This window comes from Homo sapiens, chromosome 4 (assembly GCF_000001405.40).
Source record: "Homo sapiens chromosome 4, GRCh38.p14 Primary Assembly".
Lineage (NCBI taxonomy): Eukaryota > Metazoa > Chordata > Mammalia > Primates > Hominidae > Homo > Homo sapiens.
The window spans coordinates 63,605,262-63,677,350 of record NC_000004.12 but is presented as its reverse complement, the minus strand read 5'-3'; positions in this window follow the sequence as shown (position 1 = coordinate 63,677,350).

Below are 72,089 nucleotides of genomic sequence, written 5' to 3'. Positions count from 1 at the left end.
TACTAAATGCTGCAGTATATATTGCCTACAAGCAAGGTTCATATTTTGGTATTATAACCATATAAATTAGAAAATTAACACTAATACAATAATACCATGTAATTCTCAGTACCCGCACTGATTTTGACAATTAGCTCAGTAATGTCTTTTATAGAAAGATAATTTAATCCAGTATTGCTCATTTTATTTGTCATTCATCTATTTAGTCCTTTTCCATCTGGAATGTTTTCTTAGTTTTTTCTTGAAATCTCTGTTCTTAACACTTTAAATGTTTACAGGCCAGTTATTTTGTAATTTGCCCTTCCATTTGGGTACATCTAATATTTTCATATATTAAATTTAGGTGATATAATTTTAGCTAAGATATCACAGAAGAATCTTCTTCTTTTCTTACTGCATCCCATAAGGTATTACCCAGTGTAGAATTGTCCTACCATTTGTGATGTTAATTTTGATCATTTGAAAAAGGTGCTATTTCTCCACTGCAGAGGTATTCTTACTTTTCTCTTATTGTTAATAATATTTCATGGGACCATACTTTGACATTCCATAACTATTCTTCCTTACCTAAATATTATGTACTATTGTTAGCAATTATTGATGTTTCTTGCCTCAATTAACTGTAACTATGAGGGTTGCAAAATAGTAATTTATCTAATTTCTTTTTTACTTCAAAATTACTAGTTGGCATTATTACATAAACTATACCTCCCTAGTGGTCCAATATATTCATTCAGCTTATTTGTATCAGTAAAACATATACAATAGAATTATAATCTTTTACTATTATATTCTACATTGATTCTCACATGGGAGTCCTTTCCTTGTCCTTTTGACATATTCCCATTATTCGTTGAGCAATTTATAACTTCTGTCACAAAAATGTATTTTCCCCAACCTTGAAACCAGCCATGTCTCCAAGAAGCCCTTGGGGTCCTATAAATAGCATAGTTAATGTCACAGGTGGTGGGGCAAATCTACATTAGCTATTACCTCATGAAATGTAATTGAAGGAGCAGATAATCATTCTGTGATATTTTTGCCAATAATATTTAAAGTGAATCTAATAAAGACATTTGGAAACTGTCTAGTAATGATGGCCTGCTTCTTCTGATGACAGATATCTTCTCACTGTAACCTCACATGGTTGAAGAAGTAGGGCAACTCTCTGGGACTTCTTTTATAAGAGCACTAATCCTATTCATGAGGGATCTCACGCCTAATCACCTCCCAAAGGCTCCACCTCCTAATATTATCACGTAGGGGCCTAGGATTCACCATGTGAATTTTAAGAGAACGTGAACCTTCATACCACAGCACTCTGTTTACAGTTGTACTCTTCATATTCCTTGTGCTTTGAAATCCTTGACCAGGCATCTCCACATGGGCAACTGGCACTGCTTCTCACTTTCCACATGAACATCATCTTTCTCACCAAGCCTGGGCTCTGACAGTCCATACCAGGAGCCATGGATGTTCTTGTCAGTCCACGCAGGCTCTGATACCCACTCAGGTCATTGCTGCTACCACCCAACTAGTACAGAGCCCTACCTTACTCAGCCTCACCTGATAACTTTTGGACTGAATGTTTTATGAAAGAAGAAAGAAAAGAAAGAATGCAACAAGGGCTTTTTTTTTTTGTATATTGCATTTATACATGCAACACACACACACACACACACACACACAAACACACACACACAGATTGGTTCTCAGTATTGCAGTGGCTATATTATGTCACCTCAAACTCTGAATTAGTGAGTACTGAATAATTGTTTCTATGGTGTATATATATATATATGTGGCATATGTTATAATTTAACAAAAATTAAAACAACCCATATATTCTGTTTTCTTTATCTCACAAAAGAAAAAATAATGCTTAAGAGTATTAAGTGACTTGCCTGAATCTGCCCCACTAACAGGTGAATCTAATAGGTGCCCAAATTGGGATTCAAACCCATCCAAAAGGCCTTAGATCCAGAGCTCTTTGCATTACATTTCACTACACCTATCATAAACATCCTCTGGAAAAAGTACAGTATTGATTTGGGGTTTATAAATAATTTTTAGCAAATAGATGAATTTGTTAATGTGAAATCTGCAAATAATGAGAATCAACTACATATTTGTATGATGTGTGTATGTATCTAAATATCTATATTTATATATAGTCTATGTTTACACTTATGTTTATGTCTATATTATATTTATATCTACATCTGTTTCTATATTGTATATATAAATGTGTTGGGAGAAAATTTATCCTAGATATTTTATGTTTCCTGCATGATCCATGCATTCCAGGAAACAAGCATACTTAAACAGCAAAGATGCCTTAGAAGTTAGAGAAAGCACTCTCTTAAAGATACAGACCCCAGAAACATCCTATGATTCATGAAGATAAAGTTTCCTCCATCTTATCTTATGGACAGTTGCTTAACTTCCAAGGTAATTAATAATCTCTATCTCTGAAAGGGAGCGTGAAAAGATAAACCAGCAGCTCATAAAAATTTAGAATCCGTTAAGTTTGGGGTTCTTTTTCAGTGATGCGAATCCACTATATATACACGTAAACAGGTGACCCTCATCTGTCATGGAGTTTGGCGAATGGGGAACTGGCAATGACTGGATCCAGTTTCTGCTTTTACAATAAGTAATAAACCATCTTTGTCTCTGACATGAGTTCTTGTGTCTTTGTAAGTGTATTCATATGATACCGAGGCAAGCTAACTTGCTGGCTTTTAAGTAAGGTAAAAATCTCAAACAGACCTTTCATAGTTTTGGACTTAACATCAGTATGCTTCAAGCTGTATAATCAACTAGAAAAAGAAACTTGACATTATATTTTAAAAAAGTATTTCTAAAAAATAAAGATGAAAGTCAATGCCGTTATTAATTGTAGTACTAATGTTTTATTCCTAGGCCAGTCAACAAAAATTAAAAATGAATCAGGATAGAAAAGTAAGCTCAGGGCTTTAAAAAAATTAATCAGGACCTTTTTTCCCTCAGTTTCACCTGCAAATAATATCTAATACAGTAACTCCCTCCCCCATGACAAGAACACATGTTCACATTGAATCAGCCCCTAAGTTCTGCTGATTTTAAATCCTGTATTATTTAGGATAAAATAATTTATGTAATATAAGAAAACATAAACTTTCCCAATAAAAACACCTTGCTTGTCCAAAGACTTCCCTATGTGTGCTAATTCAGAACTTGAGGCTCCTTGCAACTTTTTTTTTCCTTGCAAATGTGTCAGCTCCTTAATTGTTCTGTATCCATCCAGCAGTCAGCAACAGGGCCAAAATAACATTAATTTACATTGTACTATGCCAAAGTCCTACTGGGATCTAAGGGAGTTCAAGAAATATAGTCCCTGGCTAACCATTCTGACTAAAGAGCAAGTCTACACTGTAAAAAGGAGAAGCAAATATCTTTGTTGGAAATATAACCACCCCAGTCACATGTCTCTGCATCTACCTTTTGAACAATCACAAGTAGATCCTTATCATAGTTTCTAGGTATTAATACCCAAACAATTTCTATGCCTAAATCCATTCTTCCCTCTTCCAGAAGAGAAAACTTTCTAATATTCAAACTAATCATATAATTCAATTTAGTATGTACTGAATATTTCTATCACTTACAGAAAAAACTGAATTTCTAAACTGTATGAGGAGCTCTAGTAACTGGCTTCTGCCTATGTTTTCCTTCTCCACTTTGGATCCTTGAAGGCTCATATTTTACCATCCAGTAATGTGAACTTGTGATTCCTCACATATCACCTGCTTTTCCCATTGAATTATCACAAAAGACCCAGTCAGAAATTATTCTATAACCACCCACTGTTCATATTGGATGGTTTATACAAAGTGATAAAATGTATTATACAAAAATATTTTATGTTTATTGGATAATTAAATGTTTAGCACCCAAATAATGTGTTAAAACTCTAATATGATATAATATGAAACACTGCTTCGTTTATTATATCATGTCTCTAATATCAATATATCCAATATTAAAAGATTGAAAATAAGTATATCTTGTTATGTAAGACAAGGGAAGTGATTTTCAAGCTATTTGAAACAATTTCTGTGTTCCAATAGCAACCTACAGATAATATCCCTTAATATGTCAAATCACCTTTTACTCTCTTTACACCCCATTGATTTGCAACAGCCTGAATATAGAACACTATCTTTAACTCTTTATTTTGCATGTTAGAAAAAGACCTATCTCAAGGGTAATATACATTTGTTAAGCTCTTCAAAATTTGATGTTTCAAGTAAAATACTATGTTTAGAACTTGACTGGGAAAGGTAATACATTTTTGATCTTTAATGGAGTAAGACATTTTTGAGACATGAATAAAATAATTACATAAAGCATTCTGTTCTACAGGAAGGTGGGAGAGGTGAAATAATAATAAAAATAATTGTAATTACCACTTGATATTCCTATGAGTTCTTAAAGTTTATTGCACTCTACCTCTGTGATCTCAATTTATGAAAATTATAATTTTGCCATCATGTTAAAAAACATTCTACTTATTTTTTTTTTTTTCTGGTTAAGAGATGCGGGAAAGAGACCCAGAGGCAAAATGGGAACTGCATTTTTGCACTGCCTTTTAAAATCTCATTATTTTACCTGATACTTTTAAACTGATCCATTGTTTCTTTTAAAAAAGACCTCTAACTTTCTACATTTTAATCAAACTTTATTTCTAAGACACTTGTCATTGTTAATGGACTTTTGAAATCTTCAGGGTTTTTTATTGTTTTTACTTATGTAAAATTGTGGGGAAAAAAGTTACTTTACATTGACTGATCTACAAAGCTTGTCATTTGAGACAGTTCTTTATTTTCTGAAGGTTTTTAAAGTGAATTAACACTTTGATGCCATTACTAAATATAATAATAGTTTCTTTAAAAAGGTGAATATCTAATATTGTATAACAAATATATTAAGTAATACACATGTGTAACTTTGATATTTCCTTCAGATATTTTGATTCAAAACTTCAAAACTGAATTATATCTTAATTGGTAAGCTGCTAAATAAGAAATCCATATTTAGCTGCAATTATATAGGCTAGTAGAATTATGTATGCTGTGCACATATTCAATAAATAATGCTCTATTTATTGATTTAAAAAATAGAGTAACTCAGTGGTAGTAAATAATAAAGTCTGAGCATGCATACAATTATTTAGTCATTCATTAGTCAACTAAGTTCCGATTGCTGACCTTATATATGACCCTTTGTTAGAAGTGGGGCCTGTGCTTGGCAGTTAAACATGTTTTTCCTTCTTTTGTGTCATGAGAGGTGAAATAAGAAATACATAGCAGGAGTGTTCACTTGAAGAAAATCAGATAATGTCAGCAAATATCAAAGGAACAATCAGCAAAGCTTGACTAATTGGAAAAACACAAATTCTGAAATTCCGTTATATGTGCCTGTATATCTACCTGTATCTATGTCTATCTATATCATCTACATCTACATCTATCTTTATATTCATCCTAGTTATTGATTAATTTTGAAAAACTAAAGTTCTAGAGAAGCAAGGGATTACTGTAACTCCCAAACAAAATAAATGCATATATTTCCAAAGAGCATCAAATGTTTATATGAATGTGTTGTCTCAAGTCAAAGAAGCAAGACAATGACATTTCAGGCAATGAGTTGATCTTTAGATACATATCTAATTATTGTCACAATATACAATTTACTCTTAATAAAATAAATAAGTTTACTTCCCTTACAGATAAAATTAAAAAAAATAAATTGTGCTGTGGTTTAAAGGTGTCACCTTCGAAGCAACCCTCACCAGACAATCAAACCTGCAGCACCTTGTCTTGCTTTTCCCACCTTGAAAACTATATTTCTATTGTCTATCAGTTACCCAGACTTGGATATTCTGTTATAGCAGAACAAACAAGCTAAGACACCTGGCATCAAGATAAACAAAGTCTAAATCTCCCAAAATATTTTTAGTTATAATAAGTCACAAGGTTTTTCTTAAGTTCTTTCATTAAGATACTCTTATTATAATGCAAAATATCATTTATCTGCAACAGTTGTTTCAATAATAATGTAGACTTTTCCCTGCAGTCATATTCTTCTGCTAAAGATACCCTAAGGTAATACCTAGCACTTAATCCATGGGGAACATTTCATGGAAGTACTATTGTCCCCCCTTATTTATGGTTTCACCTTCCATGATTTGTTATTCATGGTCTACTGCAGTTCAAAAATATTAAGTGGAAAATTCCAAAAACAAACAATTTGTAAGTTTTTAATTGCACACGGTTCTGAGTAGTGTGATGAAATCTTACACCATCCCTTCCATCCAATCCAGAACATCAGAATATGAATCAACCTTTTCTCCAGTGTGTCTATGCTATATATGTCATCAGCACATTAATCACTTAGAAGATTTTTCAGTTATCAGATCAACTGTAGTGGTATCCTGAGACTTGTGTTCAAAGTCAACATTAGCCTAATGTTCTATCACAATGCCTACATTATTCACTTCACTTTGTTTAATCATGTAGGCATTTTATTATCATACATCATCACAAGAAGGGTATTGTAAAATAAAAAATTTTGAGAGAGAGGTCACATTCACATAACTATTGTTGTTAAAGTTTTCTATTACTAGTTATTGTTGTTAATCTCTTACTGTGCCTAATTTGTAAATTAAATGTTATCATATAAATGTATCTATACAAAACAAAACAGTAGAGAGTATATAAGGTTCACTACTGTATGTTGTTTCAGGTATCCACTGGGGTTGTTGAAACTTATTCCCTGCAGATAAAAGGGGACTACTGTAAATATGTCAACATTCATCTACTTCTCATTAACAGTCTGAGACTGATGACATAAAAACAAATAGAGGGAGCTTCTTATATTCATACTGGATAAACATTTTTATTGAGTAGAAGATTTAATAATTCATACTGACTTAAAAATATCTATATAAAATGTACAGTGAGAAATGTAATACCCCATTTACTGAGGTCGATGAGAAAAATACACTTCTCCAGCCAACCCCTGCTGGGACTATTGAGCCAGTAGCAGTTCAGCAACTCCCTGGAACAAAACTCACAGTGGGATGGCAACTTGCCATCTTTGCTGTCTCACAGCCCTCACCCTTATTGTCTCAAGGCTTTGGAGAGTCCACAGGAGCAGGGGCTGGTCGAGACCCCTAGCACAAAGCATTCACCTAATGGAAATGTGGCCAAACTGTTCTCCACACAGGCACACAGGTGCTGGTCCTCACTTTTCCTCACTGGAGAGGAATGCCTGGTCTGGGACTCCAGGACAACCACCCTGGCCCTCACCTGACCACTTCAATCAGAGGTAGCACAGCAGTTAAAGCAATACCCACACAGACAGCTGAGGAAGAATCAGTGTAAGGACTCCAGCAACTCAAAAGGCCAGTGTCTTATGTCCTTCAAATGACTACACTAGTTCCACAACATGGGTTCTTAACCAGGCTTTGTTAGCTAAAATGGCAAAAACAGAATCCAGAATATGGATAGGAATAACGATCATCGAGATTCAGGAGAATGGGAAAACCCAATCCAAGGAAACTAAAAATCACAATAAAATGATACAGAAGCTGATGTACTAAATAGCAAGGATAAAAACTTAGCTGATCTGATAGAGCTGAAAAACATACTACAAGAATTTCACGATACATTCACAAGTATTAGCAGTAGAATAGACCAAGGTCAGGAAAGAATCTCAGGACTTGAAGACTGGTTCTCTGAAACAAGACAGTCAGACAAAAATAAAGAAAAATGAATAAAAAGGAATGAACAAAACCTCTGAGATACATGGGATTATGTAAGGAAGCCAAATCTATAAATAATTGGCATCCCTGAAAGGGATGAGAAGAAAGCAAGAAACTGAGAAAAAATTACTAATCTTGTTAGAGAGGACAACACTCAAATTCAGGAAATACAGAGAACTTCTGCAAGATTCTCTACAAGAAGATCATCCCAAAGACACAAAATCATCAGATTTTCCAAGGTTAAAATGAAAAAAAAATGCTGAAGGCAACTAAAGAGTAAGGGCTGGTCACATGCAAAGGGAACCAACCCCATTAGGCTAACAGTGGAATTCTCAGCAGAAACCTTACAACTCAGAAGATATTGGGGGCCTATATTCAGCATCCTAAAAAAAAAAATCTTCAATCAATAATTTTATATCTAGCCAAACTAAGCTTACTCAGCAAAGAAGAAATAAGATTATTTTCAGATAAGCAAATACCAAAAGAGTTCTTTACCACCAGACCCACGTTAAAATAGATCTTGAACAGAGCACTAAATATGAAAAGGAAAGACTATTACAAGCCATTACAAAATACACTTATGTACACAGTCCAGTGACACTATAAACCAACCACACAAACAAGCCAGCATAATAACCAACTAACAACACAATGACAGGATCAAATCCACACATATCAATACTAATCTTGAATGTAAATGGGCTAAATGCCTTATTTAAAAGGCAGAGAGTGGCAAGCTAGATTAAAAAGCAAGACCAAATTGTATGCTGTCTCCAAAAGACCCATCTGACATGCAATGACATCCATAGCCTCAAAATAAAGGGATGGAGGAAAATTTACCAAGCAAACAGAAATAAGAAAAAAGCAGAAGTTGCAATTCTAATTTCAGAAAAAACAGACTTCAAACAAAGATCAAAAAATATAAAGAAGGGCATTACATAGTATTAAAAGGGTTCAATTCAACAAGAAGATCTAACTGTTCCATATACATATATGTGTGTGTGTGTATATATATATATATATATATATATATATATATATATATATATCTCCATCTCCAACACAGGGTCACTCGGATTCATAAAGCAAATTCTTACAGACCTACAAAAATACTTAGATGCCAGCAAAATAATAGTGGGAGACTTCAACAAACCACTTACAGTATTAGACAGATCACTGAGGCAGAAAATTAACTAAGCTATTCAGGACCTGAACTCAACATTGGACAAAATGGATCTGATAGACCTCTACAGAACTCTCCACCCTCAAACAAGATAATATGCATTATTTTAATCTCCGTATGGCACATACTCTAAAATCAACCATACAATTGGACATAAAACAATCTTTGGCAAATGCATAAAAAACAAAATCATACCAAACACACTCTTGGACCACAATGGAATAAAAAATAGAAATTAAGATTTAAAAAAATCACTCAAAACCATGCAGTTGGCTGGGCATGGTGGTTCATGCCTGCAATCTCAGCACTTTAGGAGGCTGAGGCAGATACATCACCTGAGGTCAGGAGTTCCAGAGCAGCTTGGCCAATATGGGGAAACCCGTCTCTATTAAAAATACAAAAATTAGCCAGGTGTGGTGGCAGGCACCTGTAATCTCAGCTACTTGAGAGGCTGAGGCTGGAGAATTGCTTGAACCTGGGAGGCAGAAGTTGCAGTGAGCCAAGGTCATGCCATTGCACTCCAGCCTGGGGGACAAGAGTGAACCTCTGTCTCAAAAACAAAACATACAATCACATGCAAATTAAACAACCTGCTATTGAATGACTTTTGGGTAAATCATGAAATTAAGGAAGAAATCAAGAAGTTATTAGGGGCTAATGAGAACAAAGATACAACTTACCAGAATCTCTGGAACACTGCTAAGACAGTGATAAGAGGGAAATTCATAGCACTAACTGACTATATAAAAATTTTAGAAAGATCTCAAATTAGCAATCTAACATCACAACTAAAATAACTAGAGAAGAGCAAACCAACCCCAAATTGAGCAGATGACAAGAAATAACTAAAATCAGAGCTAATCTGAAGGAGATAGAGTTCCAAGAAACCATTCAAAATATCAACAAATTCAAGTTGTTTTTTGAAAAAAAAAAAAAAAAACCAATAAGCCAGTAGCTAGATTAATAAAGAAGAAAAGAGAGAAAATCCAAGTAAATACAGTAAGAAGAAAGCAAAGGGATGTTACCCCTGACTCCACAGAAATAAAAATAACCACCAGAGTCTACTGCAAACACCTCTATGCACACAAACCAGAAAACCTGGAATAGATGTATAAATTTCTGGACACATGCATCTTCCTAAGACTGAACCAGGAAGAAATTCATTTGCTTATCCATTAAAGAGCTCCAAAATTGAATTAGTAATAAATAGCCTACCAACCAAAATAAAGCAGAGGACCAGATGGATTCATAGCCAAACTCTACCATAAGTAAGTACAAAGAAGAGTTAGTATCATTCCTTCTAAAACTATACCAAAAAAATTGAGGAATGGGAACCTCTCCTCAACTCATTCTATGAATCCAGCATCATCCTCATACAAAAACCTGGCAGTGACACAACAATAACAACAAAAAAACTTCAAGCCAATATCCTTAATGAACATTGATGCAAAAATCCTCAACAAAATACTGGCGAACCGAATGCAGCAGTATATCAGAAAGCTAATCCATCATGAACCAGTAGGCTTTTACCCTGGTATGCAAGATTGGTTCAACATATGGAAATCAACAAATGTGATTCATCACATAAACAAGATTAAATATAAAAAACACAGGATTATCTCAACTGATTCAGAAAAGGCTTTAGATAAAATTCAAAATGGATTTATGTTAAAAACGCTCAATATACTAGGCAATGAAGGAACATGCTTCAAAATAGTAAGAGCTATCTATGACAAACCTGCAGCCAACATCATACTGAATGGGCAAAAGCTGGAAGCATTTCCCTTGAAAACCAGCACAAGGCAAGGTTGCCTTCTCTCACCACTCCTATTCAACAAAGTATTGGAAATCCTGACGAGAAATATCAGTCAACAGAAGGAAATAAAGGGCCTCCAAATAGGAAGAGAGGAAGTCAAACTATCCCTGTTGGAAGATGACACAATCCTGTATCTAGAAAATCCTATAGTCTCAGCTCATAAGCTCATTCAGCTGATAAACAACTTCAGCAAAGTGTTAGGATATAAAATTAGTGTACAAAAGTTACTAGCATTTTTACATACCAACAACAGTGAAGCTGAGATCGAAATCAGGAATCCAACCCCAATCCCAATTGCCAAAAAGAATAAAATAATTAGGAATACAGGTAACCAGGGAGGTGAATGATCTCTAAAATAGGAGGTACAAAACAATGCTTAAATAAATCAGAGAAGATACAAACAAGTGGAAAAAACATTCCATGCTTATGGATCACAAAAAGCAATATTATTAAAATGGACATATTTCCCAAAATGATTTATAGATTCAATGCTGTGCCCATCGAACTACCAATTACATTCTTCACAGAACTATAAAAAACCTCTTATAATTAAAATAGAATCAAAAATAGAGGCTGAATAACCAAGGCAATTCTAAGCAAAAACGACAAAGTGGGAGGCATCATTCTCCCTGACTTCAAACTATTACACAAGGCTACAGTAACCAAAACAGCGTGGTACTGGTACAAAAACATACATAGATACATAGACCAATGGAACAGAATAGACAGCCCAGAAATAAGGCTGCACATATACAACCATATGATCATTGACAAAGTTGACAAAAACAACCAGTGGGGAAAGGACTCGCTACTAAATACATAGTGCTGAGACAATAGGCAAGCCATATGCAAAAGACTAAATCTAGATCCCTTTCTTACACCGTATAGAAAAATCAACTCAAGATCGATTAAAGACTTAAATGTAAAACTCAAAACTATAATCAAACTTAATAGTTTCTGCACAGCAAAAGAAACTATCAACAGAATAAAAACAACCTACATATTGGGAGAACATATTTGCAAAACTATGCATATGACAAAGGTCCAATATCCAGCATATGTAACGAATTTAAACACATTTATAAGAAAGAAACAAACAACCTCATTAAAAAATGGGCAAAGGACTTGAGCAGACTCTTCTCAAAAGAAGACATATGTGCAACCAAAAAAAATATGAAAAGTTTAATATCACTGCATTAGAGAATTAAAAATCAGAACCACAATGAGATAACATCTCACACCAGGCAGAATGACTATGATGAAAATATGCTGGTAAGGTTATGGAGAAAAGGGAACACTCATACATTGTTGGTGGGAGTGCAAACTAGCTCAACCATTGGGGAAAGCAGTGTGGAAATTCCTCAAAGATCTAAAAACAGAACTACCATTTGACCCAGCAGTCCCACTACTGGGTAAATATCCAAATAAAATGAATAATCTTATGATAAAGACACATTCACATGTGTATTCATTGCAGCATTGTTCACAATATCTCAGATATGAAATCAACCTAAATGCCCACCAATGATAGACTGGATAAATAAAATATAGTACATATACACCATGGAATACTATGCAGCCATAAAAGAGAACAAGGTTATGTCCTTTGCAGGAACATGTATAAAACTGGAGACTGGCCGAGCATGGTGGCTCACACTTGTAAACTTTGGGAGGCTGAGGCTGATGGATCACCTGAGGTTAGGAGTTCGAGACCAGCCTGGCCAACATGGTGAAACCCCGTCTCTACTAAAAATACAAAAATTAGCTGGGCATGGTGGCAAGCACCTGTAATCCCAGCTACTTGGGAGGCTGAGACGAGAGAATCACTTGAACCCAGGAGGCAGAAATCGCAGTGAGCTGAGATCCCAACAGTGCACTCCAGCCCGAGTGACAAGAGTAAAACTCTGTCTCAAAAACAATGACAACAACAACAAAAACTGGAGACCATCATCCTTAACAAACTAACACAGGAACAGAAAACAAAATACCACCTGTTCTCATTTAAAAGTGAGAGATAAATGATGAGTACACATGAAAAATGGGGAACAACAGACACTGTTGCCTTCTTGAAAGTGGAGGTTGGGAGGAGAGAGAGGAAAAGAAAAAATAATTATTTGGTACCAGGCTTAGTACCTGGGTGACAAAATAATCCGTATAGCAAACTCCCATGACACAATTTTACCTATATAACAAACTGCAATGTATTCCTGAACCTAAAATAAAATTTGGAAAAAAAAAAAAAGAATAGAAAGAAAAGTCAGAGATGGCATTGAATCTGAAGGTCTTATGAGAGTCATATTTGCATAACTGCCTTTGCCCCAGAATCTGCTACTAACTTTGTTGTTTGGGGCAAGTCACAGCCACTTGAGCTTTAATTCTACCTTCTGAAAATGGGAGTAAGTATAATACTCTATCTCCTTTGCCAGGTCTTTGAGTTTCTTCACTGTAATCGTGAAAGACATCAGAGAGCACTGTGGTTTCGAGCTTAAACTTGCATCCTTTCTCTTTCATTTTCTGTCTACCAGTGGCACTTCTCTTGACTTTGAAGTGTCAAAGTTTCTCTGCACTGCAGATTCTTCATCTTTAAAATAAAAATGATATCCCATAAAAAACTAATTTTCTGAAACAATATGAAATGAAGCCTATTTATAGAATTTCAACCAATTAATATTTTATGCCAAATTAGAAACATTTACGTTTGTATCATCTTTATAATACATCTTGTATAATATCATCTTGTATAATACATTTTATACAAACATTACTTTTTCCTTGTGGTTGTCTCATACATAAGAGGATTTTGTTTTTTTCTCTAGAGACGTATATATTTTTGTGATTTTTATTTTATTACTATTTTGTGTGGGTAGTCGGATGTATGAAGAGATACTGAAAACTATAATGTAAACTCCCATTAAATATTTTCCTTAAATATATGATTAAAACAATACCTCTTTATGGACAGGGACTTATAAATAATTTTTCTGACTCTATTTTAAAAAAATCTATACCATGGAAGATATCTTTGCTCCTAAACATAATCAAAGTTGAATTTTATGTTCTCGACAGAAGGCAAAATGGATATATTGGTATAATGCAGGGCTTCCACAAACTGCTTAATGTTTGTTTGGATAATTACATACTTAGATATATAAAAAAGATGTATGTATAAATAAATGAATGAATGCAGTGATATGCCAGAGCTAACTTGTATGAGCTCACAGGAGCCTACTATTAAATACTTAGGAATTTTTTACATTGGTTGCTAAATAGAGAGTTTTTACATGTGAAATTATATGTTACAATTAAATAAATTATATTAAAAGAAAGATAACAAATACTCAAAAGTTACCACTTCTTCCTAATTATTTCACTAAATTTAATTATTGTACATGACTTTGAGGTTATATATGCCTATTGCATTTGTATAGTAGAAATGCTATAGAATCACATGTGTATTTCTTTCTAACCGTGTTTAATGATATCCAATTTTTACCTTAAAATGGACCATGATGAGAGTATGCAATGGAAAGTGACACATTTCAGTTTTTGATTTATTGTTTTTTTGATTGTCTAGATGAAGGATTGGCAAACTTTTTTCTGTTGCAAATACTCAAAACTGCTAGCTTAATGTCCTAATACTTTAGTTGGTAATTTTGCAGTTATATTGGAAAATGAGAGTGGTCTTCAGTATTGATTTGCAATGCATTTTAAATACCAATTGTAATACCTAGTTAAACTGAACTAAGAAGTTTTCTAATTTCCTATGTTGTTTAACAGTTTAAAAAACATGACACTATTCCGCCTTTGAAGATATGAAGGAAAATTGCTGAAAACCATATTACTCAGCAAACAAAAGTGGTATGGCATATCAATCTTATTTCACCTGTAATATGTCATCAAATATTCTAAAAAATATGGTTGTTACGTGATTTCCTTTCCTGTATTTCAGTTTTGATACAAGTGCTCAAATTTTTCATTTCTTTAATAAATAGAAGGAAAAGCATTTGTTCAGATGCAGTTGCAATTGTTTGACACTGCTAATTTCTTATTAGAACAATAAACAGATTTTATACATAAATCCCTTAATTGTATAACCTTCTAAAGTAGATCATTCTCATTTTTTAAGATGTTTTTAAACAACAAAAAAGTTGCCCTTTAGGTAATGCAACTTTCTCAAACAATTGTCAAATATATTTATGAAAAAAATTATTTTATTGTCTTTAATCATCTAAGGGCAATGTTTTTGTAGAATATAACAAGTCACAATGAATCAATACACCAAGAATTCAAAAATTTGTTTCTCAATTGGCAAGAGATTTTGAAACAAAAAGTAGCTTTCTGCTCGTTGGAAAACACTGGGTAAATTATAACGTACTCAAATCCTATGAGTTGGCAAAATGTTACCTAATTAGAAAAAAATCAATGTTATCTTCAGTATTGAGAAGTAATTCAAAATGAATAAATTCTGGATCAGTCACAAGGTTAAAAAATGAAAGAAATTCTCCTCACATTATAAGGTAAGTTTTGGTTGAGTTAAGGATAGATATAGTATATATGAATTTTATGTGTCCAGTTTGAACATACGACATTATAGGTTAAATTTTATCACTACTCACTTCAAAAACATTGAATGGCTTCCGATTTTATTTAGAGCCAGATTAAATCAATGGTATTTAGGATATGCTTTAAAGCATTACAGACTGTTTGTGTGGTTAATTCTTCTAATACAAAAATAAATAAATTTAAGCTTTTTTAAAAAAGGTCAAAGTATTGAATATTGAGCTCAATAGTTAAAACAATTTCAACTCCATTACAAAAAAGAGTTCAGATATGAAAATGGTATGTTCCTTTGCTTTATACTTGCTTTTTGAAGAAGTCTGGTAGAGACTTTTATTAGCCAATATTCCAACCATAATTATGAAGAGAATGAGAAAGATTAACCGTTAGAGGGAAAGAGAGTAACTCTAATTAAAACATTATTCTTACTAAAGGCAAGAGATGTTTTAATAAAGCAACTCACACAATAAATACACTTTTAATGACTGAAAAGTAAGGTCATGTTTACCTAATATGAGGGTGATAGCTGCTATGGTTAAGAAAATGTATTTTTCTCCAAAACCCAAACCTATGATCACCTGTTTACACATAACCTAGCAAGCCTAGAAGAATAAATGTTGGAGATGCAGAATTTCTCAGCAAATTGAGATTCATGGCTAATTTTATATCCTCCTATGTAAATATGTTAAAATGGGAAAAGTCACAAGTATATGCATAGCTTTAACAATTATAATTTCCAACATGAGTAATGTATATTTTTCTGGGCATATTTGATTCAGTCATTTTGTTGGTAAATTTCTTTATTCTCTTATTATAAGAATAAATACAGTATTTGTATGATCAGTGGAATAATAATCAGTGAAATATTTATAATGGCTTTGACATTGTAGAAAGTAATCTGCAGTTGGCTGAGTAATCTTGCTAATCTTGATCACTCCTGCTCTGCCTTTTTTGTTTGTTGATTTGTTGTTTGTTTCTTTGTTTTTGTTTTGTTTTTTTATAGGAAACTTTAAAAAAACTGTGATATTTTATATGGAAAGAAGGCCGACAGACACACACAAACACAGAGAAACACTTAAAGAAAAAATATTATAAATCACAAGCCAATGTAATCACACAGGTGCCAAATAATAGCATATTTACATAACACCCAAAGTTCCATGTTTACCTTCACTTATCAGAACCCTTTCTCTATCTGTGAAGCAACCATTATCTTTAGCTTTGTAATTATCATTTTTTATGTCCTTTGCTCTTATATGGATATCTACAAAAAAGTAGAGCATTGTTTTTTTACTTATATAAATCAATGTATTATCTCAGTGTTTCTTTTTGTGTTGCATCTTTGCTTACTATTGAGTTTTCATGTTTCACCCTTCTTGCTGCCATATCTATATTTCATTTAAATTATTGTGTGGTTTACATATTAATATACCACAATTATTTGTCCGTCCTCTTTGGCTGATAGATACTTGGATTGCATATAGACTTTTAAAAAACAATGAAAACTGCTACTATGAGCATTTTTGTACATGTCAGATGTGAACAGGTGTAAACATTGCTGTAGGGTACTTAAGCAGGAGTAAAATTGGTGGGTCAGAATTATGCACCTTTTCTTATTTCCTAATTAATGCCTATAAGTTTTCCATTTTATTTTTTCAGTTCCAACTTTCAATATATGAGAGTTCCTTACCTCAGGATACTTCCCAACTTACGTCAGACATAAATTGTAATAGCATGTCATGATTTAACTTGTGTTTCCTTGATATATATTTCAAAACTGAGAAACTAAATTTATCTAAAAATTAATCCCTTAAAATATAATATAGACAAGTCATTTAATGAGTGAGAATATGGTCAGAAGAGCAAAATATGTCTGTTCTAGGTATACCCTAGAACAAGGTTTATCATAGGAAATTACAGATAATAAAACTGTTGGTAAGTCAAGGGGAGCTTAAATCACAGAAAGATGTCAGAAATTGGTGATTCACAGGAGATCACCTAGAAGCCACAGTGAATTTCAGCAATCTTATCAGAAGCTGCCACCACAGAGATTTTTCAGCAGCTTTCTTGGAAGCTTGAGTAAATCTCAGCAATTGAATTGCGCATTGTTACCAATTTTAGCAGTCTGCTGTGCCAGTGCTGTTGATTGAAAACACCAAAAATCCAAAAATCTTGACTCTGCTCAAATTTGCCTGTAACTTCCTTCACAGAAGAAGGTTTCTTCTTCACTTCGTTTTCTTTCAGTGTCATTGAGAGATCTTGGAATAGTTCTTAATGCAAACCACATGGAGAAATGTATTCTGAGCAAGTTTCCAGTTTCCCACCTATAATGCGTGCAACTGTATAGCAGTGATGCTATGCAATTTTCTGGTCAGTGCAGAGTTATTACACGTTCTTTCACCTATGTTTAAACCTCTGAGCAACGATAATAATAAAACAACCAGTGCTTTCAGTGAATACAGTAAATGTATATCTTGTACAATAGGAAACATACCCATGCCTTCTTCTAAAAGATAGAATATATGTCTCATAAATTACTGCATTCATTTCTAGTTGATTATGAATACTTTTCATTTGGAGGAACATAATGATTGCTATATTGATATTAAGGAAAATAAATTTGAACAGCTGATACAGATGGTAACTGCCAGATCTTTCCAATATATAAGCACATTTTTCCTTTTGTGATTAGGTAATTTATCTTTGCAGAGATGCTTTTTGACACCATTAATATTCTAATTCCAAAAAAGTGTCATTCAATAATTTTAGCACACATTGATATTCCTCACATGAACCATTTATTTCAGGGAAGGTTTCAAACGGTGATTTTGCAGGTGCATTATTATTGTCTCACTAATTATCTGGAGTTATCCTGTAAAGAAGGGTTGTTATCACTTTTCACTTTTCTCATTTCTCTAAAGGATTTTTTTAAAATTCATTGTTTTATAGTCAATTATGATCACCATTTTGTTGATTACAGGTCAAATTTGACCACTGAAAGCCCATTTATTCAGAATATTTTTATCATTTTGAAATTATGCTAGTAGTCCCAAGAAACTTCTAAAAACAGTATTTCCCACCTGGTGCTTCCCCTTATCAGAACTTGAAAAGAAATTATTTTCTTCAAAGAAGACTTGCATCCCACTAGTGAGCATGAACAAGGGTAATTTAAACGTATATTCTGATTACTGATTACTCAGTGCACAGTTTGTAATTAGAATGAGATTAGCTATATATGCTCTTCCTATGAAGTAACATAATTACATGCACACATACATAACACTTTATACTACTATTTGTGCTTCAAATTTAATACTACAACTTTTCTTGGCCTGTTTTATTCAATCATTATATCTGTTACAGTGAGAGTCATACTTCTTAAAATATCAATATATTTGCTCATATGTTTTTTCATATAATATTTTACAAAACAGCTTTAAATTGCATTATCAATATTACTGGTAGCAAAAATTATGGGTAACATTTAATATTTTTTATTATTTTGATGTGTTGTATAGATTAATTATTTTGTGTTTTTTTCTGTTCAATTTAACAGATTTTTTTTCTACTTGCTTTAATTATATTGTTTTTATATGTAAACCTTTACTTATTCAAAATATAAAATATTGAAAAACTTATTCCCAGAGAATTTTACTCCCCTCCATATTTGCTCCAAGCTGCTTTCATTGCTGCCTCTATTCCCATTGCAATTTGCTTTTGCAAATATAAGTGTGTGTCTACATGTAAGTCTGTTTCTACACATATACCCATATATAAAAAAGAAAACGTTCTTAATTTAATTATTTTATTAAGATAATGATAAGAAAACCATCTTATTAAGATGTCACAACCAAGATTGTGATATTATTAATATTCCTTGAAGTGGAATAAATTAGTTGATAACAAATGTGATATACATATATATGTGTGTATATAAAAATTATATAAATGCATACACATTTATTAGATCTTGCCAAAGCCCCCTTCCATAGGGATATCATTTGATTCTCCTATTATAGATATAAGGATGGAATTGTTTTCTCAAGGTTTGCTAATAGTCGTTGGTCTATTTCTCAAATATTTTTCAATTTTTTTATTTAAATGCTCAACATTAGTCTTTCAGAAGATATATTCGTATTTACTTACAATATTGATTCACTGGATAATAGGAGGACATTTCAGAGTTGTTTTAGATGGAATCTACACATTAGAAAGAATCTGAGCTTTGAAATTTTAGAAATTCTAATTATAAAATGAAGGAAGTTTGGTAATTTAAAGGTTTGTCTACCTTCATTCTAGGCCAACATTTTGAAATGCACTGTAAATAAAAGAACCACAATTTTTAATTAGAAATTTCCTAGGAATCTGGAAGGCTAAAGGTCTTCCATACCTGAATGATTCTAACCAGTTCTGGATAATCAATCTAATATTGCATCCAAGGACATTCAATTGCATTATGATTCATGAGGAAGCTACAAAGAGAAATCACTTTCACTGAATTTAACTTATATAAATAGTAAAGCATGGCAGGTCAGGATGTAAAATGTCATGTCAATGTAATATCTATGATTTAATCTTCCGTACAAAAGAAAATGCCACTGAGTTTCCACCTAACATTTATTTTGAAAAAAAATATTTGGTACATTCAGAGCGTTGGTCTGTTCAATTTATTTTAAAAGCTGTTGCATAAATGCTTTTTATTAAGGTGACATACCTAATAAACATGTTTTATTTAGAAAAATAATATAATATTAAGAAGTACTTATCTTTAAGTTAGGTTAACCTCTATACCCGCACAATTTCAAGTAGAGTGTGTGTGTGTGTGTGTGTGTGTGTGTGTGTGTGTGTATTAAAAGTTTTCAGATGCAGTGATCTTGCTTATATCATCAACAGACATCTCATGATTCTTTATAAATGTGATAGAAGTCCAATATCAAATTCAGGAAAAAAAATGCATATGTACAAGCTCAGACTTTTTAAGAAATAATATCCAATATTTGTAAAGTTAAGTATATTAAGATTCTTATACTCCTTTTTGTTATATTTGCTTTTTCAATGGATAGTCTCATAATGCTAAACTTTTAAAATATGCCAGAAAGTACTATTTGGTTTGGGCTAGGAAAATTACGTGGAGTAACAAGGACTACAGGAAAGTTTTTTCAACAAAAATATACTACATGGTTACAGAATAAACTGACTAAAACAAACTATATATAATGTTTTGTTAAGAATTTAGGCAAATGTTGTTTCATGTAACAGTAAAAAATGTTTTATATTACCTGTAAAATGTAAATATGATTTCTCAATTGTGTAAGTACAATTTGTTTTTGTCTGTTAGTTTTCTAGGTGATGTTTAGGACAAGCACTATAGGCCTTGTTTTCCTCTTCAATAAATTCACTTTTATTTAGCTGGAACTTAAAGCTGGATCTTTGAAAGCCAACCATTTGTAGCCAATAACAAATATCCTATAAAGATTACATGCAAGGAACTGGAAAATCTACAGTAAAGAAGCTTAAAAGTTTATTTCAAATGCAGAAGTCTATCACACAAAATTTAAATAGACCCTGAAATCAGAATTGAGTAAAGAGAGACAGAAAATCTGCTTTGAATCAAAGAATAAAACTCACTGAGTTTTGCTTTAGCATGTGAATTACCTTTAAAAAGTCTTGCCCCACACACACACACACACACACACACACACACACACATGCACACATATATAGACATACACATATTAGTTGTATAATGTGTGCATATACATTATATACACATAATATTATATATTCATATCACTCACTTTTATAAGAGATATAGTAATCAGGTCTAATCAAGCATCAAATTTAAGAAACTACCTGTACACTCCATATGCTTCTATCATCACAAAATAAAACCGTCACTTATTGGCTAACTGCAAAGTTAAGTTGGTAAAATTGTCACTTTACCATCTAAGATTTAACATAGACATTGATTACTGGATAAAACAACTAGTGCTTCTTTTATGTTGTCCTTTAACCATTAGTCAAGCCAGCTTTATTAGATGTGGGGTAAATCTTCATGCTGTCAGTATTCAAATATGAGAAGCAGAATGGCAATCCAGGCAGCAAAAAAATAGGTAGTCTGAAATATTACTGAGAAAATTAGATATGACATTAGTAAAAGTCAGTCAAAGGAACAGAAATCAGTATTGTGTTGCTTTATTAAATGGAGTGAAAGCCACAGTGAGACAGTCACCAAACCAAGGGAAAATTGGTGTAGTTATTTCCACAAAGTTTGTAGGGAAATTGACTTTCCACAATGGCACAGATAGATATCAGTAGAGTAAATCTAGTGTTGGGATATGTAAAGGACCCTATTTTAATTTTCTTTTGTTCTATTTCTCATTCAATATTTTGGACATTTCGGTTCTTAATATAAACATTTCTTTATATTAAATACGATAAAAATTATCTATATGCATATTTATACCTATATAATACAGAGAGGTATGCACATACATCCTTGCACAGTTATAAAATTACTATTGTGTCTACAACCACATGGCATTTTCTTTCTTTCAGATTTACCATACTAGAATTTTGTGAATTGTTTAGCAGAAATATTATAATGGGCAGAAATTTTATGATGCAATTTTCATCTTAAAATCTCTATATGAGAATATACTGTAAGTGAGTGGTTGGAATGTATAGCTAGATCTTTGAAAGCCAAACATTTATTTGGAACTTGGAATTAGATATTTGAACACCAGTTATTAGTGTCCAATAGCAAATATCCTATTGAGATCATGTATATGTGTGTGTACATGTTTTAAACACACATAATACTAATAGAAGTGTGGCAGTGTAGAGAATTGCATAGGATATTTACCCAGCCTATTTAAATTATGGAGAAAAATCCACTAATACTATGCTTTTAAAAGTTAAATATAAAGATGCATATACGATACATTTGTCAATGTTGGTGGCATCTAATATCAAAATTCTTACTCTGTATTTCAAGATTTATTCTCCTTCATTCCTATAAATAACTCTCAACTCCTATGACCCACAGCATTCTGCCACCTTCCACTACTAGGCAGAACTTCAGAATGTAAGCAAGAAGAAAAAGAAAGAATGAATTATTTACTCAAAAAGAGACTGAAACCTGTTTGTAGAATATTTCTTTTTTTATATATATTTATTTTTTTTTAATTACACTTTAAGTTTTAGGGTACATGTGCACATTGTGCAGGTTAGTTACATATGTATACATGTGCCATGTTGGTGCACTGCACCCACTAACTCGTCATCTAGCATTAGGTATATCTCCCGATGCTATCCCTCCCCCCTCCCCCCACCCCACAACAGTCCCCAGAGTGTGATATTCCCCTTCCTGTGTCCATGTGATCTCATTGTTCAATTCCCACCTATGAGTGAGAATATGCAGTGTTTGGTTTTTTGTTCTTGCGATAGTTTACTGAGAATGATGATTTCCAATTTCATCCATGTCCCTACAAAGGACATGAACTCATCATTTTTTATGGCTGCATAGTATTCCATGGTGTATATGTGCCACATTTTCTTAATCCAGTCTATCATTGTTGGACATTTGGGTTGGTTCCAAGTCTTTGCTATTGTGAATAATGCCGCAATAAACATACGTGTGCATGTGTCTTTATAGCAGCATGATTTATAGTCCTTTTGGTATATACCCAGTAATGGGATGGCTGGGTCAAATGGTATTTCTAGTTCTAGATCCCTGAGGAATCGCCACACTTAACGCCGCATATCTACAACTATCTGATCTTTGACAAACCTGAGAAAAACAAGAAATGGGGAAAGGATTCCCTGTTTAATAAATGGTGCTGGGAAAACTGGCTAGCCATATGTAGAAAGCTGAAACTGGATCCCTTCCTTACACCTTATACAAAAATCAATTCAAGACGGATTAAAGACTTAAACGTTAGACCTAAAACCATAAAAACCCTAGAAGAAAACCTAGGCATTACCATTCAGGACATAGGCATGGGCAAGGACTTCATGTCTAAAACACCAAAAACAATGGCAACAAAAGACAAAATTGACAAATGGGATCTAATTAAACTAAAGAGCTTCTGCACAGCAAAAGAAACTACCATCAGAGTGAACAGGCAACCTACAAAATGGGAGAAAATTTTCGCAACCTACTCATCTGACAAAGGGCTAATATCCAGAATCTACAATGAACTCAAACAAATTTACAAGAAAAGAATATTTCATTTGTGATATTTTTTATACTTTTATGCCTCATAAAAGACCATGAGATTTAGTGGATGGATCACTGCATTTAAAATCAAGGAAACTGAGGTGAATGACTTCAATGAAAACTAGGTATATAATACCAAGCATCAGTTTACAATAATTATGAATTTTGACTCACTGTGAGAGGTATTAGAAATATCATTTAAAACCAGGCTAATGGTGCCAAGAGTAACTTTAGCTTTGCATTAACCATCTTTAAAATAGTCTGGTTTCTTTCTGTCCCAATATACTATAAGTATTGTCTAAAATTTTTGCTCTAAAACACAATTGCAATTAATTAGTATCTGTCATTCAATATTTGAATAAATCGAAAAATAAAATACATTAAATGCCAAGGAAAATTTTAAGGTATAATTAATTCATATTTTGGCAATATGAACTCATCCTGATCTGCCTTCTCAATTGTTTATAGGGTATCATTGGCTAATGTGTGCTTAGATACTAACCCTTATTGATCCACCCACAGCTGGTAACACTCCACTCTCTTGTTTATGGCTAATTGCCTCATCTACTCTCTTTACAATGGCATGGTAAGTTAGAGTAATGGCCTCCAACACTATTATATCATTTGTTTAAACGACCCTAGACAGACAATTAATACAGTTCTCCATAGGTCAAAATCTACAGTTCATAATGAAGCATAGAAATCTATAATGCCACCCAAGGGCACGTCTCAGGAGTTCAAATCTGTTCACTCAGGCAACTAAAAAGGTCTCATAATCTTTTATTGCACTACTTTTAATATCTGCACTGAAGCACAAAAGGCTTCCTGCTTCCGTGCATTTGATTCTCATACTGTCAAATCATATGTTGCTTCACTATAATTTATACTTTGGAACATACATCCATGTCACTTATATATACTAAAGTGAATGTATTAACAAATACTATTTTAATGCTTTTCTTTATAAACATTTAAAGTTTTAGAAAGTATTAATATATTCTATGATTATAACTCAAATGATATAAAAATAAAGGATAATTTACTTAAAGAGGCTTATAAACAAAATACTATCAAATTTAAACTTAGGAATTTCATGTTACAAAAATATCTTCAGCTTAGTACTAAATACTCAGGATAAAATGTTAATAAAATACATTTACTTTTTATCACAATTCCTGATAATATGGTGAACAAGAGTTTTAAAGAATAATTTGACAGAAATGGTTATTTCTAAATTATTCACCGTCATGCATTAGAGAAATATTTCCACAACTTTCGTCTCATAATTTTCACTATGAGAGAAGAATTTTACTCTGACCCATTTATGTTGGATGTGTTTAATAGTTTATACAGTATAACAAATAACCATAATTTCTGTGTTTGGATGTGCATAAGAATAGCTAAATTGCTTCTTGCAAGCGAATCATTCAGTGGCCACAGAGAAGACTTAAGGCAGGAAATGAGAGATATGTACAATACATTGTAACTGAGTTAAGGTCCTGTCAGTTTAAAAGTGTATCCAGCCAGTTGCCATAGCTCTGGCTACAGAAAAAAACAAAAACAAAACAAAACACACACAAAAAAACCCAGAGGATGTCAAGAGGTGTCTGAAACACCCCCTACAAACAAAAATAAGCTTGCAATTTGCACTAAACACAATAAATCACACAGTTCTTTTGTAAGAAACGCTGTTGTTTTGTAAGAGAAATGCTACCCTTATAGGAAAGGTAAAAGTTCTGGCTAAATTCCCCACTAGAGGAATTTGTCACAAGGCTATCACTTCTCCCATATTTCTTTTAGATTCTCTTTTCCTGTGGCTAGGTGACTAAATTTTTCTCTCAAAACATTAGGTTCTTGAGTCATTTTTCTCTTGTAAGGTCAGAGTTCATAAAATTGGCCATTCACAATTACTGGACATGAAAGCACCAACAGACTTCTTATGAAATCCCTTGTCTTTCACTTATGTGTTCCTTTTTTATTTCATAAGAGCAAACCAGTCTCTTATTCTTTATGAAGCTCAGTGCCCCCTACTACTATGGTAAATCCTTTCTTAGTCTGATTCACTAGTGTAAGAAGATACGGAAGATCAGGGTTAGTCAAAACCTCAGATCAAATAAAATATTTACTATGCCACTTGATAGGCATACTACTGCCTCCTCCTGTCTTGAGATTCAAGGCTTCAAGCCTTGAACATGAGGTTGATGGAATGGGAGACACAATCTTCACAGATGAGTTGCTGCCAAGTGATGGTGAAAAGGTGTAATGTTATATTTTGGCCTTGGTTTCCAGACTCACTTATTCTAATTATTCCTCATCACAAATCAGCAATTGGTTCGCTGCATTTCCCACTCCTTGATTGACAGAGCCTCAGTCTCACATTACCTTGTCCCTCAGTTAGCAATTTACTTGAGATTGTATTAGGCAAACCTCTGATATGTTTCCAATTTGCATATCACTTGTATGTATCTTCCACTGTAAGGCAGATTCGTTGTTTTGTGTTGATGAAGGATCCCCTTTCAATAAGTAAGAATCAGTTTATGTATTCTGGAATAGACTCTTTTTGACAATATTATTCATTATGGTTACTTCTAATTACTTCATACATGCTGGAAATTAAGACTGAAATCACACCCAGGAGCTGTTGTAGAGTTTTTCTATACTCTGAGCTCCCCTCAGAACTGGCCACATTCTGGGTCATCTGATTCAGAGGAATGCCAAGTTTACAAGAGTGGTATATTCTATCTTCAGAATGCAAAAAAGTCCATTGAATACTGTGTCTATTTTTAATTTGGAGGGTTGGAAACTGCAACAATTCTTCCTTAATTTTAGAGAATATGTCTACCATGCTTTCAGTCAATGGGCTGCTAAACAGTTTATCTGTATAGCATAACCAAAATGTCTGTGGGGTTCATTTCACACTTTCAGCATGCACATGTCTTACTAGGGTAACCAGGTCACCTGCTACTTCCTCCTCATGTGGTTCATTTAGCATAATGTGATTAATAAAATTGAACCATCATGATGTCTATGAAATATCAAGAATATCAAGATCCTTTAGGCCTATAATTTAACAAAAAAAAGTGCAATTAAAAGCTTTGGGAAAATATAGTAAATATGTATTGCTGTCTTTCATACATAAAATATTTTTATTGTCTTTAATGACAGATATGGAGAAAAATGCATTTCCATGATGTATAGCCACATAACGAATCCCAGAAGCTCTTTTAATAATGTCCATGAAGATACTACTCCTTACATAACGGCTGGCATTGGAAATGGTTAATTTCATAGTACTTATCCATTATTCCCCAAGACCCATCTGCTTATTTTGAAAACCACAATGGTGAATACTATGGAGAGCACCATCACATAATGTTTTTGATGCTAGTGCTAATCTCTGCAGGTACATTTTGGTACAATATTGATATTATTTTCTATCTTAGATAGTGTGTGTGTGTGTGTGTTGGGGTGGGAACGTTATACTTGGTTCTTCCTACCATATATACCATTTAGTGATAGCAGCTAACTCTATCGTTTCTAATTATGCATTGTAAGACAATGAAGGAAACAGAGAGTGGGTCCACAGACCATTGTAACCACTTGAGATGGATAAGGGTCATAATTCCATATATCGCTTGAACTCCATAAATTCATATCTAGATGGAGCACCATTATGGTATTTTGTGGGTCCCATGGTGCCATTTCGACCTCAAAACCTACCTGATACTAACAGCCTTGAAAGGTAAAGTTGTTCATTTGCTTCTACTCTTTTGGTTAATAGCAATAGACCCTTTTAGGAAAGTATTGGAAAAATCCCTGTCTCAGATATTTACTATAGCATTTCAGGGGTTTTGGAATATATTTTCTTTATTTGACTTAGATTTGAAAACTACTTAGGGAATGTGATTGTAGCAGCTGGTGCCAGTCTTCTACTCTCAGCTCTCAGTTTTTCAATTCCCCATAAATTAGTAGAGAACTAGTAGAAGTATCTTGCACCTAGGGAGACCATGGTCTTTTAGCATTACTACTGATCCCTGTAGGTCAAGGCACCCAGGGTGCCACTCCAGCCTTGTTGCCCATTAAGGTTATTACACTCTTCTTATTTTGTCAGTTAATTGGAACCCGAAGGTTTCCCAAATTTCAGAATCCTTATTAATTCCAATGAAATTAGGGAGAATATTTCCAAGGTGACATCTCCTACTGTTAACTTTGGTTTACAAAAGCAACCAGAACTGAGCCTTTCAAACTTGCTGGTGCTCCTCACCTTTGCATTCTTTTCATAAAAAGAATGTTTATTCTTATTTGTTACTTACCTTTCATTGAAGGGTATCTTCTGGATCCTCCTGGGGAACATAATTAGGTGGTAAATTTTGTGGTCTCCCTTAGAAGTGTGTTTCAGAGCTACCTGAACCCTGCCCCATTGACTATAATAATTCTTATTTCCAAACTTCATGTAGCTAGAGCATTTTAAAAGAGTGCAGAGCATCTTTCTCAAGACGTTATGTATAAAATACAGGTAAACACTCTCATTTCAGTAAACTATCCCCTACCAACTTCTATAGTTTTCACTCCCCGGATCAACCCTTTCAAAATCCACTCCAACATAATGTGAGGCATATAATGGCTTTGGCTGAAAAGTTTGCAGGGCTTTTACTTGAAGGGTAGCTGATTTCTTCTTCCTCTATTGAGGGTAAAGAAGTTGTTTCTGCTTTTTTAAAAGGCTAAAAGAAATTTGTATCTTCAAGATTCTCAGGCTCTTCCACTTAATTATCACTGGAGATTCTAAAGTCCTCAGTTTGCAGCCGTTCCCTCTCCAGGAGTTTGTTGAGGAGAGCTCCTGAGATTACATATTCTGTCCCATTTGTATATTTTGGATACCTTTAGGATTACATCTTGGCTTGATTTCCGGGAGAGTCTTCCTTCTGCTTACAGTAGGTTGCGTCTTTTTAAATACTCCCACTGAGGTATTTTTACTTTGACAATATGCTTTGACTTTGTACTGGCTAATTTGAGATTTTTTTTTTTAATCACGGACTGCAGAGTGACTCTGTCCCTGTGTGCAATTGGAGTTTAATTTTCCTGAAGCCACTATTGTTTTGTGTTGATGAAGGATCCCCTTGTAGAGTGAGTTTTAGAATTATCTGAGACATGAAAGAAGGGTACAATAAGTGACAAACTTCTATTTCCCATTGGAGTGTCAGCTCCCTTACATTTCCAGGTTAGCCCCTTTCTCAGATTAATCTGTGCACAACTGGTTGTCTCAGCATTTTCACTAAAAATATGGGCCCGGGGTATATAAGACAAAGTAATGTGTATATATAGCATTCTCTATACCAAGTGTTAAACTTTAGTTATTATTTAAAATATTCATAGTATTATAATAATGATAAATACAAAATAAATGAACAACATGATAGTTCCTAGCCATGGGGAAAAGCATAGAAAATCAACAAAGAAGATGAATATTGAGGTTTACCTTTTTATTCTGAAATAAATGCACTTCTAAATTTGGCAATCAAATCACTCATTGTGATGATATAGTATGGAAAAACATTCAACTAATTTTTCCCAACAGTTTATTCTTAAGTATCTTCTTTACCTAGTGCAATATACCTCAAAGGCTATTTATATTTTGCAACTATCCTATTGAAATGTATGTGATAATTCTTATTTGCTGGTCACTTCTCTCCTAAACTTTTTCCTGTAATACTGCTGAAATAATAGTTTTTTAAAGTTTCCATTTTTTTTCCTCCTCAGTATTCAAAGATGTAATATTTGACTAGGAAAGGAAAGAGGTTTAATTGACCTCTTCCCATTATAAATAAACTTCAGCATGGCTGGGTAGGCCTCAGGAAACTTACAATCATGGTGGAAGGGGCAGCAAATACATACTTCTTCACATAGAGACAGCAAGGAGAAGTGCTGAGCAAAGGGGGAAAAGCCCCTTATAAAACCGTGAGATCTCATGAGAACTCAATGACTGTGACAAGAACAGCAGCATGGGGGTAACTGCTCCCATGATTAAATTACTTCCTGCTGGATCCCTCCCATGTCACATGGGGATTTTGGGAACTACAACTCAAGGTGGGATTTGTGTGGGGCCACAGCCAAACCATACATTTGGCAAGTTTTATTTGCAGTTAAGTCCTGCTGTACGTGACTCTACCAAATATTTCCTACACTTTATTTTTCCTCATGGAAATGGATTACATATTCACAGTCTATTTCAGGAAAATACACTACCTTAACTTAAATATACCTTTGAATTAGATGCCTGTATTTTGCTTTGACTGAAGTTGCTTACTTTTCAAACACTTAGTTCTCCATAAATATTAAAATTGATAGGCCATATTGAAGCATGCTGCCACCTGCACATCACAATTCAGACCAAGTCCATAGATAGGTCTACTTTATTTTAATTGTTAATTAAGCATGAACCAATTTGAACAAATTATACACAAACTTCTCCACATAATTCTATACTGGTAATACAAAACATGAGAAGAGAGAAAAATATATTATTTAATGTGGGCTTAATATATGTAGGCATTTCTATTTACTTTATGTAAAACCCTGTATCTTATTCACACAGTAATCACTTGATATTACAAGTGCTCTTCTTATGTTCATGAAGAAAATATGGTGTTAACAATCTCAATAGCTTTCCCAGGAGCATACATTTAATGATTGGTAAATCTGCAATTTAAAATTTAAAATTAAATTTTCTTAAGTTCAAAAGCTGCTTTTTTTCCAACACTCTAATGTACATAGACACTAAACTGACCATCTAGTGATACATGCCAAGCTATAACACCTTCTACTGGAGCAAATATGTACATTTCACAATATTCAACTAAATTTACAATTAGTAAAACTAGTACTCATCGGATTTAACATCTATATGCTATGAAAGGTTTTTTTGTTGTTGTTAGTATTCCTCTAGAAGTATTTGAAACTAACATAAAAATACAGAGTTTCTTTAAAAAGTGAAATCCCTGTAATTAATTTTCAGGGAAGGGGAGGATAAAATATGCTTAGAGAGATATAGGCACACAAACACTTAAACCTGTAAGCACACATGTCTACAGAATATTTTTGATATGTGTGGTAGAATAACACTTTGTGATGAACATTAAAGTTTTCATTTCTTCTCTCCACTTTTTCATGTGCTATTGTCATTTCATTTAAATCTCTTGTGTCACAGCAAAAACATGAGAAAATATTTTGCATTTGGAAGCCAAATCTTTAAGCTTATGACTCAATGATTTTGAGGTGGAAAATGCTAAGCCCTGAAGTACTCAAGACCATAAATTTGAAAGCCTGGATGAAAAAAGAATGTTATTTTTCTGCCTTAGAGAATAATAAGTATTCACTAGTTTGGAAGGAAGAGGAAATGTGATTCTTGAGAAAAGTTTAGACATTTTTCTTATGGTAAAGATGATGACATACCTCCTGATGCATTTAGGGACTAGAGGGTATGAAATGCCTTGCAGCTGAGGACAGTGCACAGCAACCCTGAGCAAGGATTGGTTGTTCCTTCCAGTTACAGTGACATAATCATGATGGAAATCCCAATACAGAAGTGGAAAAATAAAATGGCTATGCTTTGACTGGTTAAAATTAGATTAGCTGCTAGTGATGTCTAACTCCAAATAATGGTAGCTTCATCAAGATGAAAGATTACTCCTCTCTCATCTAAACAGCAGCCAAAATGAATTTGCCCAGGGCTTTGTGAGTCTCTGATGCATGGTGTCAGAATTTGAGGCTCCCTTTGTCTTGTTGCTCTACTATACAAAGCCATGGGTCTGGGGTCATCAGATGGTCTAAAGTAGCAAATCAAGGTCCAGTAATTATGTCTGCTTTAGAATTATAGAGAAGTATAAAAGCCAGGAGAAGTGGGTGTTTTCTATAAAAATGAAAGCCTTCTCAATTTCTAGTCACATCACTTTTTCTTACATCTATTTGGCAGAACTAAATCACCTGACTATAAAAGAGACACAGACACAAAAATCTCATCTGTTCTGTATAGCCATGTTTCAAGGTTACATTATTATACAAGTATGACAGGGATATTGTGACGCAACTTGTGGTTTCCACCACCAGAAAGAATTCTCAGGGATGCATTTGTTCATCATCCAGAGAATTAGTGATTTAAATTTTTTAAAAATTGTGTTGTTACAAAAAAAGTCATATTTCATGCATAACAAAATTTTATGACCAGATATTTGTACTGACAACACATTTCTGGATTAACATTAGAAAATTACATTATTAAAATAATTTGGTGTCACATCTCCATCAAGAACAGATGAGGAACTATATTTTTTAAGTTTCGTTTATTGCTATTTCTCATGGCCATCTGGATATTCCTTTGAGACAATTCATTTTAAACATCCTATAATTACATTTTAATTGGCAATTTCTTAGAATAATTAAGAAAAAAATTCCCTTAATAAAACCCATATGTTTTTAGCATGAGTACAGTTTAGAGGTTTAGAGGGTAACAAACAATTTTTTAAGAATCACAGGCTTTTTGTGGCAGTAAAATCGTGTCTTTTCGATAGTGGCAAATGGTTTAAGTATATAAGATTTGGATATTAAAGTGGATTTTCTAAATGTTAAGCACAATTTAAATTTGCATCCAATCACCATCTACTTTTGAGGTGAAATTTATAAATGTGTGTACATTATAGCTAACAGTTAATAGATTAAAATAAACAGATTAAATTAATTTATAATTGCTTAAGAAATCATGATGTAACCGATTTAAATGTATACAAATGTAGATCACAAAATAAATATACTAGCACCTCCTTCTAAAGAAAATGTTCTCTCATCTATTATTTATTTTTTAGCTCCAGTTAATCACATCAGCCCCCACTTGTCTATAATAGTAGATAAATTTTGTTTAGAACTTGCCATGATAATTTTTCAAGAGCCTTAAATGCTAACTTAGTCTAGGCAGTTAATTATCCCTGATTTAAATGTTAAGACAGAAACAGGGATGAATATTTTGATCAGTCTGGTAATAATTCAATTACAATATGTCCCAAATTGCAAAAATCCCAGAAAACTATTTTCTTAGAACAATTATTAATATTACTCAACTTAACTCTTTTAAAGATAAATACCAGAGCATGGAGTTGAAACTAGCCAGCCAGCATTCGTCTGTGACACCTCTATTTTACAATTTACTTTGCTTACTCAAGAAAATTATAACATTAGAGTATCTGAGTGTTATTATAGACGACCTTTTAAAACAATTCAAAATAGTATAATGCAATATGTAATTCAAATGTACTCTGTCTTTTGAAACTTGTAAGAATTTGTTTTATACTACTTCCCTATGGCCTGGAAGTTGCACCCGAATATCAATTGTTCTGGAAATCATATGAGAATTACACACCATGACTTGTGATTTTCCTAATCCTCTTTGTCTAGTGAGATCTGCTCCTCTTTAATGGTTTAGTTTCTTGGGTATCTTTAAGTCCTGCACATAACACCACATATCATAATTATGTTGATTCAGGTAAACAGTCAATATATTATATATATTTTCAATGGTATACACACACATACACACACACACACACACACACCCCAAACACGCACAAATGAAAATATATCAAAATTATTTCCTTTAGTCACACATCACTGAAGATTTTGGAAGATGGTAGTGTTTCTAAATGAGAAAAATGTTATAAAAGAATTAACTATGTCATCTTAGTTAATAAAATGTCCTTTTGTAATTAGCATTCTGCCAATTCCCTGGTTTCTTTCTGCTGTTTACTTTGAAGGCCTATGTTCATTAAAAAGAATAAAGAAAACAAATACCTTGAAAGACAAACAAGTATCCAAAACACACACACACAAGAATTCAACTTCATTATGTGGGTCAATTTAGTTCACTGAAACCCTTGCCATGAACTCAGATATAGACTTCCCTTGCCTTTCCAAAAAGTCAATATATTTAGCAAATTGATTGCAAAATAATTTTGAACCTACTTTTATTAAAAATTATTGTGCCATCAGGAAGCACTGGTGGTTCACTGGTAGAATTCTTACCTCCCAAAAATATTGTACCATTTGCAAGAATATCAGTAAGGGATAGAATACAGAATAAATGTATATTCTACCACTAATATCATCTTTCCAATTGAAACATAAGAAGAAGCTGTATTCTTAAATTTTACATAAAAATGTTCATTAAAGTTATATTTCACTAGTCATTTTGTTCTTAAAATTTCAGTTTAAAAGGTTATGTGGTATTGAAATAAAATATGTATATTAGAATGTTAAAATGTCATACTTCAGCTCTAAATCATAACTTTTATTGATTTCAGGTTTTCACATTTATCTAAGAATTGTTTTTAACTTTTCTTGTTTCTTCATATCCTATTTAAATATACCATTTACACCCAAATAAATTATATATATATATATATATATATATATACACACACATATACACACACACACATACAAACACATACATATATAACTGTTCTTTATATAAATGCACTTCTAGGGACTGAAATCATTTACACAACATTAGATATATTTTTATAAAGCATTAGATTCTTTGTGAATGCAGTTTGAATGGAAGGGGTTTGAGATGAAAAACTGCAGCAATCTTTCTAATCTATACTTATGAAAAAAGAGGAAATAAATATTATCACATTTCTAACTTACTGACTATGATGCCATTACCAAAATGTTTTAACTACAGCTGGTCAAAAAAATATTACTTTGTATTTTTTTGTAAGAATTGAAAAGAAAAAGGGCATAAAATTCAGATTGTATTAATACTAAAAATACTAAAAATAAACCATAAATCTGTGGTGCAACACTTTGGCTTCAACTCAGTTCAATGCAATTATTTAGTTATCTATTTGGATATCATTGTATCTTTTAGTATTTCATTGATGAGGAATAAATGAATCATGCTTACAAAAGATTTGCAGTTAAACACTCATATATGAACATTAATATCCCCAATGTTTTCCATGATACTCATTTCTCAAACACGTATTTTAATTCTAAAATTGTTATTGATTACTAATACATTTGATTTTCCAGATAGCATCATAGATACTATGGATGTGGCAAAATCACACTAATTTCCTACCCTCAAAAGATGACTTTCAGTAGGTATGACATTATCATTGTTAAAGGAAATTTCAGTTAATATAAAAAAAATGAAAGACAGCTTCAAGGAAGCAAAAGTTTTGTTACATTTGTAAGCTCCTTATATAGGTAGAACAATGATTATTCGAAGTGGCCAAGGCCCAACTCCAACTACATTAAACAACACAGGAATTTATTTTCTCCAGGACCTAAGAAGTAGCCTTTGGATACTGCTTTATTCAGTCTCAAATGATGTGATAAAGATTCAGTCTAGAGCTCTACCACTCAAATTGGCTCTCAACCTCTCTATATGGGTGTCCCATGGTGTCAAGTTGCTAATGTGATTATATTTATTCTCACATGCTTCAGGCTCAAATTTGACTGGCAAGAGTTCTTTTTCCCCCGAAGTTTGAACCAAAGCCCTGAACCAACATTATTTGCCCAAATGCAATAATATGTTAATTTCTGAAACAATCACAATTGCTAGGCATATACAATGTCTTAGTTTTACAATACCTATTCATCGTTTACAACAAAGTATGAGTAGAATCTCCACAGAAACTATGCAGGTGTTCCATTTCTGGCTAAGAGATTAGTCAAAGGAAATAAATTAATTAAAAAATAAGAGTATAGTATAGGAAGAGCTGAAAGTCTGGTTTCAAAACCAAAAACTAATACTTGCTAGTTATACCCTCTTATATTTGGCAATTGACATAACCTCCCTGTGCCTCAGATTTCTTTGTAGACTACATCTGTAAAGTGAAAGTAATAATAATAATAAACCTCAAAATTGTGATTACTTAAGTTAATGTAAATATTTAAAACAACTCTAGGTACATTTATTATTGGGTATAGGCCCAATAACAGTTATTTTAATAATTGTTAAGTGGAAGCTGTGTGTTTCTGTATGAGTGTGTGTATGTGTACTCCCTAAGAAATTTATAAGCCAACCAGCAACCCTCAATACTGCTCTGCCTGTGGAGTAGCCATTCCTTTACTTTCCTAATGAACTTCCTTTCACTTTACTCTTAAAAAGAAAATAAGAAAACAGAAGAATTTAAATTTAACAATGATCAGTTAGTGTGCTGTCTTTAAGGAGCAACAATAATTTTAGGTATTTAAACTTCAATGCAAGTAGCACTTTCATTTATTTTGTCTTTTCATATTCAAGAAACTCACCCAAGGGAAATTAAAAAAAAATGTCATTTTCTGAGATGGTACCAAGTGGAATTTGACAAAAAAGGCTAACCTTATCAAAACTTGTGTTCCTTGGATGGTATTATCTGGCCCAGAAAATATAGTAATTGTGACTTTTTAAGCTAAGGAGGAAATCATTTTTGCTGCTTTTGGAGTTGTTTCTAAAAAAGTTTTTTTGGAACAATTTCCCAAACAGATATGATTTAGTTATCTGGATACTGCTCCATATATATAGTATATGTGTATATAATATATAATACTTTAGACACTCTATATATTTTGTAACTGTTATTTGCTTGGAAAAGAACTTAACTTTCAAAACTATATATTTATATGTTATAGCAATAGTAATATATTCAGTATTTGTATATTATATTAAATATATATGTATTATGATTTAATTATGGATTTACTGTTGAGGAACTCAATAGCTACTTTTATAAGTATCTATTAATTGCTTAGAAAAGTAAAATTGCCTTTCAAAATTATATATTTTCTATTTTTAAATGTGTCAAATATGTACTTAATAGGTGAAAAATATCTAAATGGGATAATTTATTTCCAAGTATGCTTTTTTTTTTGAGGTGGAGTCTCTCTTTGTCGCCCAGGCTGGAGTACAGTGGCTCTATCTCGGCTCACTGCAAGCTCCGCCTCCTGGGTTCACGTCATTCTCCTGCCTCAGCCTCCGGAGTAGCTGGGATTACAGGCGCCCGCCACCAAACACAGCTAATTTTGTGTATTTTTAGTAGAGACGGGGTTTCACCGTGTTAGCCAGGATGGTCTCGATCTCCTGACCTCATGATCCACCCGCCTTGGCCTCCCAAAGTGCTAGGATTACAGGCGTGAGCCACCGCGTCTGGCCCTAAGTATGCTTTTTTAACTTGATATGCTTGTTCTTATTTTGCTTATGATCTATCTTAATACATATTTTAAAATTTGTCAAATGTTATATGCAGAATAACTACTTTCAAATTTTTAGATAAAGAATTTTATATCAAACTACAGCTAAATGTTGATACTAAAAAGAATTAAAATGAAATAAGAGCAATGAAAATATATTTTACATCTGAATGTTCAAGACATACTAAAGTTTAAAAAGCCAGTTTTATTTTACGAGCTAGGATTCCTCATACTACTTGCTGAAAAATGCTTTTTTGTCTTATATTTTTAGTTACTTATCATGACACTTATTTCATCACTTTATTACATTATTGTGGCACTCACTTTTCTCTACAAGAAAAAAAATTCAATTTTGCTTTTTTTTACTAGCAAATTAAAATATATTTAATTTAAATTCCAAATACAGCTTTCTCTATATAGATATTTATATATCTATATATCTCTACATATAAATATATATTGAGAAAAATTAAGAAATATTCATAATTTAATACATAATCAAAAGACAAGTTGAATATAATAAGAATTTTTGTACTAGTTGCTATGGACAGAATGTTAGCATCATCCCACATTCATAAGATGGTATTGAACACCTAGTGTGGTAGTATTAAGAGCCTTTGGGAAGTTATTACAACATAGGGATTCCACCCTCATGAATGAGATTAGTGCCCTTATAAAAGAGACTTGAGTGAGCTTCCTTTCTCCTTTTACTATGTTAGGATGTAGCAATAAGGCACCATCTATGAAACAGAGAGCCTTCACCAGAAATCAAATCTGTTGCACCTTGATCTTGGAATTCCTGAGCTCCAGAACTATTGGCAATACATTTCTGTTGTTTTTAAATTACCCAATCTAACATATTTTGTTATTGCAGCACAAACTGATAGTAGTCATTAGAATAATACAGTACTATGTTGTTTCCTTCATTTCCAATTTATTTGGATAACTGTCAATTGCAGTGTTTTTGTTGTAAGATGTGAGATTGTCCTCAAGTAGTAGGAGTTCATTTCAGCTATTTTTAAAACAAGTTTTTAACAATACCATCTTTATCATTTCTTTCATTTAATTCTTGAAAATCAAGAATATTTAACTTAGTAATCAGTACTCAATTGACTTATTATGCACTGTAAAAGTGAATTAGGTTAATAGTGGAAGTTTGGAATAAAACTGAGAAATTGCTACAGTAATTTCTGATGTAACATTCTACCACATGCATCTTGCTCATCCATATTTCTATTATAAATTAAAAATAAACAAGGGCATTTAAAAATAAAGACAATTTCTAAAAATAAATATGAAAGTTTTTTTGCCTTTTTGATTTGGACATTACAATTTTGCACGTTTTTATTAATTTGAATATTTGCTAAGGACTCAAAAATAATGAAATTTATTATGTGATTATATCTATAAAAGCCAAAGCTCATATATTATAATGTCCAAGTGGATATAATTTAGCTGTCTTCCAAAGTCATTAAGTCCTCCGCGTCTGAGTCTTTCATTAGCTGCTTTCTAAAGAGTTCATTGTTTTGCTTAGCTTAAACTCCAGTTAATATATAATTTTTATACCTATGGAAATCTATTTTAAAATTGTATTTTACTAAATTAGCCTAGAGTGAATTAAAAAAAAATTGGGCAGGAAATTATGATCATTCAATGGTGTTATCTACCTGAAAATGGAGTTGTTTTCTTCCAAAAAAAAGACATAAAAATTATCTTGGATATTTTGGAGAGGGCAGCCCATTATAGAATGATAGAGAAAACAGAAATTTAACAAATAAGTTAATACGTATGTACTCATATAATTATAAATTTATATAAGATATGGAAAAATGAAAAGGACATATTAGAATCAAAGAAATAGATTAATATCAATGGAACATAAATAACAGTTATGAAGGATTTCTATGAGGAAATGAGCTTTAGAGTTAGACTTGAATGGCAAAAATGAGTTACCTACTATAGAATTAGAAGACTGGAGCAGAAAATTAACTACTGTTTTTAAAAACTTATTTGGAAAAATATTCAATTTGTACAAACAGTGTAAAGAAACATATCATACCTAAAGTGAAGAAATAAAAAAATTAAAAAGCATGCAAAAATCAGAAACTTTAGAGATCCATAATCAATATACAAAAGTTATATAGTGATATGGTTTGGCTGTGTCCCCACCCAAATCTCATCTTGAATTGTAGCTCCCGTGGTTACCACATCTTGTGGCAGGGACCCAGTGGGAGATAATTAAATCATGGGGGCAGTTTTCCCCATACTGTTCTCATGGTAGTGAATAACTCTTACAAGATCTGAGTGGTTTTATAAGGAGTATACCTGTTTGCTTGGTTCTCATTTTTCTCTCTTGCCTGCTGCGGTGTAAGACATCCCTTGCTCTTCCACCATGATTGTGAGGCCTCCCTAGCCATGTGGAACTGTAAGTCAACCTCTTTCCCCTTTCCTTTATAAATTACCCAGTCTCAGGTATGTCTTTATCAGCAGTGTGAGAACAGACTAGTACATATAGTATCCTATGTGAAAAGAGAGGCCGTTAAAGAGTTTCAAAAGGGAAACGTTATATTTCATTTATATATGTTTTAAAGAATATTCAGATAGCTATGTGGAAAACTGGCTTGAATTATCACTAAAATGTATGGATACCAAAGGAAAGGAAATTGTAATAGTCTAAGTGAAAGATGATGGTACAAAAATTCAAAAAAATTACAGAGGCCAAATTGACAAGACAAAATAGAATACATGATTTAGGAGTAAGGAAGAAGGAGGAATCACAAAATGATTTATTTTCTGGCTCAAGCAAGTAGAGCATGTTACCTTTGCTGAGATAAATTATACTCTTTAACTATGAGAAGATTTCTGTGGAAGGTCAAAAGTTCACTTCTAGATGTCTTAGTGTTGAGGACTAGGTGAGACATTTAAGTGATGATGCTGTGTAGCCAAGTAAATATATAATTCTGAACTTCTTAAAATGTCAGCTCTAAGTAAATATAATTTTTATAGTAACCAGCAACATGTAATGCCTTTAGAATGCACAAAACAGGAAGTTAATAGTTCATAACAGGGGCAAATGTTATGCAAACACTGTGCACTGTCTGTATCACTTAGTACACCAGTACCCATGAGTCTCCTCTCATCTTCCTGTGGATGAGCTGTGCTTAATCCTGTGAATTTGGAAAAATGAGCCTGATCTAAATGACAGAAACTAGTCCTTCAAGGACTATATATTTATAAGATAATTTTAAATGTGGCATTGAGTGGTGGAAAGAATCTCAGTTTAGACCCCGAAACCGAAACCACCTATGTAGGGTATTCCACCTATTCCAACTATCTACAACTGGTAGATTTGCCGAACCATACGTGCAGCAGCCTTTCCCATTCAGGGAAGTTTGAGACACTTAGCCCAGAGGCTCATTGACAGGCAGAACAGAGAGAGGGTATCATGAATCTTCTTGGCTGGCAGAGAGGAGATGATGAAAAAAATGTCCACCAGTAAGAAAACTTCCGGCATATACTATCTGTGATAAAATTAATATATGGCAGCAGATTTTTAGAGCATATAAGAGATAATATTGAATTATAGTCTAAAGCATCTAGGAGTTTATTCTGTAGGCAAAAATGGCAATTGTAAGTATGAGGTTGTGGGTATATATGCAACAGAGAGAGAAAGAGAAAAAATACATTCATATTAATCAATATATTAGCGTTTCAAAGTATGATTAGTAAATAAACATAATATTTCGTGTTTGTTTTATTTATTGGAGTACTTTAAAATAAACAATCATCACTTACCTGCATATTTATGAGAAGGACTAGAATATTTTTTGTACAACACATGAAATACTCCAACATTTAATTTTATTTCATTTTATTAAATACATGTCATAATATAATAATTGTAATGCAAGTGCAGAATTTAGAAATCACAGAGAGTAATATATCCTTATTTACATTCCCAAAGGCTACCATTAAAAATATTTTTCTCTTTTGGTTCTACTAACGTTTTAATTCCATCACTTCAAATAATATATTTTTGTCTCTATTTATTGATTTATCAGTAAAAATAAGTAAAAAATCAATAAGTAAGATTTGTATTATTAAAGCCACGTAGTTATTTTTTTACTGCAGTACTGAACAGTGTTTTGAATAATTTTTCTTCCCTAGGATCCCAAAGATAAAGATCTTTTGATGGACTGTTCCCAGCCCAGACTATTTCCAGTCCATTCTTGTAGGATCAATGAAATATGGGCTACACAATTCCTCAGATCTTCCTTTAAAGACACTTGTTTCAGCAATTAGTTGAATCAATCTGCTTTCTTAATTCTCTTCTATATTTTATTCCCTTTACACTTATGTAAGAATTTTGTTGTTTTGTTTTCATTCCTTCCTTACTTGAGCCTCTTTGCAATCTTGACTCTAAGATTATTTTTGAAATTATCCCATTGAATTTTTGTTATGTTTTGTTTCTTTTGCTTTCTCCTCTGAAAATTGACCTGTACACTGTAAATTTTCTGCTATAGCCTTGGCAATCCACTCTCTTTTTCTGCTCTAAGTTTTCTATTCACTCTGATACACACTGAAAAAAAATCCACCTACCTATGTTCACAAAACTTGCATTTTGACACTTTGCTTGTTTTTATATAAGTTTTATTGGTCCTTGAAAGGGTTTTATGCTGCTTATATATGACTCTGAAATTCCTCAACACAGAAAGTCATTTCTTCACTCTAAATAGACATATTTCTTTTTAACTTTTATTTTAGGTTCAGGGTTAAATGTGAAGGTTTGTTATATAACAAATGTGTGTGCACAGAGGTTTTTTCTAGAGATTATTTCATCACCCAGGTGTTAAGCCCAGTACCCAATAGTTATCTTTTCTGCTCCTCTCCCTCCTCCCACTCTTCACCCTTAAGTAGACCTCGGTGCTTGATTGTTCCCCTCTTTGTGTTCATGAGTTCTCATCATTTAGCTCCCACTTATAAATGAGAACATGGGTTTTTGATTTTCTGTTTCTGCATTAGCTTGCTAAGGGTAACAGCCTCCAGCTCCATCCATGTTCCTTCAAAAGACATGATCTCATTCTTTTTTATGGCATACCACATTTTCTTTATTCAGTCTGTCATTGGTGGGCATTTAGGTTGATTCCATGACTTTACTATTGTGAATAGTGCTGCAGTGAACATTCACATGCATGTGTGTTCATGGTAGAATGATTTATATTCCTCTGAGTATATATCCAGTAATGGGATTACTGAGTGGAAAGGTAGTTCTGCTTTTAGCTCTTCAAGAAATCACCACACTACTTTCCCCAGTGGATGAACAAATTTACATTCCCACCAACACTGTATAAGTGATCCCTTTTCTCTGCAACCTCACCGCATCTGTTATTTTTTTACTTTTTAATAATAGCCATTTGATGGGTGTGAGATGATGTCTCATTGCAGTTTTGATTTGCATTTTTCTAATGATCAATGATATTCAGCTTTTCTCATATGCTTGTTGGTCACATCTATGTCTTCTTTTGAAAAGCGTCTGTTCATGTCCTTTGCTCATTTTTTAATAGGGTGGTTTGTTTTATTTCTTGTAAATTTGTTTCTTGTAGATCTGTATAATAGACCTTTGTCAGATGCATAGTTTGCAAATATTTTCTCTCATTCTCTAGGTTTTCTGTTTACCCTGTTGATAATGTCTTTTGCCATGCAGAAGCTCTTAAGTATAACCAGATCCCATTTGTCATTTTTTTTGCTTTTGTTTCCATTGCTTTTGGTGTCTTTGTCATGAAATCTTTTCCTGTTCATATGTCCAGGATGGTATTGCTTAGGTTGTCTTTCAGAGGTTTTATAGTAAATAAACCTTTTCTGAATTCTAAATAAAAATTGCTTTAGTTTCTTTAGTTTGAAGTCCCAGCCAATGCTGTCTTAACTACTAAACTCCATTCTTTATCAACTAAATCCAGCCCTAGCCTCATGATTTAAAATACCAGTCACATGTAACTGAAAGCCCCCTGGTTAGCATTACTCATATCAGTTGAACCTTACAGCTATACCTGAGGACAATGTCCATTGCAAACAGAATAGATTGAAAGTTTCTTTTTTCCAAAATGTCACTTTCTCTTTCTAACTTTCAAGTCATTTCTTCACATACTGAGTATACCTTGTGTCTCTGTGTGATGTGTGTGGATTGGATGGAAAAAACATATTGCCAGTTAATCATCCACTGCTCCTACATGTTCTCAGACAAATTTTTGCTAGACATGGAGCCAGATAGAAATTAATTATCATTTATTTGTTAAAGCTGTGTTTGAAATAAAAACTTGGATCAAAATCTAAAATAGGAATCCTTTCTTCCTCCTCTGCAAATAAAACCTAAGTTCATGGTTTCAGAAAGGGCAATTGGAGACGAGTAGTCCTTTACCACAATACAGAAAGACAAGTTTTATCATAGTGTGCACATTGCATCATAAAATAAAGCAAAGAAAGAATTTGGCCCACATGTAATCAAGGAATTCACAATGAAAGTAACATAAACCACTTATTTTTATTTTTAGCCAAATAACCATATTCACTATTTCATGGGATATAGAAAATTTTCACCACCAAGAAGGAAGAATGATGTGGTCCAAGGAAAGCGTGGTCTAAGAGAGATGATGAGAAGTATGCATCACATTCTACAAAATGTGATCAGTTATGTTGAGAATGATCAGTTATGTTGAGCACTTTATTTCTGTGCAATTAAAAGGTTATGCAAATATTTCTCAAAGACCCAAGGATAGTTTTTCCATAGTAGGGCACTTTGATATACATATATATAGACAGAGAGATATATAGGATATATATATATATATATAAAATATATATATATATAAAATATATATATAGTTTTTCCATAATGGGGCACTTTGAGATACATATATGTGTGTGTGTATATATCTATATCATATGATATATATGTTGATATATATTATATATATGTTGATATATATGATATATATATTTTCCATAAGGCACTTTGATAGATATATGATATACATATTTATTAAAGTTATATATAGATATATAACTTTATAATCTACCTAATTTTTGATAAATTACTTTAGAAATTTGGAATACATTTGTATTCTGCCCACCTCCCAGAAATCATTGAAGATAACTTTTTGGAGATCTACTATTTTAACTTTGATATGCCCATATAACTTGACCTTATAACTTACCATTTTCTGACACTGGTCTTGATTACATTGGAAGTTAATTATTATTTTTTATTTTTTTCTTATCCAGGTTCTCCTACTTAGAGTCATTTCTTTCCACCAATCGTTCTCTTTGTATTGCCTTCATGTTTCTCATAAGTGCTCCTTACTGTCTAAAAGTACGTTATCATTTATTTCATTTATTATATTTAAATGGCTCTCTGAAAGCAGACTTTTGACTTCAATAAATTCTGCCCCATGTTTCCATAGTAACCTACTCAAAACATTGTCATCTTGTCATACTGCTTCACTAAGGCTGTCAATATATTCCAATTGCTTATGAGAAAGATTATACTCCTCAATTTGGCATTCAAGGAACCTATAATGTGATGCAAACTATTTTTAAAGTTGGGCCTTCCAAATTCATCTCATATTGTATTACTTATCAAAATGATAAAGTCATTATTACTTAAATACAATCTGCACTTACAGCCATTTTATATTCACTTTTGACAATTTTATATTCTGTGGAATATCTTGACCTTCAAAACTATAAACTTTATAAACTTTAAAGTCTTCCTAGGTTTAAATAAATCTACCTTTATTTCTATCTTGTTCATAAAGTATTTTTTTCCAAATTTTCTCAAACTCTAAGTGGAACCCAAGTTTCTCTATGGATTAATAAAGACCCTCTAGCCATTATCAAACTGACTAGTAGATAATTTTACATAAACTACTCAATATATGCAAAGCTCAGTGTATTTTATTCTCTTCTTATGACAAAGGCTAAAATTTTTGAACCACCCAATTCCATTTTCTCCTGGGCATTCGGATAAATTACATTTTCTGTGCCTTCTCTGCTGGTAGCTGAGGCCATGTGACTAAATTCTGAGCAATGGAAGGAAGCAGAAATAAAAATAAATTAGTTCCCAGCAAGGCCCATTTTTTTTTTAAAGGCAACTTGCAATGGTGATTCTTCAGGCTTTCTTTTCCCATACTCTGCTTACTCAAGAAGACAAGGTTTTGGAAGACCGTAGAGTCCTATTCCAGACAGGCTCTTAATGATTGTGTGAAACTGTGTCTTCTAGCTTAGACGATGCCTGTTGGCCTATTATGTGAAAAAATATTTCTGGTGTTAAGCCAGTGATATTTTATGGTTGTACACTAGTTGCGTTAGCCCAAAATATAAATCAAAGCACATAATTTCTCTCTGTATTTACTTCTACTGTAATAGACCAAGCCAACATTCTATCTTACCTCAACTACTACAAGAACTTTCTAATAGCTCTCTTTGCTTCTACACTTACTATGTAAAATCATTTCTCATTAGCAGCCAGCAATACTTTGGAAAATGTACATTTTATTATATTGTATCACTAATTAAAACTATACAATGGTTTCTCCTTTCACTGAGACTAAAATTTAAATTTCTAATCTAGCTCAAAGAAAACTCTAATTAAACCAGAATTCTTTTGGCAAGGTTCTCTGGGAAACGAAGTTCCTACACCAGGCTTTCAGCATTCTGGGATTTCATCCTATACAGTTTAGAGGAGAATATTAAAAAAAAGTAATGATACAAGTTAATTAAAATATATGTGTATACACACACACACACACACACACATATTGTGAAGTATAGTACAGTAAAGACAAAATTATAATTACTTTAATCTATAATAAAAAGTATAATAAGTAACCAATAAATGCATAAAGAATGAATATTGGACAAATACATGACCTACAGCTGTATTTATTTTGTCAAAAAAACTATTGATTGTCTATAAGTACTAGGCCTTTATGAGTTCTTTTGAGAACTTTATTTTGGTTACTGTATATCTACCTCTTCATACAAGTATGTCTTGTGCATACACTAAATTATGACGTCTCAATGATGAGTTTCTCAATTCAGATTTGCAATTGTCTTATATAAACATGAACCATTAATTTAAAAATAAACTGAAAAAGTTTAACATAAATATGAGAGATATGAGAGTGATATGTAATAAGCTAGAGCAGAAGAACAGCATTAAGTTAGCTATATGGAATATGATTTCTCATATGGTATCCCAGGAATCAAGAAAAATGTTTTCATGCTGATGTTATAGATATTTGAAATATGGCACTAAATGGAGGTAAGTAGAGTGAAGAAAGGTTTATATGAAAATATAAAAAATAATAGCAAATTTGGGGCTGACAGAAATGTTTGTTAGAATTCATTTCAGATCAATTATGATTTCTACTAAAAATACTGTTATAAGTTTTCAAAGTGGCACCAACACAAGGAGTAATATTTTATATTCAATTTTACTTTTTTAAAAAATTGTTATGGGTACATACTAAGTGTATATATTTGTGGGATACATAAGATATTTTGATACAAGCATACAATAGATAACAATCGCTTCAGGGTAAATGGGGTTTCTATCACCTCAAGCACTTATAATTTCCTTCTGTTACAAATGTTCCAGTTATTTTCTTTTAGTTATTTTGAAATGTACAGTCAATTATTGTTGACTGTAGTCACCTTGTTATGCTATTAAATATGGGATGTAATTTATTCTATTTAATTGTATTTTTGTACCCATTAACAATCCCCACTCACCTCCCAAACTACCCTTCCCAGCCTTTGGCAACCATTATTTTTCAATCTGTTTCCATGAGTTCAATTGTTTTAATTTTTATCTCCCACAAATAAGTAAGAACATACAATGTTTGTCTTTCTGTGCCTGGCTTATTTCACTAAATATAATATTCTCTAGTTCCATCCATATTGTTGTAAATGACAGAACCTCATTCTTTTCTATGGCTGAATAGTACTCCATTGTAAATATGTACCACATTTTATTTATTCATAGGCAGTTAAGTTGCTTCCAAATCTTGACTATTCGAATAGTGCTGCAATAAACATTGGAGTGCAGATATCTCTTCAATATACTGATTTCCTTTCTTTTAGGTGTATAACTAGGAGTGGATTTGCTTGATCATACGGTAGCTGTGTTTTGAGTTTTTTGAGCAACTTCAAATTGTTCTGCCTAGTGCTTACACTAATTTACATTTCCACCAACAGTGTATGAGGGTTCTCCACATCCTTGTCAGCATTTGTTATTGGCTGTCTTTTTGATAAAAGTGATTTTAACTGGAGTGAGATAATATCTCATTTTGGTTTTCATTTGCATTTCTCTGATGATCAGTTATGTTGAACACCTTCTTATTTATCTGTTTACCATTTCTATGTCTTCTTTTGAGAAGTGTATACTCAGATATTTGCCAATTTTTGAATTAGAATCTTAGATTTTTTATAGAGTTGTTTGATCATATGTATGTATATATATGTGTATATATGTATATGTATGTGTATATATGTATATATATGTGTATATATGTGTATATATGTATATATATGTGTATATATATGTGTGTGTGTATATATATATGTTCTGGTTATTAATGCCTTGTAACATGAATAGTCTGTAAATATTTTCTCACATTCCATGGGTTGTCTCTTCACTTTGTTGATTATTTCCTTTCACGTACTGAAGCTTTTTATGTGTCCATTTTTGGTTTGGTTTCCTATGAGTCTGGGGCATTACTCAAAAAATCTTTGCCTAGAATAAAGTCTTAGAGAGTTTCCCCAGTGTTTTATTGTAATAGTTTCATAGTTTGAGGTCTTAGATTTAACTTTTCAATGCACTTTGTCTTGATTTTTGCATACAGTGAGAGATAGGAGTCTAGTTTTATTCTTTTGTATATGGATGTCCAGTTTCCCAGTACCATTTATTGAAGGGACTGTCCTTTCCCCAATGTATGTTCTTGGCACCATTATTGTAAATGAGTTTATTCTAGATGTATGGATTTATTTCTTGGTTCTCTATTCTGTTCCATTGGTCTATGGGTCTGTTTTTCTGCCAGTACCATGATGTTTGGTTTACTATAGCTCTGCAGTATAACTTGAAGTCTGGTAATGTGATTCCTCTTTTTTTATTTTTTTCACTCAGAATAGCTTTTAGTTCCATATAAATTAAAATTTCATAAATTTCAGGATTATGTATTATTGTGTTTTCACACTACAGATAAAGACATACCAAAGAAATTCAAGCTGGTGGCAGAAATCTGTATAAGTAACAAGGAGCCAAATGTTAATCCTAAAGACAGCTTGAATTTCTTTTGGAAAAAAAAGAGGTTTAATTGGAGTTACATTCCACGTGTCTGGGGAGGCCTCAAAATCACGGCAAGAGGTGAAAGGCACGTCTTACATGGTGGCAGCAAGAGAAAATGAGAAAGATGCAAAAGTGGAAACCCCTGATAAAACCATCAGATCTCATGAGACTTATTCACTTCCACAAGAACAGTATGGGGAAAACTGTCCCATAATTTAAATTATATCCCACAGGGTCTCTCCCACAACATGTGGGAAATATGGGAGTACAATTCAAGATAAGATTTGGATGGAGACACAGAGCCAAACCATATCATCCACCCTTGGGCCCTCCAAATTCCATGTACTCACATTTCAAAACCAACTGTGCCTTCCCAACTGTCCCCCAAAGCCTTAACTCATTTCAGCACTTACCCAAAAATCCACAGTCCAAAGTCTCATCTGAGACAAGGCAAGTCCCTTCTGCCTATGAGCCTGTAAAATCAAAAGCAAGCTAGTTACTTCCTAGATACAAGGGAGGTACAGGTATTGGGTAAATACAATCACTACAAATGGGAAAAATTGGCCAAAACAAAGAGGGTACAAGACCCATACAAGTCCGAAATCCAGCACGGCAGTCAAATTCTAAGCTCCAAAATGATTTCCTTTGACTCCATGTTTCACATCCAGGTCATGCTGATAAAAGAGGTAGGTTCCCATAGCCTTGGGCAGCTCTGCCTCTTTGGCTTTGACGGGTATAGCCCTGCACCTGGCTGCTTTCACAGGCTGACATAGACTCCCTGTGGCTTTTGCAAGCGCACAGTTCAAACTGCCAGTGGATCTACCATTCTGGGGTCTGGAGGACGGTGGCTGTCTTCTTACAGCTGCACTAAGCAGTGCCCCAGTAGGGACTCTGTGTGGGGTCTCTGACCCCACATTTCCCTTCTGCACTGCCCAAGAAGAGGTTCTTAATGAGGGCCCTGCCCCAGCAGCAAACTTTTGCCTGGGCATCCAGGCATTTCCGTAGAGCTTCTGAAATCTAGGTGGAGATTCCCAAACCTCAATTCATGACTTCTGTGCACCCGCAGCTCAACATACGTGGAAGCTGCCAAGGTTTGGGGTTTGCACCCTCTGAAACCATGCACCAAACTGTACCTTGGCCCCTTTTAGTAATGGCTGGAGAGGCTGGGACACTGGGCACCAAGTCCCTAGGCTGCACACAGGATGAGGACCCTGGGCTCAACCCACGAAACCATTTTTTCCTCCTGGGCTTTTGGGTCTGTGATGGGAGGGTCTGCCATGAAAACCTACGACATGCCTAGGAGACATTTTCCCCAATGTCTTTGGGATTAACATTTGGCTCTTTGTTACTTATACAAATTTCCGCTGCCAGCTTGAATTTCTCCTTTAAAAATGTGTTTTTCTTTTCTACTGCATTGTCAGGCTGCAAGTTTTCTGAATTTTTATGTTCCATTTCCCTATTACAGTGGAATACATTTAACAGTACCCAGGTCACATTTTGAATGCTTTGCTGCTCAGAAATTTCTTCTGCCAGATACCCTAATTCATCTCTCTCAAGTTCAAAGTTCCACAAATCTCTAGGGCTGAGGCAAAATGATGCCAGTCTCTTTACTAAAACATAACAAGAGTCACCTTTGCTCCAGTTCCCAACAAGTTACTCTTCTCCATCTGAGACCACCTTAGTCTGGACTTTATTTTTCATGTCACTATTATCATTTTTGTCGAAGCCATTCAATAAGCCACTAGGAAATACCAAACTTTCCCACATTTTCCTGTCTTCTTCTGAGCCCTCTGAACTGTTCCAACCTCTGCCTGTTACCAGTTCCAAAGTCACTTCCACATTTTTGTGTATCTTTTCAACAACACACCAATACTAGTACTAATTTACTGTATTAGTCAATTTCCATGCTACTGATAAAGACATAACCGAGATTGAGAAGAAAAAGATGTTTAATTGGACTTAACAGTTTTGTATGTTTGGGGCGGCCTCAGAATCATGGCAAGAGGGGAAAGGCACTTCTTACATGGCAACGGCAAGAGAAAATATGGAAGATGCAAAAGTGGAAACTCTTGATAAAACCATCAAATATCGTGAGATTTATTCACTACCACGAGAACAGTGTGGAGGAAACTTCCCCAATGATTCAAATTATCTCCCACCAGGTCCCTCCCACGACATGTGGGAAATATGGGAGTACAATTTAAGATGAGATTTGGGTGGGGACACAGAGCCAACCCGTATCAGATTATATTTTATATTTCTTTGAACAATGACATTGGTATTTTTATAGGGATTACATTGAATCTATAGATTACTTTGGGTAGTATGGACATTTTAACAATATTAATTCTTCCAATTCACAAACATGAAACACTTTTCCATTAGTTTGTGTCCTCTTCAATTTCTTGCATCAATGTGCTATAGTTTTCATTGTAGGGATCTTTCCTTTCTTTGGTTAAGTTAATTCCTAGGTATCTTTAATTTGTAGCCATTGTAAATGAGATTACTTTCTCTACTTCCTTACAGATTGTTCACTGTTGGCACATAGAAATGCTACTGATTTTTGTATGTTGATTTTGAATTTTGTAACTTCACTGAATTTGCTTATTAGTTCTAGTAGGTTTTTTTGTATTCTTCAGGTTTTTCCAAATGTAAGATTATATGATCTGTAAACAGGACTCATTTGACTTCTTCCTTGTCTTTTTGTATGTCCTTTATTTGTTTTGTCTGATGGGTCTAGCTAGTAATTTCAATACTATATTTGAAAGTGGCCAAAGCTGGCATGCCTGTCTTGTTCCAGATATTAGAGAAAAGGTTCTCAGTTTCTTCTCATTCAATATGACACCAGCTGTGTTTCTGTCATATATGACTTTTATTGCATTTAGATATGTCCCTTCTATATCGTTTTTTGTAGGTTTTTATTATGAAGGAATAATGAATTTTAACAAAGGCTTTTTCAGCATCAATTGAAATGATCATATAGCTTTTATCCTTTATTTTGTTGATATAATTTATTACACTTATTGATTTGTGTATGATAAACTATTCTTGCATCACTGGGATAAATATCAATTGGTCATAATGAATAATGTTTTTAATGCACTGTTGGATTCCTTTGCTGATATTGTGTTGAGGATTTTTGTACCAATGTTAATCAGAGAGAGCAGCTAGTAGTTTTCTTTTTCTTTCTTTCTTTTTTTTTTTTTGAGACGGAGTCTCGCTCTGTCACCCAGGCTGGAGCGCAGTGGCGCCATCTTGGCTCACTGCAAGCTCCGCCTCCTGGGCTCACGCCATTCTCCTGCCTCAGCCTCCTGAGTAGCTGGGACTACAGGTGCTGCCACGACGCCCTGGTAATTTTTTATTTTTTAGTAGAGACGGGGTTTCACCGTGTTAGCCCGTATGGTCTAGATCTCCTGACCTCGTGATCCGCCCACCTCGGCCTCGCAAAGTGCTGGCATTACAGGCGTGAGCCACCGCGCCAGGCCGTAGTTTTCTTTTTTCATATGTCTTTGTCTGGTTTTGGTATCAGGATAATACTAGTCTCATAGAATGAACCTGGAAGTATTTCATTTTCCTTTATTTATTGATTTTGGAATATTTTAAGTAGGATTGATATTAGTTCTTTTTTAAATGTTTGGTAAAATGCAGCAGTGAAGCCGTTGTGTCCCAGGTTTTCCTCTGCTGGAAGACTTTTTATTATGGCTTCCATCTCATTCCTTGTCATTAGTCTATTCGGGTTTTGAACTGCTTTACAGTTCAATCTTAGTATGTTTTATGTGTCTAGGACTATCCAATTATTCGTATATAGTTTCTTATGGTAGTGTCTAATAATCTTTTTAATTTCTGAAGTATTGATTGTAATATCTCCGTTTTTAACTATGGTTTTATTTATTTGGGTCTTTTTTAGTCTGGCTAAAGATTTGTTGATTTCCTTTATCTTTCAAGTAAATAACTTTTTGTTTTGTTGATCTGTTGTATTTTTTGTTTCATTTTCATTTATTTCTACTCTAATCTTTATTATTTATTTTCTTCTACTAACTTTGGGTTTGGTTTGCTCTTGTCTTTCTCATCCTTTAAAAAGTATTATTAGATTATTTATTTGAAGTTTTCCTACTTTTTATCTCACTGTGTTTTATGAACCCCAAGTCTCCTGGTTCTGATACCACCATAGCACCAAGACTTGCCTGAGAATTTCAGACTTGTGGCCTAGACTGCCTTTCAGGTTAATTTAGGACCCCAGAGCCCTTTAACCTGCTGTTGTGGGGCTAGCCAAAACTCAAGTTCTGACCATGAAGCTAGATAATTTCCCTTTGGCTATGGCTAGTCTTAAAGTTCCCTCTTTGGGTGCCAGCTGAGCTCTGTCCCATGTTACTTTCCTTGTGAGAGAACAGCACTGAGTTCTAATGCAAAGTGCCACAGTCACTGTGCTTTCTCTTGCTCAGGCACACAGATTCTCTCGCCACTCCATGCTGACAGTTCCAGGAGATAGGAGAAGGGCTGCATTGGCAATTCAGGATTGTCTTTCCTACCTTCTTCAGTACCTCTTTCCTTAATATGATGTTAAAACCAGGTACTGTGATTGCTTACCTAATTTTTGATTCTTATGAAGCTGCTTTTTTGTATGGGTAGTTGTTCAATCTGGTGTTGCTGATTCTCTTCTGGAAATTTGGAAAGCTTAACAATCTTAATGCACAATATTTGATTTGATGAACATGAACTGAGCTATGTATTAAGTATCATGCAAACAAATATAAAATAACAACTCTACTTTTAAAGAGCTATAATATTGATGATGATGTAAAATATTGAGTCATTAGTATGTGTCAGGTAGATTTTAAGAATATTTGCAGATTATCCTATTTCAATCTTATCATAACCCCAAGTGGCAATTATTATTTATATCATCATTTCTTATATAGGGAAACAGTAATAGGGTACCACAGGAGACAGGCACCAAAAGGGTATAAGGAAGTCTAGTAAATTAGATAATAATGCGAGGTGAGGATAATTCATCAAATTCTCTGCAGAAAGTATTGCTTGAATAGTCATAAAGGAATTGGGATCAACATTTCTTGTCTGCAAAGCTATGGAATTTTTGTCATTTATTATTTTATGTAGGTCTTACAGGTTAAAATTAAATAACGGACAACTGAGGGAGCATAATGGGATCAGTGGGATTAAATGAGGCTTATTGAACATTTCTAGGGAATAGATAATAAGTGTTTACTCTTTCCCAGGGGCAGTATGTAAGCAGAAGGGGTAATGTTATAACACTTCATTGAAATCATAGGATTTCTCATATTAGAGTGATGAATGACAGAGAAAATATCACAGAATATTAAATACATTACATTTTGTAGATTATATACACAGTAACATTTTCTCACTCAGTGTTATTTGGTGGATGCCCAGTGTGCCTATGTTTGAACTGCCATGGTATTGGGCAAAAATGTTCTGCTTTTTAGATGACAGGAGACAGAACAAAGTGAGGGGGGAAAGCAGAGTTAGGATCAACAGTCAATTTAGAGAGAGAACTATTCAAGACATCATTTTAGTTTGTATATAACCTACTTAAAAAATATTCTTTTAAGCCAAAATGGAGTACTCTATCTAGTACTCTTGTTTCCTCCTCTAGCCCCTCCTCATGCTCGCTCTTTCTGTAATATGCCCTCTTAGTGTCAAACCTATATGTTCTCAGCATACCCCATTTCAATACTTACCCCTTATGTCCCACTGTTAACCTCTGTCATTCTCCTTCATGCATGCATTCTGTCAGCCACAAGGGATGGTCCAGAAATGTCACAGAGTTAATGTCCCTTCAGATAGCCCTCAACCAAATGGCAGACGGAAACTGAAGGATAAGTAATCCAGCTTTCTCATTCTCAAACTCAAGTCTAAGCCATGTTGTATACTGTTCCCAGAAATTCTCAGTGATATTGATGTACAGTTGCTCACACAGGTAATCTTCCTTGTATATCTAGGCCTCAGGGAGAGGACTAGACATCATCTTGATAATCTGGAATATAACTCAGTTATAAGTTCTAGATGGGACTCTGAGACTCAGGGAAATGGGGGGAGACAGTGCATTTGAATATTTGAGTGGCCAAGGACAATGAATAGGCAATGATGTTTGAACTTCAGTGTCAGTTCTTCTGTTATTTCCTCTGTATTAGAACACTCCAATGTTAGCTGAACTCATCCCTTCGTAAAGTAAAACTAAAATTTTCAGAGTCCTTGTGAGTTGACAGAGTGACAAATTAGAAGGAGATTGAGTCTGTAAACCTGCACAGCCCCATACCAGCCTGGAAGGCACGCCTGTGTTCATTCAACAGAAATATAAACCATTATTTTCTTAATCTACCGCTGTTTGGACCTACGTTGTTGTTGTTTCCTATGCTCATATTCTAATTTAATCTTAATTAAATAACATGCTAAACAATTTTAAAAAGAGTTTAAAGTAATAGTAAAGTATACGTATACTATACATAAACATGTATACATATACTGTGTATTCTTTATAGACATATACTATATATAATTTAAGTTATGAAAAAAAGAAAAATCAAATGTCAGAATAACATCAATCCAGAGATATTCTTTAAAAAACTTACAACTATATATTATTGCTACCTTTGTGATAGAAATTAGAGTCTATTATATTTCCTGAGAGTCATCTCCAAAATTAGAATTTCACATTTTTACTGAAATCTATCTTCTCATATTGATAAAGTTGAGTGCTGATCTAATGTTAAGCAACACTGAAAATAAGTTTGTAAAACTAAAAAGAACATATCTGGCCAATAAAAGCATTCCTAATATGCAGAGTGCAAAGACAAACTCGTATCTTGGAAAAAAAAACACTCTTATCTGCACTTGGCTCAGACAAAAATTTTTTCCTTGATGCTAATAAAGATGACCTTTTGTACATAAACAATATCTTAAAATATAGCATTCTAATATGCTAATTACTTTAATAGGAGATTTTCTGATATAAGTAGTTGTTCTAGATATAGGCTTGTGTAATCAAGCCTAATCAAAATTAAATGATAGTAATTCTAGGCGATATGAGGCATCTGACCCACGTTTGCATATATTTTCACTTTGCACTATATTTTTTCTACTCTATTCTTTATTCAGGAAGTCAAAATTCCTAGTAACTAAATTTAGTGTTAGTTAACTAACTAATATTAGTATTAGTTAATGTTAGTTTAGTATTGTTATTCTAAGAAATCAAATGGCTGTTAAAAGTGATTAAAGAAGCAAACCAATAAGATAATTGTCATTATTCCTTGTTATTTTAAATGTAATTTTAATTTCCAAGCAGCTTCTAACAGAGACATAACTCTGGATGATATGAGATTACAGTCAAAACTTGTTTTTTTTAAAAAACAATATTAGAAGTAAAAGATGTATACTGAATGCAAGGGAAATGAGAGAATTTCCACTTTATTAACATAAAAAAGAAAATTTTATTTAAACAAAGATAAGTGCCATGAGCAGATACTTGTTGGCAAAGGGGTGATACTACTGTATTATATTGTAGTTTTTTTCCATTTGACTTTGGAGCACTCTGCTTTCCAGACAATTACTATTTCACTGTTAGACATCCTTAGATTAAAATGTTTTGTTATTTATTTCTATTTGCAGTTTCTATTATTAAATATCTTTTTAGCATTCTTTTCTGAGTAACAATCCATAGCTGAAACTGCAATAAAATAATTTCCTTTAGAGTTAATAAAAGAAAAATAGTACATACAGTGAATTTCTCATAGTGCCTTTCTCAAACCACTGATTTAGAAAATCTGGTTGTGTCCTTATTAGCATAAACCTTCATGATGGCAAGAACTTTGTCTTGTTCACTGTGTTATCCCCACAACTAAAATAATGCATGACATTTTAACTAGCTCACAACTGAGAACTACTCATCTAAAAAATTCGAAAGTTGAAAACAGAGAAAAGTAAACACTGATAAAAATTGAGTTTATATGTTGATGTTTTATTACCTTCTAACTCATTTACTTTGCATCTTCATATTTAAACATTTGAAGAGTGGCTGTTTGGTATACTCAAGCTAACTAGGCTACTTCCAGTTCATTGTAACCTTTTACCAGACAACCTGTTTCCAAATGCCTGTCGATTAAGGAAAAGTAAAATCACATACACACACATACATGAACATTAAATATTGAAATGGAGTAAAGTTTCTATTTTAGAGATTTACTAATACAGTATGAAAAGAGTGTCAAAAAAGCATGGAGTATTATATTAAGATGTTTATCTTTTGCAATCTTGTTTAAATATGATACTTTAGTTGTGCTAATTAAAGAGAAGTATAAGGTCTTATTAAATGTAGTTTTTATTCATTTTTAACAGAGAAAGATAGAAAGCTTGACAACTGCTGCTCCATTTGGCTCTGTTTAAAAAGAGGAAGAAAGTGACCAGAAGGATGACAAAATGGTTACTTGCCCTCAGAGGTCATAAAAGACCTTGAAAACCCCTAATGATGTAAAAGGAATTATTATTTCCTCTCTTGTTTTGATAGTGGACTCAGCTTCTCTCTATAACAGATGGCCTTTTAGGTAAATGCTAGTGGATCTCTCCTTGACCTGTTCCTAAGCTGAGAAGTCTTCTGTATGCAGAGGAGACAATGCTGAGCCTCGTTTGCTTATGGATACTCTGCAATAGATAAGGCAGCAGTCTTGGAAACAGCAGATGGCATAAACAGGCATTGTGCCAGTTCATAATTACGACCTGGTAGGCCCAGGGAAGCAGTCATGTGCATCTCAGAACTGGAACTAACTGGATCTATGTTTTTGCTCTGTTACTCTATTCTTTCCCATATATGTAGTTTCTGATATGGCCATGAGGACAACAAAGAAGGGGTGTGTGTGTGTGTGTGTGTGTGTGTGTGTGTATTTTTAATTTTCAATAGATTGAATAGAAACCAAAGTAAAAACAAATTAGAGTCTGATTATTTATAATAGCAATGATCATTTTGTGCCTATAGATTTTGAATCTCCTGTATTTGTTAATATCTCTTCTTACTCAGACACAAGCTGCCCTTGTGTTTGACAACCAGCTATGTGGTTAATTTATGAAGTAGAAGTTATAATATTTATCATTTTCATAGATTTTTTTCACATATGAAAGTTGATAACAAGCAGCTCCAAGAAAGCAGAGCTGGCCTGTGATAGGACTCAGTGTGAGCAATGCAGTCTCCATTCAGACAGCAACACGGTTGCTGCTGACAAGCTGTAAATAGGTGTTAAGGTAATGAAAAAGACAACATTTCCACTTACACTTTTATTGGATTCTAGCCCTAGGGTCATATCATCCCAAGAATTTCACAGCATAAAGGTGAGATAAACAGCAGCATCAAGGTGCTGTGAATATGATGAGGTAGCTTAGTTTTCCCTAATTTTCTGAGCAACAAAGAGACAACTTTTAGAGATTACAGGGAAGTTTGGTTGCAAGGCATTTTCTTCCCATAATTTATTTATTTGGATTCTGTTATTATCCATTAATGACATCATTATAGTGGAATGTTGTAGAATGGGCCAGTGATGTCGTGCTTTCTGATATCCATCTATATTCTCACATTGAATCTGAGTTTGGACAGGGAGATAGCAGCACATCTGATACAAGTGGAAGCTTGAATAACGTTTGCATAGTGAGGCTTGCTTTCCTTGCGGCACTTGAATGCACTTTAGCTATCACTATGTGAAGAAGCCTGGGCAGTATGCTGAGGGATAAGGGAGCATGTGGAGGAAGCCCCAGTCATCCTGGCTGTGGGAAACAGAGTCATCACAAGCCACCCTAGACCAGGCAAGCCAGGACTGGAGAGCCTGAATGAGTCCAGCCAGATCAGAACTACACAGGTGATCTGCAGACTCATGAGATGGTAAATGATTACTGTTTTAAGCCACTGAACTATGGAGCGTTTTGGCATTAGAAAATTAATATACCTCTGAAGAAAAAATGAAGCATGTATACCAAGTGTTTCCATCTCAGAATCACTTTGATCAAGGGTGAAAAATCATTTGGAAATTCCCTAGCTTCTCAGACTTCATCGTATATATGAATCATGGTAAAAAGACTCTGAATCACTACATATGAAGTGGGGCCTGAAATTATACATTTCTAACACACTCCCTTATGCTGTCTATAGTTAAATGCTAGCACAGCTACCTTCGCATTGCAGTGCTATGGAAACAGAAAACCAGAAGTTCTGCCAAATATCCACCAGTGTTTTCTTCAGTCCCTTAAAGTGTGAAGGTATGCTTTTTTTTCATTGTCACATAAATAAAGAACAGCCACTGTTATAGAAAGAAATGATCAAAAAATCTAGTGAGGTTTAACAACATGAATCTGATATATAAATCGCTGAAATCTAACAAAATTGAAAAATTAATTGCTATTTATTTGAATAAGAATTAAGATGAAAATAGAAATACACTTAATTGATTTAACTAAACATATTAGTCATTAAAATCACCAGAAGCAAATATTATTTATATTAACTAATTAGCTTAGTATTAAATGTGTCAATGATTTCTGAATCTGTATGTGCAAAATGAAATGAAGCACTAATATATATCAAATGATTTTTCCTAGATTTTAAATCATCATTTTATATTGCCCACATGTGATGTATTATGAAGCAATGTTCATACCAATTTAGAGGCTTGGATAATGAAGCAAAATTTGATTGTTAAAATAAAATACATACAACAGAGCCTCCAATTATAGTCTGCACAAAACTGAAGCAACGTTAATGAGATGAAAGGTCCAGTAGAAAAAGCAATGATGGGGAAATTAAGAAAGAAGTGACACAAGGGTTATAGATCCAGAATTAACAAAATTCTTTCTAATTGAAGCACCGAGGAAATAGAGGGAAAAGAAGAAAAAAAATTTGAAAGAAATAATGGCTGAATATTTCCAACAACTGAGAAAGTGAAGTTGTTTTCAGATAAAGAGATGAGAAGATCAGATCATGGCTTAAAAAGCAGGGCGGCAAAGAAGAAGTATAATAATGTAACATTCACATTTAAATCCATTTAAAGAATCTTCAGTTTATCTAAGAGAGAAATAGCTAAAATGCATCAGAGTAAAAGAAAGAAAACACTTGTATAATGGATTATGTTGAAATTCTCTTACTACTCAGTAATACTGTGTGAAAGATACAGTGCATTAGTATCTTCAGGTTTTTTATGGAAAATTGTTTCACTACCCATGCCCGTGTAATTAGACTTAATTTTGATCTTGTCAGGTGACCATATGACCACACCATTAGTTTCCTTTCTAGGTACATTTTCTGCACCTAAAAGGATTTAGCAGTAGTCACCAATTCTTTCTCAAATTTTAACAAATCTTTATTTGTGTGTGGTCTGCAGTTAGGTCTTAATAAAGGCATCACTGGATTATTAAGAAAACATTTTATTCCCCAAATATACCTGCCTTGAAATTTCTGGCATGTGTGTGTTTTTTTTTCTTAATCAATTATCTTGCCAATCTGGCCAGTAATTTTGTGAGCTCATCTTTTTTTTTTTTTTTTTTTTATTCTAGAAACAACCCATTCCAACAACTGACATTATGTTTTGAAACCATTTCACCCAAACCCATAAATCATTTAGGAACATGTACTTCCCATGTTATCATAGGAACACTTGAGCTACTGTTTCTCTGCTATGTGTACTGAGTCTCCATTGTGTAGCCTCCTATGCCAGTGAGGATATAAGGATATCATCCACCGCCCAGTCTCAATATCTGTGCTTTGAAATATATTAGTAGCCTTCCCCTAGTTTCAGCTTTGTTTATCAGCTTTTCATGGGCTAATTCCTGGCTTTCGATGAACAGAGGGGAAAAAACAAATGAACAAACAAAAAAAAGTACAAACCTAATTTGTGTTATTATTCAAAGTCAATCTTTACATTGGATTATCCCTTTAATTCTGGCTCTGCTCAATAGCCAAATAAATTTGGAATAATATGTCTGAGCAATATAAAAGAATTATAGCAATCTATAGAAGAATATTGTAGATTACCACAGTTGTTTTAGATTGTTTAAAGCCCTTAAATTTAAGGCAAATTAAGAGATTGAAAATAAGACCTTATGCATAATTTTCAAATTATTTGATAATAAAACTTAACTCTCTGTTCCTTACTCTTTGCCTCCTTCCCATTTTTTTCCTGGCTCTGTCCCTCTCCTCTCATGTTTTTGGAGCATCTGCAGAGAGCAGAGTTCCACAAAATACATTTTTATTTGCACTGTCTTCAAGCAAAAGGAGGCACAATGCAATTACTTAGAAATTGATTATTCATTCTATTATACTTTTACCAAAACAGATATAATAGTGTTATTTATCAAATTAGGTTTTGATATCATTATAAAATGAATAAATTTCATGGGAAGATAAAATACAAATATTTACTTCAAGAGGAAATATAATGCTGCTTAAAGGAAAAGCTAAATAATGATAAAATAATAGCAATAAAAACTATAATAAATCTTCATAGGATTTTTAAATGTAGATATGTGTAAAGAAGAAATAACATAGATTACAGGTTTTCAAATCAGAATTCAATAGTTACTTGGGCAAGGACTGAAAAAATATATTTGTAATCTGCTTTAAATATGTATAATTATTGTATTTTACATGTTGAGTAATATTTTACATATTAAAAATATCAAATATAATTTTTATGACTCACAACATAAATTAAAATTCAAGTGTTAAATAATCAATGGCAGAAATATATTTTTCTGTTACGTATACAACAAAATCTTTATATTGTCTAAAAATACGGAGATAGGGTTTTTAACTAAGTATCCTGTATCTTTGAAGCATGATTGAATCTCAACTGTTTCCTAAAAATATGTGGTGTGATACAAGATAGATTATGTAAAATTTACAAATTCAGTATTGTTAATGATTAAATGTTTATAAATTAAGGTGTTGGATCAGAAGCATAAAGTTATTGTTCAAATTTACTTTTAGGCATCCTAAATGAAAAAGATAAACTTATCAACTCCACGTCAGATAAAGCCAAATAAGAGCAAACCAAGGTCAGTCACTTGACAAATAATCCAAGAGAGAAAAAAGGTTACCATATAAAATCGTACTGATTAATAAACTGATAAGCGGCACATTGAATTCCTTGCAGAATGGGGCTTGATTCTTACTTAGAGCCCACAGAGTATGACCTGGTATTGTTGAGTAATTGAGTCATTGTCCTTCATTGAAGAAAGCATGATTTTCCTTTATAGAAAGGACTAATTAAAGAAGGTAACATGAAACACTTGAAGTGAATACTTAAATGAAATTATAGGAAATTGTCATGCTCATTTTGTTCTCTTTCCATGGTATTCTTTAAAAAGGAATTTATTTTTAAAATATTGTTTCAGTATTTTGGCCAACTGATGAAGTGTAAGTAGATCAGGAACATGAACTGAGCTGCATGTTTCACTTGAGTTCAAGAGCATCCTAAATAATTTTTTACATGGAACTTTCTTTTGATCATCTACTTTTGCTTGAGACAAAAAAAAAGAAAAAACAGTTTTTCGTTGAAATAAAATATACCACAGGCACAACTTTTATTATTTTTTGTTCCCATTTTTTATCACATATTTCTGCACAATTTTAATGTCTTTTGGGGCAAAACTTTCTGGGGTTTTTAATAAAAATATTGTTTATGAAATGTCAGTTTTATACAGACTTCTCAGTTTTGCAGCATTTTCTACCCAGAAGCTTTATTTAAGCATAGAGATTCTGATATCTATTTGATATGTATTAATCTCACTGTTATGAAACAAAAATTTGAAGTTTTGTGTTATAGTGACAAGTATGTCTCCTAATATGATTTTATTCTTTACCTTTGTGTCAAACATTTGAAATTGTGGATATCATTGAAAAGTAATGAAAGAATGACTAAATAAGAATAAAAATATTTTTAATAAAGAAACCAGTTGTTAGGAGGAGAGTTTGGTGGAGAAGTGATGTCCTGCAAAACAGTCATTCCCAGGTGTAATTCAAAGTTAAAATAAAATGTTCAATGTTATCAAAGTAGTGATTTGAAACAAATTAAAATGCACACATTTTGGTAAACAGGCTTTGATGAGGGCACTCATTTTCTGCAGTAGATGTAAAAATCAGGTCATGATTTTGTAATTCAAACTTGCAAAACAAATAGAAAAGGTTATAATTCTGGCATTGCTCTTGAAGAAAAAATATTAATACTGAAATATGCAAACTAATAATATTCAAACAATACAATAAAATATGAATACAGTAAAATGTATATACATGTAAATTATATACTTATGGATCAATTTATATATCTAGAGAGTCCTGCAAAGAGTTATGTCAAAAACACTTATCTCTGGATGATTATATTATGAGCGATTATCATTTTTCTTTTATATTTATCTGTATTTTCTAGTTTTCTAGATTGCCACTAATTATTACTTAAAATTATAATAATTGGGTTACACATTAATTCATGTTGTATTATTAAAAGTTTCAAATTAGAAAAAAACTACAAGCTCAATATTCCACCCATATTCTTTCTAACTCTCTGAGTAATCATGTATAAAACTATCATTAGTCATTAATTGTGTGCTTATTTACACACACAAATATATATTAGATAAACTTATTTTTTTAATTAGCAATCTCTTGGATACTTTCTCTCATCATTGTATATTTCTCTGCCTCATCCTTTTTCAAGTTGCATATTATTCTATGGAATAGATTTACTGTAACATATCAATACAGCCCACTATTACTTACAAATTCCATAAGATATTTTCAAATGTTTAGTTGTTATAAACAGTGCTTTAATTACGTACTTGTATATGACTCTCTGTGTATTCTTCCAGTTATTTCTGGAGAATATAAAGCTTTATCAGAGATTATGTATAATTCATATTTCAACAAATAATGCCATTCATATGTTTGTACTTCCTTTTTGATTTTTGAGAATTTTAACATATTCTGAGGTAATTATTTGCAAGTATTATGCTTGCATTTTCTCAGTCTTCAGAAATAGTTCTTTGCCTTCATTGGGCATTATACTAACATTGAAATTTAGAAAATAATTATATTAAGAATAAACAGTGGCTTAAAAAGTGTGGCCTCACTATGTAGGCCCTAAAAAGAAATAGAAAATATTAAAGATTTATATTTAAAGTCAATAATGAAAAATGAGAGTTAATAAGATTATATAAAACTGCTAAAATTCACAAGAGTTACATAAATTAATATATACTGCTCTGTTCAGAGCAATATAGTGTACAAACAAATTACAAAATAATTGATATAAACTGGCCTAAATGGCAAAGGGTTTGTAATTATCTGAACACATGTACTTTATAAATAATGACATTTTAAATACATGGACAAACTGTGATAATTTCAGCACCCTTTCAAGGAAGAGGCAAGTTATAAGTTGCTTTGGGCCATTCTCTTGTATGAAGTTGCTGAAAAATCCCTAGCAAATATTGCTTCTCCCTCAATATTCTAGAGTAATATGAATTATTTTTCATCAACTTTTATTTTTAGTTCCAGGGTACATGTTCAGGATGCGCAGGTTTGTTACACAGGTACATGTGTGCCATGGTGGTTTGCTGCACAGATCAACCCATTGTCTAGGTAGTAAGCCCAATATCCATTAGCTCTTATTCCTGATGCTCTCCTTCCCTCCATCCCCACCCCACCGCTGCTGATAGGCCCCAGTGTTTGTTGTTCCCCACAACGTGTCCATGTGTTCTAATTGTTCAGCTCCCACTTATAAATGAGAACATGCTGTGTTTGGTTTTCTGTTCCTTGCGTAATTTGCTGAGGATAATGTCTTCCAGTCCCATCCACGTCCCTGAAAAGGACATGATCTCATTCCTTTCTATGGTTGCATAGTATTCCATGGTGTGTATGTAACATATTTTGTTTTACCCAGTCTATTATTGATGGATATTTATGTTGATTCCATATCTTTGCTATTGTGGATAGTGCTGTAATGAACATAGGCATGTATATATCTTTATAATAGAATGATTTATATTCCTTTGGGTATATACCTATTAATAGGAGTGCTAGGTCGAATGGTGTTTCTGCTTCCAGATCTTTTGAGTAACATGAATTTTTAAATGTGCTCGCTGATCATTCTGATGCATGATGCACACAGAAAAAGTCTTTTCGCCCAACTGATTAACCCTAAACCATTTATTTTGTATTACATGTCAATTTGATTGAATTACTCACTTTTATAAACTTATAGATTATAAAATTTGGTTCATTAGATTTTATGGATTTGGCTGAATTGTAAACCTATTAATTTTGCTTTAACTCTGCAAGGATTAACAATGTGACAGATGAAAGAACTTAAATCTGTAACATCAGACTCTCAAACGTTAGATGTTACTCTGTGGCAGGTTTTAAAAAATTCACACCACAAATAAAAACATGATGTGCTAAAATACTTGCATGTGATTGAATTTTAACATATCCAAAATAAGACACAGTTTTCCTTAAACACAAAATTACAGGGTTCTTCATACAAATGTATCCTGTTTTCACAGAGGGAAAAAAAAGGAAAGATGCTAGAACCACCTGCAAATAAACACGAAAACTAGAAAAATCCTAAATAATTAATCCCCAAAGATAAAAGAGAATCTTGAAAGAAAAAAAATAGCCCATGGAGTTCACTTTGTCAAATACTTGTTTTTCTGTGAATATGGCTACTAGGATGACAGACTTTTTTTTTTTTTTTGCATTTCTATTAAATAGTATATAAGTACCGGAGAATAGAAATGTAAAACTTACTACCCTAAGTTCTCAAGACTCATAACCTAAGGTATAAAAATGTACACAATACACAAAGCATATTTTCTTGCCCTTTTTTTAAAAAAAATTCAATTGGAATTAGCCTTTTATGATAATTATTTATTCCTTATTAAAACAATTGTAATAAGTGAGACCAATAAATAAGATATAGAAAAGTAATTGAAGAAACAGCTTATAGAATAACTAAAGAAAATAAACTACATATCCCATAACTTATGTGTGTGTGAGTGTGTATGTGTGCCTTTTTTTCCTACCTAATATTTTTTAACAGTTAAAAAAATTAACTGACATAGATATATAAAAGTCATATAAAACATACATGGAAGCAAATGAAAGAACACTAGCACTTTTAAACAATTTGTAAAAATCATTAATGGCATTCCAACACATTTTCTTTATAGTGACTGGCTTTCAACACTAAGTACGGTGCTAAAAATAAATCTGGAAAAAATATATAAATTTCTAGATAGAATTTAAGTAATGTTACAGCACACATAATTTATCCCCCTTGTATTTAAATTGACACATTATACAGAGTGTAATTTGATGTTTAGGTACATATATGTATTGTGTAATGCTCAAATCAGCATATTTAGCATTTTTTTTTTTTTTTTTTTTTTGATACGGAGTCTGTCTCTGTAGCCCAGGCTGGAGAACAGTGGCGCGATCTCAGTTCACTGAAAGCTCCGCCTCCCAGGTTCACACCATTCTCCTGCCTCAGCCTCCCGAGTAGCTGGGACTACAGGCGCCCGCCCACCACGCCCAGCTAAATTTTTATATTTTTATTAGAGACGGGGTTTCACCGTGTTAGCCAGGATGGTCTCAACCTCCTGACCTCATAATCCACCCACCTCGGCCTCCCAAAGTGCTGGGATTACAGACGTGAGCCACCATGCCCTGCCTAGTTAGTATATCTATTAGCTCATGTTTTTATCATATTTTTGTAGTAAGAGCATTCAATAGATTTTCTTCTAGTTATTTTGTAATATAAAAAGCGTTACTATAAACCATTCTCATCCTTCTCTGTGTTAGAACACTAAAACTTATTCCTGCTATATGATTTTAACTTCCTTCCCATTGACCACCAACCAACCTCTCCCCATTCTACCCCCTTCCTCTCCAAGGCTTGATCTATTCTCAGCTTCTATGATTCTATGATATCAACTCTCTCTCTCTCTCTCTCTCTCACACACACACACAGACACACACAGACACACACACACATATACACAAACTATTTTAAGATTCCACATATGAATGAGATCCTGTGATATTTGTATTTCTTTGCTTGGCATATTCCACTTATCTTGACGTCCTCCAGGTGTATTTGTGTTATCATAAAGGATAGTATTTTTTTTCTTTTTATGGCTGAATAGTATTCCACAGTGTATTTCATTCATCCATTTTTGGACACTTCTGTAAATAATGCTGCAATAAACATGAGAGGGAAGCTATTCCTTCCACACATGGATTTAATTTCTTTGAAATATATATATGTATATAGTAGTGGAATTGCTGGATATAGCAGTTTTAAGTTTTTGAAGAATCCTCATATTGTTTTCCATAATGGTTTTACTAATTTACAATCCCACCAACAGAGTGTAAATATTCCCCTTTCTCCACATCCTCACCAATATTTGTTTACTTTTATATTTTTGATAATAGCCATTCTAACTGGAGTGATGTAATAACTCATTATGGTTTTGACTTGCATTTCCCCATGACTGGCAAAGTTGAGCATTTTTTATTTGGAAGCATTTTATTACTTTCACTTGCCTACTTGCTTTGGCTAAGATTTTCAGTACCATGATCAATAGGACTGGTGAAAATGAACACCTTTGTCTTGTTTCTGATATTAGAAGAAATGCTTTTAGCTTTTCAGTATGCTATGAGCTGTGGGTTTGTCATATATCGGCTTTTATGGTGCTGAGTTACACACCTTGTATACCTATTTTGTTAGAATTTTTTAAGAAAGGATATTGGATTTTGTCAAATGAATTTTCTGTATCTATTGAAAAAATCATGTTTTTAATTTTTATTTCTTTTAATGAGAGGTTTTTTTAATAAAAGTGTAGGTTGTGCAAAGTGCAAGTCCTATCCTTACATCATGAAAATGAATCCCACTTGATCATAGTGAATGATCTTTTTAATGTGCTGTTGAATTCAGTTTGCTGCTAATGTGAGGATTTTTGCATCTATGTTCATCAAGGATGTTGGTCTGTGGTTTTCTGTTTCAGCCATGTCCTTGTCTTGTTTTCACATCAGGAAAATGCTGGCTTCATAAAATGAGTTTGGAAGTATTTCCTTCATTTCAATTTTTTTGAAATAGTTTGAGAATGGTATTGCCTAGGTTTTCTTCTAGGGTTTTTACGGTTTTAGGTCTGGGACACAGGAAGGGGAACATCACACACCGGGGCCTGTTGTGTGCGGTGGGGGGAGGGGGGAAGGATAGCATTAGGAGATATACCTAATGTAAATGAGGAGTTATTGGGTGCAGCACACCAACATGGCACACGTATAAATATTTAACAAATCTGCACGTTGTGCACATGTACCCTAGAACTTAAAGTATAATAAAAAAATATATATATATAAAAGAAATAATTTGAGAAAAAAATGATATTAACCTTTAAATGTTTGGTAGAATTCAGCAGTAAAGCCATCAGCTCCTGGACTTTTCTATAATGGAATACTGATTTAATTTCCATACTCATTAATTTGATCAGAAATTTCTGTTCACTTATAATTTAATCTTGGTAGGTTATATGTGTCCAGAAATTTATCAATTTTCTTTGTTTTCAAATTTGTTGGCATATTGTCATTCATAATAATCTCTTATAATCTTCTGTATCTCTTTGATATCAGTAATAGTATCCCTTTTTCATCTCAAATTTTAGTTATTTCAGTCTTTTCTCTTTTTATGTTAGTCTAGCTAAAGTTTTGTCTATTTTATTTATCTTTTCAAAGACCAACACTTTGTTTTGTTGATCTTTTTTTTAGTCTCTATTTTGCTTATTTCTGCTCTCAGATTTTTTTCTTTCTTCTGTCAGTATTCGGTTTAGTTTGTTCTCATTTTTCTAGTTTCTTGAAGTGCAGGGTTAAGTTATTTATTGGAAATCGTTCTTTTTGATCTAGGCATTTAGTGCTGTGAACTTTCCTGTTCATAGAACTGATTTTACTGTGTCCCATAAGTTTTAGTATATTGTGTTTCCATTCTCATTTGTCTCAAATAATTTTTAAATTTCATTTTTAATTTTTTCATTAACCCATTGGTTATATAGGAGCATATTGTTAAATGTTCATGTATTTCTAAGGTTTCCAAAGATTTTCTTCTTGATTTTTAGTTTTATACTTTGTGATTGGAAAGACATTTGATATGATGTGTATCTTCTTAAATTTGTTAAGATTTGTTTTATGACCTAATATATGACCTATCCTGGGAAATGTTTTGTGTGCAATTAAGAAGAATGTGTATCCTGAAGCTATAGGATAAAATGTTCTGTACACATCTGTTAGGTCCATTTGGTCTGTGGTGCAGTTTTATGTTCCTTTATACTGATTTGCTGTCTAGATAATCTGTCCATTGTTGAAAGTGAGGTGTTGAAAGTTTCTACTATTACTGTATTTGCAGTCTAACTCTCATGTTAAATCTAGTAAAATTTGCTTTATATATGTGGGTGCTCTGGTTTGGTGTGCATATTTTTTTAATTGTTATATCTTCTTGTTGAATTGATTCTTTTATCATTATGTAATAGCCTTTCTTGTCCCTTTTTACAGTTTTTGACTTAAAGTCCTCTTTATCTGACATAACTATAGCTACTGCTTGTATTCGGTTTTCACTTGCATGAAATATCTTTTTTCATCTCTTTGCTTTTAGTTTATGTTTGTCTTTTACAGTGAGGTGAGTTTTTTGTGGGCAGTATAAAACTAAGTCTTTTTTAAAAAATTCACTCACCCACACTGTATCTTTTCGTTACATAATTTAATTTACTTATTTTCAAAGTTATATTAGTAGGTAAGGACTTACTACTGACATTCCAAAAATTGTTTTCTGATTGTAGATCATTTGTTCTTTTCTTCCTCTCTTGTAGATTTCCTCTATGATTTTGTAGTTTCCTGCAGTGCTAAACTGCTTTCTTTTCCTCATTTGTATATTTGCTGTTATTTTCTTTGTGGTTACCATGTGGCTAATACAAAACGTCTTGTTGTTTTAATAGACTAAGCTGAAAACAACTTAATTTTGGTTGCAAAAAAAAATACTTTAGACTTTTCTCCCACGCAGATCACTTATATTCTTGTTGCCCTAATTTACATTTTCATCTATAGTGTGTTTCTTAGTCACTGACTGTAGCTATTTTTTTGAGGGGGGGCCATTTTGACGTTAAATTTTTATACTAGAGGTTTGAAAGTGTTACAGAGCACCATTTCAGCTCTGGGACATTCTGAGAATAATTATGAATTTATACTGATGAGTTTTATACTTTCATGTGTTTTCATAATATATATTATTCTGTTTCCAGTTATAGCAGTACTCTAAACATTTTATATAAGGCCATGGTGTCATGATTTTGCTGGGGTAGGGTCACCAGGTTGGTTGCTGCTCTGAGGACATGAGAGCTAGCAGTCTCTTTAAGGTGGCAGGGCTGCCACCAGAATAGCTCTTACGCCAGGCATGAGAACATTTGAGCCAGGCTGCCATGCGTCGTTCTGTCTTTGGAGGCAGAGTTGCCACCGGGGCATCTATAAGACTGGCTGTAGAAACAAGCATGTGGAGGCCAGGGTGGCTGTTAGATATCACTGTGCAGGTTCACCTGTTTTCCTTTTGGATAGGGTGCCAGTGTCTCAGTTGTTCTTTGGGGCTAGGCTCTGGGAGGCCTCGGTAGTGGTGTTGCAGGCACCCCTCTGAACACAGTAGAATGATGACGGGACCTCAGAGATGGAGGTGTTCAGTGGCTACTGGCTACCTCAGCAAAATGCACTCCAGCTGCGGCTCTTGTTTGTAAAGGGCACCATGCCAAAGAAGCTTAGGTTGCCAGGGTGGCGACTGCAAAGAGGGTTTCTACTCTGTGACAAAATGCAGTCATTTGGACTCTTAATTGTACAAGCTGGATTCTAGGGCTGTGAGGACTGAGAAACCCTCCCGTAGAAGAATGTTTGCATTTTAAACAGCAATGTAAACTATTGAGGGCCTCCAGCTTATTTTTTTTTTATTCTATAAAAAAGTTCCTCTTGGCTCCAAGCCAAACATAGCAGGGGAAACAGTGGCAGAGGTAGGATGCTGTTTTCCTCTCTGTGGATCTATCCTGGGCTTCCATGCTCTACATGGATTTCACTGCTCCCCTGGTGCTCTTCCATCACTCCAGTTTAAATATAGTTGTTTATTTGTTGTTCTGCTCCCTTTCTGTGGGGAGAATGAGAAACAGGTAATTCTAGTTGGCCATCTTGCTGATGTCACTCTTTCTTTCTTAAAAGGTACCTCAGAGTACCTTATGATCAAATGATTTAGAGACACATTCATAAACAAATAAACATAGAATAGAGATAGTAAGGGCTGGGCGTGGTGGCTCACGCTTGTAATCCCAGGCACTTTGGGAGGCCGAGGCAGACTGATCACTTGAGGTCAGGAGTTCAAGACCAGCTTGGCCAATATGGCAAAACCCTGTCTCTACAAAAATACAAACATTAGCCAGGCATGATGACAGGTGCCTGTAATCCCAGCTACTTGGGAGGCAGAGGTGGGAGAATCGCTTGAACCCGGGAGGCGAGGTGGTAGTGAGCCGAGATCACGCCTCTGCACTCCAGCCTGGGCAACAGAGCAAGACTCCATCTCAAACAAGCAGATAAACAAGAAATAGTAAGTCTTTAATGTCTTAATTACAGTCAAATTTACTCAGTAGATTAGTAGAAAGAATACTGGATTTGTCATCATGTTATCTAGTTATTTGACCTACTTTAATTACTTACATATTAAGTGTTACCTTGATTATTCCATTCTAATGAATACCTTCTCAGAGTTTTTTTCTAGAAAGTTGTGATGTAACAAGATTTCTGATTCAATAATCTTAGTAAAGCATTGAGTTTTATTATTACTTTCCTTTATTTGAATTTAATTTCTTTATATTCTCTCTCTCTCTCCCTCTCTCTCCCTCATTCTCACTCTCGCTCTCTCTCCCCCTCTCTCTCCGTCTCTCTAAATAAGAGCATCTCAGGAAGATTATTTGTCTAAGATTCAGGATGGGATCAGAATATATTTTATAAGCTTACAGTTAAAACTGGGAGATTTAGGGCAAAATGTGGAACAATACTAATCATTATTATTGTATGACAAAACACAAGCAGGGACAGCCCTAGAAACACTGGTATACTTTATGACTCCAGTTAAAGACACAAAGGGCAGAAGAACTTGGCTATCACCAAAGAGTTTTACATAGACAATCAGAGATTTGATTCTACAGAAAAATTGCCAATGAGAACAAATTTTTTACAGTGAAAGATATGATCCACATTAATGATGATACCCATTCACATGGCCACATTTTATCAAAAACATAGTCTATCTTAATCTCTGGGACTTTAATATTCTCAATGTAATTTATATTACATTATTAATATTCTCAATGTAATTTATATTACATTATTATTATTAAAGAGATGCATTTTAAACATTTTTATAGATTTGTAAAATAATAAATTAAGTACCATATACTTTAAATACCATCTACTTTCCATGAGGATCTGAAACAAAGGGATTACAAATGTGACTCCTATTCTTTGCCAGAGAACAATATTCATTTGAAAATTCTACAAATGCTGTATTTACCAGGTTGGCAATGATAAATAACTGAATGAACAGATAAAAGCTATTTTTTCTTTTGAAAATTGAATGTACTGCTCATATTATGGAAGGAACTTAAAAGAAGAGAGATAAAGACGTTGCAGAAATAGAGAAAATACCACTGCATAAAATGTTGCTTTAGGATTTTCTGTGCTTATTGTAATACATACAGAAATTGTGAATTAGTGGGAAATTTTGTTTATAACCAAATTTTATATTCAACTTTGAGTATTCTAGAGAAATCTTATTTATTTACCCTGAT